At 38.1% G+C, this 72,089-nt stretch overlaps 1 protein-coding gene across 1 annotated transcript; it reads left to right on the top strand.

Annotated features, from left to right (window-relative positions):
- Window positions 1-12,538: 12,538 nt before the first annotated feature.
- LOC149216968 (CBL-interacting protein kinase 23-like) lies at window positions 12,539-70,677 on the top strand. Its single transcript, XM_089390098.1, has 2 exons — window positions 12,539-12,634; window positions 69,907-70,677. Exons 1-2 carry the CDS (start codon window positions 12,539-12,541, stop codon window positions 70,675-70,677), a joined length of 867 nt encoding a protein of 288 aa, XP_089246224.1.
- Window positions 70,678-72,089: the final 1,412 nt, after the last annotated feature.

The raw sequence follows: 72,089 nt of genomic DNA, 5'->3' as shown, positions 1-72,089 counted from the left end.
ATCTGTACAACCTCTGATCCACATCCTTAGATGAGTCATCTATGCTCAATTTGCAACCGGTTACCATCAGAGTAAGTATGGGTTTGCAATCTTCCATTTTGAATTTCTTGAGCATTTACTTGATGTACTTGGCTTGACATATAAATATTCCTTTCTCTTATTGAGATATTTAAAGCCCTAAGAAGTATGTCACATCACCAAGTAAGGACATATTAAACTCAACAATATGTCACATCACCAAGTAAGGACATATTAAACTCAACAAAGTTCTTACTCAGTTGATCATCATTGCTACCAAATATTATATCATCGACATATACCTCAATGATTGTTAAATTATCTTTATCTATTTGTACGCAAAGATTATTATCAACAATACCTTTCTTGAACCCTTGTTGACATAGATATCCATCAAGACAAGCATACAATGCTCTGGGAGCTTGCTTGAGACCATACAGAGCCTTGTTTAACATGCAAACATAGTCTTCTTTTTCTGGTAGTAGAAAACCTTCAGGTTGTTTGATGTAAACTTATTCTTCTAATTCGCCATTCAGAAATGCCGACTTAACATCCATTTGGTATATTTTTAGTTTTCCTGAACATGCACAGGTGAGAAACATCCGGATCACTTCCATTCTAGAAACTAGTGCAAATGTTTCATTGAAATCAATTCCTTCCACTTATGCACAACCTTTGCACACCAATCTTGCCTTGTTTCTGGTAGCCTGTCCATCTTCATTCAATTTGTTCCTGAACACCCATTTAGTCTCAATGAAATTTTTATCTTTTTGTCATGGAACTAATTACAAGGTCTTATTCTTCTCGATTTGATCCAATTCTTCATTCATAGCTGCTACCCAATGTTCATTCTGGTTGGCTTCTTGAAAACTACTAGGCTCAAAGTTTTCTAGAAAAGCAATGTGAGCTTGTTGTGATGATTTTATTTGATGGATGGTTCTTTTGAATCCATTCTTTTGTTCTCTTTGGAAGAGCTTCTTGTTGTTGTTCCTGTATATATTGTTGATCATTATTTACTTCTTCCTCATTGACAGTTGCTTCTTGTTATAGAATCTTCCCTGTACCTTTTTTAGTCTCTGTCTCAAGTTTCAAAGATTCTAGATCCTCATCATTATTCATTAGAACACCATCTTCATCAAATGTAACATTTATGCTCTCCACTATCTGTTTTCATCTTAGATTATAGCCTTTATATGCCTTTTTTTGCGTGAGTAAGCAACAAAGATACCTTCGTCAACACGTGATTCAAACTTACCCAAGTTTTGATCTTTTCTTTTGGTATAAAATTTTCTTCCAAAGATTCTAAAATATTTTACATTAGCCGGTTTTCCTTTCCATAATTCATATGGGTTCTTGCTGCAATTATTTCTGAGAAGACTTTTGTTCATAATGAATATTGTCGTATCAATTGCTTGAACCCAGAATTTTTCTCTCAATTTTGAGTCCTTCAACATTGTTCTACCCATTTCTTGTACGGTTTTTTTCTTTGTTTCAACATCTCCATTTTTTTGAGGTGTTAATGTTGTTGAAAATTGTCTTTCTATTCCATTTTCATGATAGAATTGATAAAATAATTTAGAAGTGAATTCTCCACCATTATCTGATCTTAGACACTTTATTTTCAAATCAGTTTCATTTTCGACCAACTCCTTGTAGATCTTAAAGAACTCAAATGCTTCATATTTTTTCTTTAGGAAACTGATGGATGTCACCCTGTTATAGTCATCTGTCATTAACATAAAATATAATTCTTCATATAACCCTTTTGTTCTTATAGGACCACATAGATCAATATGTATCAATTCCAATGAATGTGATGCAAAGTGTTTTTTTGTTTTAAATCCAAATTTTTTATGCTTGCTATGTTGTTAGGCCTCACATAGTGTGTTGGAAGGTTTTAAGATTTTTGGCATTTCTCGTACTGCTTCCTTTTTACTTATCCTCACAAGATTGTCAAAGTTTATGTGACCCATTCGTTTGTGCCATAACCAGCTTTCATGTTTAGCTAGTAGACACGCTTTAGTTGCTTCATCCAGAACCTATATGTTGTTTGGAGCTCTACTTGATGTAGCCACAACTTTACCATACCTTCCTTTCCTGATTTCACATTTTGTGGAGTTGAATAGCATTGTGTGTCCTTGATCACACATTTGTCCAACACTGAGTAAATTGTGATTCATGTTTTCAACCAATAGAAAATTCTTGGCTAGAGCATATTTGCTTCCAAGATTAATGGTAACTTATACTATAACATTTGAAGACCCATCATTTCCAAAGGACACGGTTCCATCCTTCTTCTTTTTCAGAGATACAAATTTCTTTCTATCTCCAGTCATATGCGTTGTGCAGTGGATATCAACATACCACACATCTTTTTTGTTTTGAGCCTTGAGAGAGAGTGCATAATTATTAGTCTTCTTCTTCTTCCATGTTCGTTCGTTCTGTGGCTTCAAAGATTCTTCTGGAGGATTTTCAAGTCTGTAGTCTCTCGCTATGTGTCCAAAGTTTCGACAATTGTAACATTCAATATTGTTTTTTAAATGTTCAAATCTATTGATGTTTCGTTGAGCCCTCGAAGGTTCATGTTAGACAGATCTCCTAGAATTGTATTGATTCCTAGGGTACGTGTGACATTCTACAAATTTATGACCAAATTTTCCACATGAATAACAATAGCCATGAAAAATATGTTGGTACCTGGATTGAAATCTTCATCGGGGAATTGTCTTCCAAGGCTTTTCTTGCAAATCTTTTCCAATGAATTCTACCTGCCTATCAGATCTCATAGGTTCATTGTATTTTGTTGTAGAAGGTCCTTCTTCTTGTTCTTTGTAACTGAGGCCAGTTATGTTGTTGTAAGATCATTGATTGTTGATGAGTTCTTCCAATGCCCTTGAGTTGTTGGCATAGTTTTGGACAGTGCTTCCCTTCTTCCTTATGGAGCGAGAGTACTTCAGCTTCTAATGCTTCCCTTTCTCAGTGGCTTTCTTCAAACTTCTTTTCAAGTGACTCTTTAATACATTTGTGTTCTTCAACTTCAATTTTGAGACCTTGAAATTGTTCTTCAAGAGTATTGGAACGAATCTTCTCAACCTTGAGCTCTTTTATAAGCCTGATTGCCTACTTAGAATTTTTTTTTATGGTCAACCCTTCTTCTTCATTGTTTGATACCTCTTGTTTATTGTGCTTGGACTTAAACAATACTCTCTCATTGGCTTCTTCCTCCTTGTCATTGTCTTCATCGGATGATGAGCTATCTTCTTTAGAGAGGAAGTTCCTTTTGAATCCTTTATTCTTCCCTTGCTTGTTGAATTTCTTAAAGCCTTTCTTTCCTTTTGAGTTTCCATCACTTTCATTTGGACATTTTTTTGCGAAATTCTCAACCTCACCACAACCGAAACATATCAATGGAAGTTTACCTTTGAATTTTCCCTTACGAATTTTTAGTTTTCTTGTAAATTAAACATATTCTCCATCTGAAAAACCTTCTTCATCATCTCCTTTTCTTCACAGTTGCAAGTATAGGTATTTGCCTTTGAAAGTTGTTTGTCCTTATTGGTTTTCTTAGATGTAGTGACCGCAGTTTGTAGATACGAAGTACCCTCTTCCTCATCAAGTCTCATTTCATATGCTATGAGAACTCCACAGAATTCCTCTTTGCTAAGTTTGGCCATATTTTCACTGTATTTTAAGACCGATACCTTTGGGTTGAATATTCCTGGTAACATTTTAAGAATATTTCATATAATAGTCTTCTTGCCAACAGGCTCTCCCAATCCTTCTGAAGTGTTGGTTATTTCATCAAAATGTTGGAGGTATGCAGCAACGTTGTCATCTTCTTTCATTCTGAGTTGCTCAAATTTTTCTCTTTAGATTTGAAGCTTTGCTTCTTTGAAATTTGAGTCACCTGCATATATATTCTCAAGCTTGTCCCATACATTTTTGGCGATTTTACAACCCAACACCTTATGATAAGAAGATCCAATAAGTCCATTGATAATAATATTCTTTTCTTTTGCATCATTTACCAAATTATTCTTACCTTGTTCATCTGCAGTTGGTGTAAAGCCATTTTGAATAGTGCCCCATACTTCATAACTTTGTACCAAGAGATAGACCTACATTCTTCCTTTCGAGAGTGCATAATTATTTTCATTGAACAGAGGTACATCATTCTTGCTATGCTCCATGATCTCCTTCTATTTGTTAAATTTCTATTGAAGGAACCAAGATCTGATACCAATTGTTGGAAATACTAAGAAGGGGGTGGTGACTCAGTATTCCTTTCAATTAGTATTATTATTAATGTTTATGAATATTAGTTAATCTTCAATTATTATTAGTGTTTGTAAAATGATAGAAGTAAACAAAAGGAACAAAAATGCACACATTTTTGAAGGTGGAAACCCTTTCTCTAATAATTATTTAATCTTCAAATCCAATTGAAAATAAATCTCCAACTTCCAAGAATCTAGAAAAGCATTATTCTCTAGCTCCCACTGGATGGATGCTCTAGCGCCCGAGATTCTTTAGTAGACAACTGAATGGATGCCCCAACATCCAATGAGCTACAATTCACCCAAGCACCACCCTACCACCCTGAAGGTTTCACAGGCTTGAATCTATTGGTGACTTCATGCTCTAGCTTAGCGCCACCCTACCACCCTATAGAAGAATAAAAGAAGAATGGAATCATGTACTAGGGAAAATGTTGCTCTTTACAATGATATAGAATCATGTAGAAGAAGAAGACACACTAGACCATAACTCGAACAATGAAAAAAGTACCTAATGATGATCCTAGATGTCTCGACACTACCTCTTCAACTCTTGGTAGATAGACACTTGTACAAATTTTACAATGATAATTTTACAATGACTAGATGGAGTGTTGCCCACTTGAAGACTTCATGTGGTGAACTTCTTATTGTTGTTCTACACCTTGATTGATGCTCTTGTCATGCTACCCTTTCTCACTCTTCAAAACATTATATTATGAATTGATTCTTCCCTTGATGAATATATAATACCTGCAAAAAGTCTTCAAGGAAATACCCATGACATACTAATAGCAAAACTTACCGCATCCTGCAGAGCATATGTTAGTGCTAAAAAAAACAACAAATTAGAATACAAGAACCTAATGAAATTAAAATATGAACATGCATATACAAAATATACATACCTCGAGATTAATTATGCTGCATCATTTTTCTACACCTTTCTCTTTGTTGACCTACCAAGTCTGGTCCTTTGCAGCCCTTGACAACAATTGATTCGGTTTTTTTTCTTGCCTTCTAGGAGCACGGTATTTAATATGATGTATCTCTATGATGTAAAATCCCCAATATGTGATCTTCAGTCCTGTAGTAGCCCTCTAAGTCTTATTTCCAATGCCATATATTTGACCTGATCTGGATTCTTCAAGACTAAGTTATGCAAAATATCTCACAATCACCTAATTATGGACTAGTTCTGTAGAGTGAACTTGTACGGCATGCCACGTGTAACTGTTTCCTCCTTCAGCTTTGAAACTGATACAAATAAAACTATAATCCATGCAATATTCACTACATCTGATAGAATTCCAATCCGCTTTTCAAAGAGAGAGTTATGACGAGTTTCCTAAGGTCACCTCTTTGAGATGAAATTCAGGAGTCTGTAAAAACCCTAACTTCCACAGATCATATCTCCAAAAATATAGTGAACCAAGATCTTAAATTTGGTCATTGCGTTCATCAGGGTTTTGGCTCAAATTTGTTTTAATTTCAGCATCTAATACTTCGCACAAATAAAGTTATAGCAAAAATTCGATGATCACTACTTTTGGAGGATATAAAAGATTTCTTTTTATAGAGTTGAGAGGGGCTTCTACAGAGAATGTTGGAGGTATTTTAGGAGCTTAGAAAATTATTAATTATTGAATATTCAATGACAAAAATCAATGATAAGTGCTATGCCACAAACCCATGGGTTTTCATCCCACTAATTAGGGTTATTAAATTCAATCTTGAAGAACTTACAAACTGTGAGGAATTACTAGGAGAGTTATATACTGATAGAAAGATATTTTTGAGCAGAGTATTCCTATAATGGTTATGAGACGAGAAATCATGAATGATGATGCCCAATGTGCCATGGAAGTTTAGGTTTATCCTTGGTGTTGCTTGGGTTGACATCAATGACAACCTCAGATCATGTTTAGATCAACAAATCTTTAAGATAATGGCAACCGGGCCATCATACTCAATGGGACTCCCACACCAAATGGTGTGAGGTATAGATGGGACTTGATACCGGGGTGATCCCCTAAATTTTGGCGGGTCCAACACCATTAGCACTATCTTAATAACAACATAAATATATATATGGTTGAACACATAAGTATAGTTATATATATATATATATATATATATATATATATATATATATATATCATTCTGGTATTTCACGGTAGTAAGATATAGAGATGTGATATTATAGCCTATAATGAGGAAAATGTTTAATTCTTTCCATGATCAACCTTGATTTAACACGTGTCCTTTTTAAAAGAAAAATAAAATATCCTCTAAATAAAAAACAATGTTGGCTATAATAACAAATACAAATGAATATATGAGTTTCGTTTACTTTAATTAAGAGCATTGTCTTGTATCCCAATATGAAGGAGATGTGAAAGTATTTTATTTTCATCTCGGTAATGTATATTTTGATCTCCATGTAAGATAACATAACTCGGTTGACAGGTATATTAGATAACATAGTATGAGGGCGATGTGTAATTCCTTTTGTGCACACATATCTCTTAAAAAAACCTATAAACAAAAAATGTTGTTTGCTAGGATACAAAATAAAAATGAATATACATGTTTGGTAATTTTTTGTTATAATATTGTAAGACATCAATTATACCATTTCCATCATTAGTTCAATATCATATTCATATATAGAGAGTAAAAAAAAAAAATCATATTAATTATAATAAAATATTTGAATGCTCAAATAGAAATAATTGAAAGTAAAATAAAATTAATTACTTGGTATTATGAATAACAAATGATAAAGTTAAATGAATAATTCATTTCATTCTTAATATAAACTTAAAATATGACATTTAAAAAATATTGATAATAATAAAAATTTAACATCAACTGTAAATAAAATGTTTTAATATTATTTAAGAAAAGAAAAAGATGGAAATATAATTGTAGTGTTAGGTTTTGGATAGAAAACTTCCAGTGTTGGGATTTGGTGGTGGATAACATATGTATGTTCGCTTCCTTTGTTGGCATTCTTCACATCATTTCCCTGGACAAAGCCATGTCCCTCCACATAGATGTCATGGCCTTGCAAGGACTCTGACTCCTATGAGTTGTCGATAAAAACCAAGATAATCATGTGCAATTATTTTAACAACACAATCAATTGATCGTTTGATGCAGTACAGTAAAACAATTGGTAAGGAAAAATGATGGTGATGGATATGGAGACACTAATGTCAATGTTATTTCCTGACAGTATCACACTAGAGGTATGTAATGCATTTCTGTCAATTTGAATTATCTTGACATTGTTGAGACAAGCTTGTTTTCCCATTATTGTTTCAAAGGCTAGTTTAGAAATGTTGTTTTCAAAAATTCTAATCCATTTATTACTTGGTTGTACTCCATACTAAAATTGCAAGTACATTTGGAGAAATTCCCTCCCTACTTTAATGTCCAAGGAGGCTTTCGAACGTGATGAATTTTTTCATTATAAACATTTTTGATTTACTTTATAATGTGAAATTCGATGATATTAACCTATTTAAGGATTTCCTTCACAACACTCCTCCTCCCCCCCAACCATTGCTTGCCTCGTCATACTCTCCTTCTCCACCTCCAGATTTGCCTCCGCCACTTCCCCCTTCGCAAACACCTCCTCCTCTACCTCCTTGCCCCTCCATCCCCTCTCCTCTCCCATTATTCTCTTCCTCCCTATCTTGCTACTTTCACATCACCACCCCCTCCTCATTCTCCTGCACTCACCCTTTCAAATCCTCTTGCTCCTACTATAGATTATCTCCCACTAACTCACCCACAACGCCCTACCCATCTCATCCTCCCACCTCTCGGATCCTCCTCTACCTCACCCTACACCTACACCTCCTCCCTCCTAGGCCCCCTCATCTACCTCCTCCTTCTCCACCCTCCCCTTACTAACCCCTTTCCGCTATCCTCGTCCAACTACTCCTCTTCCTCCCCTCCCATTCCCCCAACTCATCTTCCTCCTACTCCCTCTCTGCCTCCTCTAGCTTCTCCACTTGTGCCTCCACCTCCTACTACCCGCTCCTCTCCCCCTCCCCCTCATCCTTCCTCCCCTTATTCTCCCATACCCTCCCCTCAACGACCTCCTATTTTTCTTACTTTTGCTCCCCTTCGCAACCTCTTCCTCTTGATCCTCCTCCTCCCTCCTTCTCAACTACCTTCCATTCCTCCTCATCCAACTCCCCTCTCCTCTGCCCTCACCCCAACCTCCACCTTTGCTTTCCTCTTTGGATCATATTCTCCCCTCAACCTCCTCCTCCTCCTCCTCCCCCTACTACTCCATCTTTCTTAACGACCTTCTTTTCCTCCTCCGCCACCGCTCCACCACCCTTCCCCCCACTCTCCAACTCTCCCTTTTCTATCTGCATCCTAGTTTCTCCTCACACTCCTCCTCCTCATCCTCTCACTCCTCCCCTATCATGCTAGCTCTCCCTCCTTTGCACTACCTCCTATTTGTCCTTATCCTCCTCTGTGTCCCACTGCACTCTCTCATATTCCATCTAACCTCCTCCAATTGTTTCACTTATTCCTCCCCCTCCACCTATACTTCCTTGTCATCCTCTCCCACACTCCTTCCCATTCTCCCCCTAATACACCTCCTCTAACCCATAGCTTCCTCCCGTGACTCCCCTTCTCTACCACCCCCACCATCCCCTCTTTCTCTCACTCACACACCTTCTCCTTCTCCTTCTACCCTTACATCCCCTGCCTTACCTCCCCTCTCTAACCTCTATTTATCTATTGGCCTCACTTCTCCCCATCCTACACCTCCCCGGCCTCGCCCTCTACCTACTCCTTCCCAAAAATCCACTTGCCTCTTCCTCCTCCTTTACCACCATCCTCCACCTTCCTCTCCACCTCCTCCTCCACCTTCCCCTCCACCTCCTCCTCATCTTCCCTATCCTCACCCTCCTCCTTCTACCCTCACTGACCCCACCTTACCTCTACCCTTCATCCTATCTTTCTAACCTAGTCTCGCCCCTCTACATCCCTCCTCATCCTCTTCCCCCCTTTCCCCCTCACCCCACGCCTCCTACCCCTCTCCACCTATCTGCATCCCACCTCCCCCTCCACCATTCCCCACATCCTCCTACCCCCACCTCCCCCTCCTCCCCCTATTTCTCCTTTCCCTCTTACCCTCCCCTTCCTCCCTATCGCCTCTTTCCCCTCCCACTCCCCCACATCCTCCTCCTTCTCCTCCTCCTCCTCTCCCATACCCACTCCTCTCCCCATCCCTCCCTTCATTCCCCTCCTTCTCCTCCTTCGCATCCACCTCCCTCCACCTCACCCTCCTTCTCCTTCTCCTCCTCCTCCCTTCCCTCAACTCCCTCCCCTCCCCCACCTCCCTCCCCTCCCCCACCTCCACCTTCTCCTCCATTGCCCCACCTCCACCTCCTCCTCCTTCTTCCCCCCTTCCCCACTCCTCCTCCCTCTCCCACTCTACCTTCCATCCCCCCGCCTTCCTCCTCCTCCTCCTCCTCTCTACATCCCCCCCCTCCTCCTCTACCTCCCATCCCCCCACCCCCATCCTCCTCATCTTCCTCCCCCCACGTCCTCGTCCTCCTTCTACATCCCCCCCTCCTCCTCCACTTACCCCCCCTGCTTCCTCCTCCTCCCCCTCTGCCTCCCATGGCTCATCCTTCCCCTCCACCTCCTCTACCTCCTCCTCCTCCACCTTATCACCACCCCTCACTACTCCTCCCCTACTTCATCCCACCATTCCTCCTCCCCTCACTCCTCCTTCCTCTCCCACTCTGCCTGCTGCCACCCTCCTCCCCCTCTCCGCTTCGCTGCCTCCCACTTCTCCATCCTCCTCTACCCTACCTCATCCTATCCCCACCTCCTCCTCACCCTGCACCCCTCCCATGCTTCCTTCACCTCCCTACCCTACCCCTCCTCCTCCTCCTCCTCATCCTCATCTTCCCTTCTCTCTCCTCCCCCTGCTCCCCGTCCCCTCCCCCCCCCCCCCACCTTCTCCTCCTTCTCCTCCCCCTCCTCTCCCCCTCCCTCTCTTTCCCCTACTCCACCTCCCTCCCCTCCTTCCTCTCCTCCTCCTCCTCCTCTGCCTCCCCCCACCTCCTCCTCCTCCCCCGCTTCCCTCACCTCACTCCCCTCCTTGTCCCACTCCTTCCCCTCCTGCACCCCACCTCTCTTCCTTCTCATCCACCCCCTCTTCCTCCCATGCCTCCTCCTACATGCCCTCCCATACCCCCACTCCTACTCCTCCCCCTCCACCACCTCCTCGTCCTCGTCCTCCACTGCACCTTCCCCCCACTCCTCCTTCCTCTCCCACTATGCCTCCACCTCTCTGCTTCCTCTTCCTCCTCCTCCTCCCCAATCTCCCCCTCGTCCCCAATCTCCCACTCTACCTGTCACCCACCTCCCCCACCTACCCCTCCCCCTCTCGCCTCCATGCCTCCCACCTCTCCCTCCTCCTCTATCCTTCCTCATCCTCCCCCCACCTCCTCCTCCTCACCCTGCACCCCCTCCCCTGCTTCCTTCACCTCCCTACCCTCCCCCTCCTCCTCCTCCTCCTCATCTCTGCTTCCTCCCCCTCCTCCCACATCTCTCACTCTGCCTGTCACCCCCCTCCTCTGCCTACCCGTCCCCCTCTCTGCCTCCATGCCTCCCACCTCTCCCTCCTCCTCTTCCCTTCCTCATCCTCCCCCCACCTTGTCTTCGTCACCATCCACCCCCTCCCCCGCTTCCTTCACCTCCTCACCCTTCCCCTCCTCCTCCTATCCTATCTCTCTCCTCCTCCCCCTCCCCGACCTCCCCCTCCTTCTCCTCACCCTCCTATCCCCCTCCCACTCCGCCTTCCCCTCCTTCCCCTTCTCCTCCTCCTCCTCCTCCTATTCCTCCCCCCACTTCCTCCTCCTCATCTGCTTCCCTCACCTCACTCCCCTCCTAGTCCACCTCCTCTGCTAACCCCTGCTGCCCTACCCCCCTCCTATTCCTTCTCCTCCTCACTTTGCACCTCCTCCCGCACTTCCTTCACCTACCTGCCCTCCCCCTCCTCCGCTGCCTCCCTCCTCCTTCTCCTGCTCCTCCTCCTCCTCTTCCTTTCCCTCTCCCTCTCTCGCTCCTCCCCATCATCTCATCCTCCTTGCTCCTCATCCTCCCACCCCTCCCACTCTGCCTCCCCTCCTACCTACCACTCTCCCCTCCTTCCCCTCCTTTCCCTCCTCTTCCTCCTCAACCTCCACCCTCCCCACTACACACCCATCCTCTTCCTTCTCCTCCAACCCCTCTGCCTCCCTCGCCTCATCCTACTTGCCGCTCAATACCCCCACTCCTCCTCCCCCTATGCCACCTCTTCTTCACCCTACCCCACTCCTCTTCCCTCTCCCCCTCTGCCACCTCCTCCTGCTCCCCCCTCTCCTCTTCCCTCTCCCACTCTCCCTCCACCTCCTTCTCCTTCCCCACCTCCTCCTCCTCCTCCTCCTCCCTCTCCCACTCTGCTTGTCGCCGCCTCCTCCTCCTCCTTTCCCTTTGCCCCTCTCCCCCTATAAATTATTTGAGTAAACAATATCATCCTCCTCCTATAAATTATTCGAGTAAACAATAATATATATAATAAAATTTATATAAATAATTTCAAACCGTGTACAGAGAGAGAAAATCAAGGTTTATTCCAATAGTCGAGAACTATATAAAATCAATATATTAATCATATAATATATTTCAAAACTAAAATAAACAAAAAATCAGCACAATTACCATAGACATCTATTCTGAAAACCCAAATGTCTCCTCCTCCTCCATAGACATCGATTCTGAAAACCCAAATGCCTCCTCCTCCTCCTCCATAGACATCGATTCTGAAAACCCAAATGCCAATAGTCGAGAACTATATAAAATCAATATATTAATCATATAATATATTTGAAAACTAAAATAAACCAAAAATCAGCATGATTACCCAAATGCCTCCTCCTCTATATAATAAAATTTATATAAATAATATCAAACGGCTTACAGAGAGACCGAATCAAGGTTTATTCCAATAGTCCAGAACTATATAAAATCAATATATTAATCATATAATATATTTCAAAATTAAAATAAACCAAAAATCAGCACGATTACCCAAATGCCTCCTCCTCCCTCTCCCCAGGTTTATTCCAATAATCCAGAACTATATAAAATCAATATATTAATCATATAATATATTTCAAAACTAAAATAAACCAAAAATCAGCACTATTACCCAAATGCCTCCTCCTCCCTCTCCCGCTCCGCCTCGCCTCCCCTCCTCCCCTCCTCAAATCAGCACGATTACAGTAGACATCAATTCTGAAAACCCAAATGTAAGCGCATGCAAACACAAGGATACTTGAAAAACATCAACTATTTGATCACTATTAGTTGCATAATAATTGTGCTACCATTTTTTTTATACTCCTCCTCCTCTATCTAAAATAAACCAACCTCTATCTAAAATAAACCAAAAATCAGCCTGATTACCCAATTGCCTCCTCCAGAACTATATAAAATCAATATATTAATCATATAATATATTTCAAAACTAAAATAAACCAAAAATCAGCACGATTATCCAAATGCCTCTCCTCCCTCTCCCGCTCCGCCTCCTCTCCCCCTCCTCAAATCAGCACGATTACCGTAGACATCAATTCTGAAAACCCAAATGTAAGCGCATACAAACACAAGGAAACTTGAAAAACATCAACTAGCTGATCACTATTAGTTGCATAATAATTGTGCTACCATTTTTTTCTCTGATAATCGAACATCCCGTTAATTTTACCTCGAGTGCTACCATTGTGCTACCGAGTTCTTACCTCTGCGCTCCTTCAACTAATGACTTCTTAACAACAGGTTGCTCTAATTGGGACCACCGTAGGGCACACTACAATCTATACTTATGCAGGTTTTGATGAGCAAATTATTGTTATCCAAACAAACGGGGATACCCTAATTTCAACATGATGTTACTGTAACCCATGTACTATAATTTCAAACCTGATGTTACTGTAACCCATAATCTATAATTAAAAAAAAAAACCTCCTCTTACCATGACCGTGATAGACATAAGTGGAATTTTATTGTATGGTTTAACCTAAATTTTCACCATGCGTGGAATAACAGTTAAGATGGTAATTCTAGCCCAAATTTTTCTACTGTTGGGAAGGCCGATTAAAGTGGTCTTAATTTAATGAACTAAGCTAAAGAGAGAACTAATAGACGAGAATTAAATAATGAAGTGAGAAAAAAGCTGGCTAATATAATTACTGAATTGACAACCAGGGAGAGTAAACCTGGCTAGTATAATTATTGAATGGATGTGAATTAAAGATTGCAGTGAATCCCTAGTCTGCTATACAAAGTAGAGTAAACAACCAGCGATCCATGTCAGAGCAAACCTTGGTTAATGGCAGAGTAAACACAACAAATACATATTGAATCCAGAGCTATCTCATGCAGGGCTAAAACCTAACGTGATGTGAGAGACCTAGATCCCGCGATACAAGGCCTAGTAAACCTGGGTTAGGGTGAGCGAGCCAGAGCCAACCATAGCAGGCAGAAGAAACCGGCGTTACAGTGATTAATGCGCAAAAAGAGAAGATGCATAACCAAACCAAGACGCAAAGCCAAAGTCAAGGACGAGAAAACCTGGGTTAATCTGAAACCTGGGTAAGAGTGATAAAAGGAAAAACACAGCACATACATATTGAATCCAGGAGCTAAACCCTACAGGGCTAACCTACACTAATGTGAGGTGAGAGACCCAGAGCCAGTGGTAAAGGCAGAGTAAACTTGGGTTATAGTGATTAAAGGAAAAACACACCAGACATAAGTTAAATTTGAGCCACAATCATCTACACACGGGGGATTAATGAGAATTTAAATTTAATAATCTCAGAAGACAAATCGATAATCCATACCTGGGGTTTGAACTATAGCAACAACAACAGAGTCCTTCCCTTCTTCAGTGAAAAGCAATAGCATCCACACAACTTCTTCTCTTCTTTAATACAATTCTGCTGAAAGAAAAGAAGACAATGAATCATATAACTTCACACAGCTGAAGAGAAATAAAATGAAATGCAAGTATTAAAAGGAGCTATACTCGCTCACCCAAGAAAGAACCGTTGAACCGCTCAACCATTGAATAATCCAGTGGCCTGTAATCTACGCCAACCTCTCTCGCACATTGGCAGCACTGATCATACTCAACCAACCACAAGCAATATCAGTGCAGATGATTATATATATATACCGCTTCTTTCACTTACCTCCTCCAACGGCCGTCTACCTCTCTTTCCAGAATCATCCACTCAAAACCCCTGTTCAACTCATTGCTCACACTTCTATAAAAAGTTATCAAAGCTCTTTAAATTTTAAATTATTTTTTCAAATATATGCCCTTTACATGTTTTCTTTTCCAAATATATTTTACTCATTTAGAGTTTAACATAGAGTCTACCAGTTATTTTTTCTCTAATCATCGTTTCTTCATTGGGCGTGATCATGGTTTCCCCTTGATGACCAAGATTGCCACTGCAGCCAAATGTAGATCCACCTTGAATAATGAAGGAAACTTCTTTGAAAAAAATCCTGAAGATCGAATTATTGTATCAGCTCTTGAATTCTTGAAAGCTAAAAAAGCATAAAGGAATTTAAGAAATAATAATTAAATTCTTGAAAGCTAAAAAAAGCATAAAGGAATTTAAGAAATAATAATTAAATTGTTGAAAGCTCAAAAAACAAAAAAGTTAACCGCTAAATTTAGAAGTAGAATATAAATTTGTAAAGCAGAACACTAATTACATTCTGGAAAGGTCCAGAAAGAAGAAATAAACAGTTAAATTTAAAAACGCAAACAAAAAGAATTAAAACTGAAATTTAAAAAGAGCCAAAGTAAAAAATTAAAAGTTCAATTTATTAAGTATCTGTTAATTTCATTTTAACTAAAAGAACGTCCGAATATAAAAGTGCGAGCATTTATTTGCTTTTGAAATAAAAATAGTAAGAATTTCAAATTTAGAAACGTACATCAGAAATTTAAACTTGAAAAGAGTAAGAATTTCAAATTTAGAAAGGTATGGGAGAAATTTAAAAAAGTAAACGATAACTTGATTTTACTAAAGTTAACACGTGAATTCAAATTGCAAATTCCTATCTAAGTGGCCTACACCATTGAAATTTTATCTAAATAGCATGTCAGAATGCATTCACAGAATTACTAACCAGCAATTAACTTAATTATAAATAGTTTTTTTGGTTAGATAGTAAAATTTTCAAAATAAAATTTGAAAATAGGTTATTTAATAGGAAAATTCCATAGTAGAAGTCATATCGATTAATAACATTTTTCTTTTATTTATATATGGATTAATATTTATTTTACTTATTTATATATAGATTAATAAAATTTGAAGGTAAGTTATTTAATACTAAAATTCCATAGTAGAATTCATATGGATTAATAACATTTTTCTTTTATTTATATATGGGTTAATAATTATTTTACTTATTTATATATAGATTAATAAAAAATTTAATGAGTAATAAGATTTTTTTAAAATATTTTTGGAAGAAGAAAATATAAATGATATATTATATAAATAATTATTTATCTTAAACCTAAGTTTTAACCTAATTTCTTTTCAATTGTTATGAGAGACTTACACAGTCTTAACCCTTTAAAAATTCCTGGTTACTAAATTTTTTAGGGCTTCTTTACCTACACTCGAGTAGTGAGTGATTACAGCAATAACAACAATCATATGGAAGCATCCATTGGGTTTCCAAATAATATTTTGAGTTTAAAAGACATACGAATTCACTACTATTACCATTAAGAAAAATGGCATTGATTACCTTATAATCCTTAAAGGACTAACTCTAATATTAAGTAAACCATATTGCAATATGATTTTTAACACAATGAATTCTAGAAATTATGACCCTTAGTACACTCTCATCATAAAGACATTGTAACTTCTAAGATGTTACAACACATAAACTTTAATACCTAGCACATTAACAGTAACATTAAAACTATAACGTATATGTACTTAAAGTGGCTTAACATAGTGAAGGTAAAGAAGAATCAAGTGTGGATCCTTCAAATTGAATCCCATTGAAGGGGATATAAAAATTGTAGACTATTATGTAGATGATATTTTGACTATTGACATTGAGGCCAAAACCATTTTATGAGAATCAACCTATGGTAATGATGTTTGATGGGTACTCATAATTCTCGCATTAAATGATATAATGATGGCTTAAATTTTGTAAACTATTTAATTTCTTAATGTTGGTATCTCAAGTCATTTTCAACTATTATGCTTTCACAACCTGAATTATATGCATTTAAAATTTTATAGATTAGTATGTTTTTTTCTAATTTATCCCTAGATGCACTAACATTAAGGGAGTATATATATGCTTTTCTAAATTTAATTATATGTATTGCACCCTTGATTGGATTGTAAGAAAATACCAAAATGGATGGCTCTACCCCGTACCCATTGTGATTATCATTAGTTTTCTCTTACTTCTCATTCGAAATCTGAATTATCATGGGATAGGATGTCTAAGTTCCAATTCGAGTTTCAGTGTATCCTGAAAGAGTTGCAAGATTCATTGAAGTAGCTCTCGGGAGGATTTTGATAATATTATTTGTTTCACATTTAATTTTTAAACTTGTGTCTATACTTTCTATTGCAGAAAGTATTTTTGTCCTACTTAAAAGAAAAATTAGAGTAGTGCAAGATATCAATTGAAAACAATAGTCGAAAAGGGAAATTACCTCATTCAAAAGAGACTAAACAAGGAAGTGATAATAGAACTAGTGTTATTCTTGTCATAGATAAAGAGGTAATGGAGAAAGATATTTATATCCCAACTATCAAAAAAATGATAAGGGTTTCTTCTATAACATTTGTCTCCAAATGTGGAGTAAACATATTGTGCTACATATTTAGTTAGAATCTATTAAATGATAGAAGTTATTGCAAGAAGTACAATCATTACCAGTAGCAGTAAGGAAATTTATACGATGAGGATTCAACTGGCCAACAATAGATGCTACACATTATTCATAATTCTACCTCAAAATATGTGGTTCTAGTGAGAAAATTGTAGGTTAAGTTAAATAGTAGAATCTTTAGAACGTTGTCTAAAAATGACGGATTTCACTACTACAACAACGCTACTTTCAAGAAAAAAAATTAAGACAAAAGAAACCTTTTGCCTTAAAAAGTTACTCTTTATTTTAGTTATTTTACATTAAAATTTAATATCAATCGAATTGTCTTAAATATAAAATTTAAGACAAAGACAATTTGAAACAAAAATATTTTAAGACAAAATTTTATATTTAACACAAAAATAGTTTAAGACAAAAATATTATAAGAAAAAAATATTTTAAGACAAAATTTTAAATTTAAGACAAACAATTTGAGACAATTTTATTTTAACAAAAATCATTATATTTAAGGCAAAAGCAGTTTAAGAAAAAAATATTGTAAGAAAAAATTTTATATTTAAGACAAAAATAGTTGGAGACAAAAATATTTAAAACAAGTTTTTATTTAAGACAAAATTAGTTTAAGACAAAACTTTATATTTAAGAAAAAAACAATTTGACACAAAAATATTTTAAGACAAAACTTTATATTTAAGAAAATGGCCACTTAAGACGAAACCCAGTTAAGAAAATTAACAATTAAGACAAAAACATATCAATTTAAGAATTGACTATGAGGATACCTTTTCTCTTGTAATAAGGTACTCATCAATTAGATCAATTCTTTCTATGGCTATGCGGATGGAGTGGAAGATACACTAGATGGATGTAAAAACAACATTTCTCAATGGGTTATTGAGGAGGAGGTGTACATCGAGAAACCAGAAGGTTTTGAGACATGTGAACGGGAGTCTCATGTGTGCATACCCAAGCGTGTGTTGTATGGTCTAAAACAAGCACCCCATGCTTGGTACACGAAGATCGATAGTTATATCACCTGTTTGGGCTTCACTATAAGTGAAGTGGATGCAAACCTCAATTACATCTTCGTAGAAGTTGAATTGCTTATTATTGTCTTATATGTTGATTATTTGATTTTAAATAATGATGAACATCTTATCAGATCTTTCAAGGACGACCTTGCAAGGGAATTTAAAATGAAGGACATGGGTCTCATGCACTACTTCCTTGGGTTGGAAGTATGGCAAGACGATAGGGAACTATTTGTCTCTAGACAAGTATGCAAATGAGATATTGCAAAGATTCTGCATGGAGAGTTGTAAACCCATGGAGACACTTCTAGCAAACAATTGGAGGAAAGAAGATACCACTTCAGGTGAAGAAGTGGATGCTACCATTTATCGACAGTTAGTAGGTTCACTTGTATATATTGTGAACGCATGACCATATAATGTGCTATGCAGTCAACTAGCTAAGAAAATCTATAGTTAGGCCAACCAAATTATTTTGGAAGGTGGTTAAGGATGTTTTACGGTACCTCAGAGGCACTAACCAGTTTGGACTATGGTATAGACAGACAGAGGGAGTGGATTTGTGCGGCTTCATAGATGTAGATTGGGTGTGAAGTCCATCAAACCGAAAGAGTAAATCATGTGGATTTTTTTGTGTTGGGTTTGTAGTTGTTTCTTGATACAACATTAAGCAAAGATGTGTGGTGCTCAGCTTGGAAAAAAAAGAATACATGGCTACAAGTCAAGCAAGATATGAGGAAATATGGATTAGAAAGATACTTGTTGGACTGTTTGGTCAGATGATGGATGTAACAATGATATACAGTGATAATCAAAGTTGCATCAAACTCTCTGAGAATCATGTATTTCATGACTAATCAAAGCATATAGATATATGGTATCACGAGATACAAGACTATGTGCAAAGGGAGATAATGTTGCTACACTACATTGTGATAGACGAACAAGATGCTCACATTTTGAAAAAATATTTGTCAAGAGGGAAGTACGAGTTCCACATGTGCAGGATAGGGGTAGTTGATAATCCCTTTCTTGTTGAGAGGGACTATTGAAAACTGGAGCAAGAAATACTCAATTTGGTTTTTCCTTCATTAAATTGATAAAATTTGAATTTCCACATCAATAGACAACTTGGATGTAGTTAACTTGTGTGACATGACTTGCGTCACCCGGTTTACTCACTAAATTTGAGTTAGAGGAGTTAAAGTTTAGTTAAGCATGTGTGATTGCTAATTTGTAGAAATCAAAGACAATTATGTCAAGTTGTTCTCAGATAAACCAGTTCCAACTGTTGGAGGAACTAGTGGAAGGACAGTTGTGCAGTGGGACGTCAGTAGTGAGACACATGTGGATGGTGACTACAGGGTGAGTTGTGAATGATGAATCCAACAATAGGCCTTGTTGATGATGGTGAAAATTCCTATAAAGAAGTGAATAAGATGTTTGATCTAGTTGGTATGATTGTAGTTGATGATGACATCTTTGCATCAGAGTTTGAGAATATAATCAAAAGATATCATATTATTGGTATTGACTACACCTTATCTGGAGACATCATTTGTATTATAGGGGTTGGTACCTTTCCATTGGATGTAGTTGGTGATGTGAAGACTAATAAACTTCTAGTAAAGATTCATACTAACTCTAACAATCATATGGATGTTTGTTTACAAAAGGAGACCCCTCTAGACTCAACTCATTGGATTCTTTGTTTGTTCATGCTATTTTTTGTTCTCAACTTTCACTACAACAAAAAAGGTCATTGGTGAGGGTCATGCCTATGATAGACCTTTAAGGTTCATCACCATTGTTGCATATTGTGACGGTCCCTAAAAAACCATTGTTGTAAATGCATATAGTGATGATCTCTTAAGGTTTCTCCTTAAATCCATTTTCATTGACACTTTTGTTGACATCTATTAAAGGTCTGTCACTGATTCGCTCTTTGGTGACACTTCTAGTGACGAGATTTTATTGGCCCTCACCAATAATCTTTTTGGTTACCTTTAGTGACGATGAAAAAATGTTCGTCATGATTTATCATTCGAATGAGTTTTTGTTAACGTTATGTCATTGTTGCTATATTTGTTTTCAAAAGATAATGATTTAAGACCATTGTAATGGAGTCTTTATAATTATGTGTCCAAGGCCATAGTTGTTATAGTCAATCAATTTGTTAATAAGTAATTAGTGTATATCCTTTCCCTCAATTAACGAGAATATAGTTTCCTTATGTTGCAACACATGATTCATATTTGTTAGGTTTATTATCTAGAAAAGTCCCTCCAGATGAAGTTCCAATATTGTGTGTAGGAACAATATTATTTAATACATAATCAAGCTTTGTAAATTCTATTAATGAGAGAGGCGTGAAACTCCTAAACACTCTTGGCACACCTTAACATGCTTTTTGCCACAACACTAGTGAAAGTTCCATGTAATAAAAGTTAGTAGAGGTAAAAATAATAACCATGATTGATGGGACACTTATTTCAAACCGAATGTTGGGCAAGACATCCTAGTGTGGGTATTCATTGGTTTATTATGGCTAAGGAAATTGACAAAGGCTTTGGAAAGGAAAAATGGCATTTTTGGCACATTTATTTATGAAAATAATGCAAATTAGGAGAAAAAGAGGGTGAAAGGTCATAAATTGCACGTGAGGAGAAAATTGAAGGAAATTAATGGAAAATGAAGAAAACTGAGGCCTAATTGAAAAAAAGAGTTTTGAGGATCAGTTGGTACCTTTTATCGATTCAGTTTTGGAGCTCACTTATTATTCTCTCTCTCTCTCACTCTCGGACACTTAGATTTTTCTTTGAGCACTTTGGCATTGGATCAAGAAAGCCAAAGGAGGTAAAGGGGAAACAAAGATCAAACAAGGAAGAGCAGGATTAAGCAACTACGTTAGGATTCTTTGTAGGTATCAATTTTCATGTGTGGTTTCCTTGCTAGAATTTGCGTGTATGGTATTGCATGTGGTTCTTTGCTGTTATGGCATGGATTTTTCCAGGTGTGACTGTGTTTTCAGCCTAGCCTTTTTATTTCCATTTATGGAATCCTCAACTGATGAATTGTGGATATGTGGTAAACCCTAGAGGTGTTTTCCCTTGATTAGCTCTAGGAATATTTTTCGGTGAATGGTAAGATATACAATAAAGCTTAGAGGGCGGTGTCTCGATTTAGGGCCTAGTGATCTTTAGATCAGATTGTGGATTGTGGTAAATCCTAAGAGACTAGGAGACAAGAAAAACCCTCATGGTGTAGGTGGAGAAATCTGGTGTCATCCATTCTAGTTTTGCCTTAGTGATCTGGTGGAGATCGTGGTAAAGCCTATTATTACATTTTTATTGTGTTGGCCGAGTGATCTGGGATGGATTACGGTAAAACATGGTTTCTATTGAAAACGGTGAGGTGGTTTAGCCTCAAGATGCCCTAGTTGTTTCTTTTGGTTTGAGTCCCACATTCATGCTTGGAATATGGCACAAGGGTGAATGGATGAAAAGAGAATTGGCTTAGCCATTCTATGGTCCGGTGGAATGTGGTATTCCCATCGTGGGTTAGATTTTTCATTCTTTAATAAGAGGTTATTTCCTTGATATCTTATGTATAAATTTGTTGGTTTATATGTGCATTTTATGGCTAATGTATCCTTGATATTTATGTTGTTATTATGCTAGGCATAAGCATGTTTTATGACAATGATGATGTATGGCTCTCCTCATGTTTTTATTTGTAAATTAATGAACAATGTATCTATGACCTAATAGATGATAATGCAACCAATGATATAAGGGAGCAATGCTTCAGCGATTCTCAGATAAGTGTGAGACCCTTATGCTCAGATATTTTGTTTACACCTATAGATTACATATTTGTGATATTTTTGACGAAATTCTTGTCAGTAGGGGTTCAATCAATCCCTTTCTCAAGTAATTGCATTTGTATCTTCATTCCACTATTACCTTTATGTCCTGAATGTGTCATTCAGCTCTATGTAGTGACTTGGGATCTAGGCCTGAAAAAGTCGCTCAAATCCTCGGGATGCAGGTGCAACACTAGCAAGAAAAGTCACTAGACATTGGCATAGTATGTTGTGGGAACGTCTAGATCACTCTGGATGCATGCATGCCCATATCATGGGAGCGTTTGAGGGTTAATGGTCTAAAAACTCAGCAGGACCCAAGGGCTGGCTACCTGAGAGATTGGGATGATTCCTAGGAGCCTTATTGCCGATTTGGAAGGCTTGTATGGTGTGCTTCTATCAATTCCACTTCCTTAAGATCATATGGAAGGTTTAATCCCATCATAGTACCCTCTTGTCATTTGTTTACCCTGATTGGTCGATTACTTGGGTAGATGTGGGAGGAGGGTGTTACACTTTGGCATACACTAACATTCCTTAGTACCTCGCATGTCTTGCAACATCTTTGTAACTAGAACATATTGTCATTCCCTATCACATCATAACACTCCCTTACCATGTGTTGGCATGCCCTATAGTCACCTTGGCATGCATTGACATACATTGACACTTAGCACACATTCAGACTTGGCATGTATTGGAGCCTATTATTAATGTGTGTATCATGCCCCTCTTTAAAAACATAAAGTGTTGACTTATTAACCCTCTTATGTGTTCATTCCTTGCATTTTAGCTTGTTTCTTCCTTTTATTTCCTTGACACTCCTTAAAATCTTGGAAATGCTTCATCAAAATCTTGGAAATGCTTCATTTCTTGACTGTGCTTATTTAATTGTGTCCCAATGCTAAATTACTCGTACAAGAGATGAAAATTGTTTTGTTCCACAACTGCCTATATCCTCATATATTTTTTATAGTGTACAACTCAATTATCTGTAGAGACGGGAATGATCCTAGTGTAGGCACAAGTAGAAATTACATCGTTCAAACATCATTCAAAAGAGACTAAACAAGGAAGTGATAATAGAACTAGTGTATTCTTATCATAGATAAAGAGGTAATGGAGAAAGATATTGATATCCCAACTATCAAAAAAATGATAAGGGTCTCTTTTATAACATCTGTCTCCAAATGTGGAGTATACATATTGTGCTACATATTTAGTTAGAATCTATTAAATTATAGAAGTTATTGCAAGAAGTACAATGATTACCAGTAACATTAAGGAAATTTCTACGATGAGGATGCAGCTCACCAACAATAGATGCTACATATTATTCATAATTCTAGCTCAAAATGTGTGGCTCTAGTGAGAAAATTGTAGGTTAAGTTACATAGTAGAATATTTAAAACATTGCCTAAAAAGGATGGATTTCACTACTACACCAAGGGTACTTTTAAGACATTTGTTAAGACAAAATAAATCTTGTCTTAAAAAAACAATAATATGAAATACAATATGTGTCTCTTAACAAAAAAACAATTATGAAAGCCAAAACACTTACATGTCTCATATCCCATATAAACTTAATTTACTTTGATCACTCTTGGAGAATTACAATCCCTTCTAAAATGCAACTTCTAACCACTATTACCATTAAGAAAAAATGGCATTGATTACCTTATAATCCTTAAGGGACTAATTCTAATATTAAGTAAACCATAGTGCAATTTGATTTTTAACACAATGAATTATAGAAATTATGAGCCCTAGTACACTGTCATCATAAAGACATTGTAACTCCTAAAATGTTACAACACATAAACTTTAATACCTAGCACATTAACTGTAACATTAAAACTATAACCTATATGTATTGAAAGTGGCTTAAAATAGTGAAGGTAAAGAAGAATCAAGTGTCACTCCTCCAAATTGAATCACATTGAAGGGGATATAAAAAATGTTGACTATTATGTAGATGATATTTTCACTATTGACATTGAACCCAAAGCCATTTCATCGGAGTCAATCTATGCTAATGATATTAGATGGGTACTCATAATTCTCGCATTAAATGATATAATGATGGCTTACATTTTGTAAATCATTTAAGGTCTTAATGTTGTTATCTCAAGCCCTTTTCAACTATTATGCTTTCACAACCTGAATTGTAGGCAGTTAAAATTTTATAGATTAGTATGTTTTCTCCAATTTATCCCTAGATGCACTAACATTAAGGAAGTATATATATGCTTTTCTAAATTTAATTATATGTATTGCAACCTTGATTGGATTCTAAGAAAATACCAAAACTGATCACTCTACCACATACCCATTGTGATTATCATGAGTTTTCTCTTACTTCTCATTCGAAGTCTTAATTATCCTCAGATAGGATGCCTAAGTTCCAGTTGGAGTTTCAGTGTATCCTAAAAGAGTTGAAAGATTGATTGAAGTAGCCTCGTGAGGATTTTATCTAATATTACGTGTTTCACATTTAATTTTTAAACTTGTGTTTATATTTTCTATTGCAGAAAGTATTTTTGTCCCACTTAAAAGAAGAATTAGAGTAGTCAAAGATATCAATTGAAAACAATAGTCGAAGGAGAAATTACGTCATTCAAAAGAGACTAAACAAGGAAGTGATAATAGAACTAGTGTATTCTTATCATAGATAAAGAGGTAATGGAGAAAGATATTGATATCCCAACTATCAAAAAAATGATAAGGGTTTCTTTTATAACATCTGTCTCCAAATGTGGAGTAAACATATTGTGCTACATATTTAGTTAGAATCTATTAAATGATAGAAGTTATTGCAAGAAGTACAATGATTACCAGTAACATTAAGGAAACTTCTACGATGAGGATGCAACTCACCAACAATAGATGCTACATATTATTCATAATTCTAGCTCAAAAGGTGTGGCTCTAGTGAGAAAATTGTAGGTTAAGTTAAATAGTAGAATATTTAAAACATAGCCTAGAAAGGATGGATTTCACTACTACACCAAGGGTACTTTTAAGACATTTGTTAAGACAAAATAAATCTTGTCTTAAAAAGTCACTTTTTATTTTAGTTATTTTACATCAAAATTTAATATCAATTGAATTGTATTAAATATAAAATTTAAGACAAAGACAATTTGAAACAAGAATATTTTAAGACAAAAATAGTTTAAGACAAAAATATTTTAAGACAAAAATATTTTAATACAAAACTTTAAATTTAATACAACAACTATTTGAGACAAAAAAAAAAAATAGACAAAACATTATATTTAAGACAAAAGCAGTTTAAGACAAAAATATTGTAAGACAAAACTTTATATTTAAGACAAAATAGTTTGAGACAAAAGTATTTTAAAACAAATTTCTATTTAAGACAAAAATAGTTTAAGGAAAAAATTTATATTTAAGAGAAAAACAATTTGAGACAAAAATATTTTAAGACAAAACTTTATATTTAAAACAATGACCACATAAGACGAAACCCATTTAAGACAATTAAGAATTAAGGCAAAAACATATCAATTTAAGAATTTACTATGAGGATACATTTTCTCTTTAATAAGGTACTCATCCATTAGATCAATTCTTGCTCTGGCTACGTGGATGGGGTGGAAGATCTACTAGATGGATGTAAAAACAACATTTATCAATGGGGTTATTGAGGAGGAGGTGTACATCGAGAAACCAAAAGGCTTTGAGACATGTGAATGGGAGTCTCATGTGTGCATACTCAAGCGAGCATTCTATGGTGTCAAACAAACACCTCATGCTTGGTACACCAAGAATGATAATTATATGACCTTTTTAGGCATCACCATAAGTGAAGTGGATGCAAACCTCAATCACATCTTGGTAGAAGGTAAATTACTTGTTATTGTGTTATATGTTGATTATTTTATTTTAACTAATGATGAGCATCTCATCAGATCTTGCAAGGAGGACCTTGCAAGGGAATTTAAAATGAAGGACATGGGTCTCATGCACTACTTCCTCCAGTTGGAAGTATGGTAAGACGATGGGGAATTGTTTGTCTCTAGAAAAGTATGCAAATGAGATACTGCGGAGATTTTGCATGGAGAACTGCAAACCCATGGAGACACCACTAGCAAACAATTGGAGGAAAGAGGATACCACTTCAGTGTTCAGTTGTGTTATATTCTTTCCACGACTAACGGACGTAGTTAAACGGGGGGTGGGAGCCCCCCTTCGTTGCGTCGATTGTGCAGTGGGGGGGCGGCAAGCCCCCTTGTCCGGGGGGTTTGAGGGGGGCGGGTAGCCCCCCTCTACGGGGTCCGGGGCAGCGGCCCGGGAAATTTTTTTTTTGACCCTATATTAGGTTGGGCGAACCTACCTATGGTTTTGTGCATGATTTTCGCACATGGTATTGGACGCGATGGTTTTTCGGTCCATGGTATTGGATGCTTCGGCATGTATAAATATGTATTGTAACATTGAAAGGAATATAATGAAAAATCAAGCTGGTAGTCCCGATTTTGGGATCTAGGGAAAAATCTCTGTGCATATGTGTTTTATGGGTTATGCTCTTACATTGTTTATTTTCTTTGTTTAAGAATTCGTATGCAGGTAATTTCTGTATAGGGTTAAAACCTACATTTGGTATCAGAGCTGTTTTGGCTTCAAGGGGACGCCTTTGTTGCTGAGGGGTTTCGCTCGGGCCTGTGGTAGACCCTGTTCAGTGGGAGATCTGCGAGATCGATTCTGGTGGTGAAAGAAGATGGCGAGCAGTGGAAAGATCGAGATTGAGAAGTTCAATGGTCAGAATTTTGAGTTGTGGAAACTCAAGATGGAGGATCTGTTGGTGGATAAAGATCAGTGGATCGTGGTAGATCCGGGTACTAAACCATCGAGAGTGACCGACGAAGAATGGAAGAAGTTTGATCGGAAGGCAAAGAGCACAATACGATTGTGTGTCTCAGATTCAGTATTGTTGAATGTATCAGGGGAAGCTACGGTGAAGGCTTTGTGGGTCAAGTTAGGGACTTTGTACCAATCTAAGTCTCTCGTGAATAAATTGTTCCTGTGGAAAAAGCTGTATAACCTGAGGATGAAAGATGGAGACTCGGTGACAGAGCATCTGAATGCGTTTAATACTGTGGTAGTCAGTTATTATCTGTTGATATTAAAATTTCAGATGAAGATAATGCATCAGTCTATTGTGTTCTCTACCAGATTCGTGGGATAGTCTGGTTATTGTAATAGGTAGCAATGCAACTGCTTTGCAGTTTGATGAAATAGTCTCAGCCTTGCTGACGGAGGAGATGAGACGGAAGAATATGGACAACCAGAATGGTGATGCCTTGTCTGTACGAGGACGGTCCCAAAACAGAAACAAAAATAAGTCATCGAGTGGGAGATCTAAATCTAGAGGGAGACCTAAATCTCCAGGAAAACCTACAAAGGTGGTGTGCTGGAAATGCAGAAAGGAAGGACACTTCAGAAGGGATTGTAAATCTAAAGCTCCTGATAAAGGAAAGGGATCTGATGATGCTCCTTCTGTAGAGGCGAAAACCACCTCAGATGAAGGTGGGGATGTGTACTTGGCTTCTTCAAGTACACATGTAGATCATGACGCATGGTTGATTGACTCAGGTGCATCCTTTCACTTCACTCCCCATAGAGAGTGGTTCTGCGAGTATGAGAAATACGATGGTGGTGATGTCTTCTTAGGAGATGATAGGAAGGCTAGAATCATTGGTCGGGGAAAAGTAAAGTTGAAGTTGCAAGGTGGAAGGGTTAGAACACTTCCGGGTGTTCTACATATTCCTGCATTGGCCAGAAATCTGATTTCTGTAAGCAAGTTGGATGATGCAGGTGTAAAGACAGTGTTCGAGAAAGATACCTGCAAGATGGTTCGAGGAGCACTGATATTGATGCGGGGAGTTCGGACTGGAACTCTGTACAAACTGCAAGGTAGCACTGTTGTTGATGGGTGCAATAGTTCTATGGTTCTTGAAAATGGAGTAGAAAATCTAGTGGTCTCTGGAGAGAAGACCATGTTGTGGCATCAAAGGCTTGGACATATTGGAGAGAAGGGCCTTCGAATACTTCATGGTAAAGGTATGGTAGAAGGTATGAATGATAGCTCTCTGGATTTTGATTTCTGTGAAAATTGTGTGTATGGGAAGCAGAATCGAGTGAGTTTCCCCTCTGGTGGTAAGAGGACGAAACAGATATTAGAGCTTGTGCATAGTGATGTGTTTGGACCTGTGAAGGTTCCATCACTGGGTAAGTCTGTGTACTATGTATCATTCATAGATGACTTCTCAAGGAATACATGGATATATTTCCTTAAGAAGAAATCTGAAGTCTTTGACAGGTTTAAAAAATTTAAGGCTCTGGTGGAAAATCAGACAGAGAAGAAGATAAAGGTGCTGAGGACAGATAATGGTGGAGAATTTTGCAGCAAGGAATTTGAAGAATTTTCTAAGAAGTGTGGTATAGCACGGCAGAAGACTACTCCATATACACCTCAGCAAAATGGAGTCACAGAAAGAATGAACAAGACGTTGATGGAAAGGGCAAGAAGCATGCTCAGTGGTGCCGGGTTAGGACAGGAATTGTGGGCAAAGGCGGTGGATATTGCATGTTACCTGATCAACAGATCACCTTCATCAGCGTTGGAGGATATGACTCCACAAGAAGTATGGACTGGTAAGAAACCCTCTCTTTCACATCTGAGGGTATTTGGATGTGTTGCATATGTACATGTTCCAAAGGAGAAACGAATCAAGTTGGATAGTAAATCTGAAAAGTGCATCTTTATTGGGTATAAGGATGGTTTAAAAGGTTATAAGCTTTGGAACCCAGTCACACGGAAGGTTGTGTACAGCCGAGATGTGGTGTTCAGAGAGGTAAAATATGTTATTCAACATGAAGTCCAACCAAAGGAACCTGAGAAGATAGAGTTTGAGCCAAAGGAGGAAGAATCAGACTCTGCAGCAGAGGAGGAATCAGAAGACGAAGAGCCACTAACTCTGGCTGTGAGAAGATCAGGTCGAGAAAGAAGGCAGCCATAAAGGTATAGTCCATATGCTTTCAGTTCAAATTTTTCTTTGTCTGTTACTGATGATGATCCCGAACTGTGAAGGAAGCAGTGGATTCAGAGGATGGAAAACTCGGGAAATAGGCCATGGTTGATGAAATGGCATCTTTGCACAAAAATGAGGCTTGGGATCTGGTAGAGTTGCCGGCTGGAAGGAAACCCATTGGCAGCAAATGGGTGTTCAAGAAGAAGACTAATGCAGAAGGAAAGGTGGAGAAATATAAAGCTCGGTTGGTAGCAAAAGGTTATTCCCAGGTGCCGGGAATTGATTTTGGTGATATTTTTCTCCTGTTGCCAAGGTAGCTTCTATTAGATTACTTTTATCTGTTGCTGCTGCTTTTGATTTTGAGGTAGAACAGATGGATGTGAAGACAACATTTCTTCATGGGGATTTGGAAGAGGAAATCTACATGAAGCAACCTGAAGGCTTTGCGGTGAAGGGTAAGAAAGAACTGGTATGCAAGTTAAAGAAGTCTTTGTATGGGTTAAAACAGTCACCAAGGATGTGGTATCAGAAATTTGATACATTTATACGGGGACTTGGCTTCACCAGAAGCAAAGCAGATCATTGTGTGTATTTTAAATTAATTGGTGACCATGTTATTTATCTCGTCTTGTATGTGGATGATATGTTGCTAGTTGGAAATGACAAAGAAATTATCCAGGATTTGAAGACCCAATTGTCCTCCAAATTTGACATGAAAGATCTTGGTGCTGCAAACTATATTTTGGGCATGGAAATTAAAAGAGATCAGGCAAAGAGGAAGCTCTGGTTAAACCAGAGGAAGTATGTCGAGACAATACTGCAAATGTTTAATATGCAGGATAGTAAACCGGTGAAGGTTCCTATTCCTGTAGGTGTGAGGTTATCTGCTGAACAGTGTCCCAAGACACAAGAAGAGGAAGAGGACATGTCTCGTGTTCCATATGCAAGTGCAGTCGGTAGCCTGATGTATGCAATGGTCTGTACTAGACCAGACATTGCACATGCAGTGGGAGTATTGAGCAGGTTTATGTCAAAACCTGGGAAGGAGCACTGGATAGCAGTGAAGCGGGTTTTCAGGTATTTGCATGGCACTAGTGATTATGGTTTGTGCTACCAAGGAAGACCAGGATTGGACAGAGTGTTGGATATTCATGGTTTTGTTGATGCAGACTAGGCTGGAGATCTGGATCAGAGAAGATATACAAGTGGGTATGTGTTTAACCTATTTGGAGGTGCAGTTAGTTGGATGAGTAAGAAACAATCTGTAGTGGCACTATCAACTACAGAGGCAGAATACATGGCAGCCACTCATGCAAGCAAGGAAGCAGTTTGGTTGCAGAGATTGTGTTCAAGTATGGGGTTAGTACAGGGAGCTATAAGAATAGACTGTGACAGCCAAAGTGCAATTTTCTTGGCAAAGAACACTGCTTATCATTCAAAGACAAAGCACATTGATGTTCAGTATCACTTTGTGAGGGATATGATAGAAGACAAAAAGGTGTTGCTGGTAAAGGTGGACACTTTGAAGAATATTACAGATGCATTGACAAAATCTGTGAGCTCTGAGAAGTTCTCTTGGTGTAGAGAAACAATGGCTGTTTCAGGGCTGGAAAAATGACTAAGCTCTCCTGTGGCCCCCTGTTGAAAGAAAACAACAAGTGGGAGATTGTTCGGTTGTGTTATATTCTTTCCACGACTAACCGCGTATTTAAACGGGGGGTTAGAGGGGGGCGGTAGCCCCCCTTCGTTGTGCCAATTGCGCAGCGGGGGGGTCACAGGGGGTTTGAGGGGGGCGGGTAGCCCCCCTCTACGGGGTCCGGGGCAGCGCCCCGGGGAAATTTTTTTTGGACCCTATATTAGGTTGGGCGAACCTACCTATGGTTTTGTGCATGATTTTCGCACATGGTATTGGACGCGATGGTTTTTCGGTCCATGGTATTGGATGCTTCGGCATGTATAAATATGTATTGTAACATTGAAAGGAATATAATGAAAAATCAAGCTGGTAGTCCCGGTTTTGGGATCCAGGGAAAAATCTCTGTGCATATGTGTTTTATGGGTTATGCTCTCGCATTGTTTATTTTCTTTGTTTAAGAATTCGTATGCAGGTAATTTCTGTATAGGGTTAAAACCTACATTCAGGTGAAGAAGTGGATGCTACCATTTATCGATAGTTAGTGGGTTCACTTGTATACCTTGTCAACACATTACCATATAATGTGCTATGCAGTCAACTAGCTAAGAAAATATATAGTTAGGCGAACCAAATTATTTTGAAAGGTGGTTAAGCATGTTTTACGGTACCTTAGAGGCACTACCCAGTTTGGACTATGGTACAGACAGATAGAGGGAGTGAACTTGTGTGGCTTCATAGATGAAGATTCGGCGTGAAGTCAATCAAACCGAAAGAGTACATCAAGTGCAATTTTTTTGTTGGGTTTGTAGTTGTTTCTTGGTACAACATGAAGCAAATATATGTGGTGCTCAGCTTGGCAGAAATATAATACATGGCTACAAGTCAAGCATCATGTGAGGTAATATGGATTAGAGAGTTACTTGTTGGACTATTTGGTCAGATGATGGATGCAACTGTGAACTACTGTGATAATAAAAGTTGCATTAAACTCTCTAAGAATCCTGTATTTCATGACTAATCAAAGCATATAGATATTTGGTACCACCATTGACAAGAATATGTGTAGAGGGAGATAATTTTGCTACACTACATTCAGATAGAGGAACAAGATACTCACATTTTGAAAAAATCTTTGTGAAGAGAGAAGTTCGAGTTCCACATGTGCAGGACAGGGGTGGTTGATAATCCCTTTCTTGTTGAGAGGGAGCATTGAAAAATGGAGCAAAAAATTATCAATTTGATTTTTCCTTGATTAAATTGATAAAATTTGAATTCCAACATCAATAGACAAATTGGATGCAGTTAACTTGATTGACATGACTTGTGTCACCCGGTTTACTCACTAAATTTGAGTTGGAGGAGTTAGAGTTTAGTTAAGCATGTATGATTGCTAATTTGTAGAAATCAAAGACAATGATGTGAATTTATTTTCAGATAAACTAGTTCCAACTGTTGGAGGAACTAGTGGAAGGTCAGTTGTGCAGTGGGACTTTAGTAGCAAGGCACATGTGGATGGTGACTACAAAGTGACTTGTGAATGATGAATCCAACAATAGACCTTGTTGATGATGGTGAAATTTCCTATAAAGAAGTGAATAACATGTTTGATCTAGTTGGTATGATTGTAGTTGATGGTGACCTCTTTGCATCAGAGTTTGAGAATATAATCAAAAGATGGTATTATTGGTATTGACTACACCTTATTTGGAGATATCATTTGCATTTTAGGGGTTGGTACCTTTCCGTTGGATGTGGTTGGTGATGTGAAGACTACTCAACTTCTAGGAAAGATTCATACCGACCCTAACAATCCTATGGATGCTTCTTTACAAAAGGCGACCACTCTAGACTCAAATCATTGGATTCTTTTTTTTCATACTATTTGTTGTTCTCAACTTTCACTACAACAGAAAAGGTCATTGGTGAGTGTCATGCCTATGACATAGCTTTAAGGGTCATCACCAATGTTGCATATGGTGACGGTCCCTAAAAAACTATTGTTGTAAGTGGATATAGTGATGGTACTTTAAGGATTGTCCTAAATACATTTTCAATGACAATTTTGGTGACGTTTGTTAAGTGCCCATCACTGATTCTTTCTTTGGTGACACTTCTAGTGACAAACTTTTATTGGCCCTCACCAATACTCTTTTTGGTTACTTTTAGTGATGACAAAAAAATGTTCGTCATCATTTATCATTCCAATGAGTTTTTTTTATGTTATGCGACTCTTACTATATTTTTTGTCAAAAGATAATGATTTAAGACCATTGTTATGTAGTCATTATAATTATGTGTCCAAGGCCATAGTTGTTAGAGTGAATCAATTTTTTAAGAAGTAATTAGTGTATATCATTACCCTTAATTAATTAGAATATAGTATGTGTTAATACATGATTCATCTCTCTTAGGTTTATTATTTAGAAAAGTCCCTCTAGATGAAGTTCCACTAATGTGTGTAGGAACCATATTATTTAATGCATAATCAAGCTTTGTAAATTCTATTAATGAGAGATGTGTGAAACTCCTAAACACTCTTGGCACACCTTAACATGCTTTTTGTAACAACACTAGTGAAAGTTCCATGTAATAAAAGTTACTAAAGGCTAAAATAATAACCATGGTTGATGCAACACTTATTTCAAGCTGAATGTTGGGCAAGACATCTTAATGTGGGTGTTCATTGGTTTATTATAGCTAAGGAAATTGGAAAAGGCTTTGGAAAGGAAAATGGCATTTTAGGCACATTTATTTATGAAAATAATGGAAATTAGGATGAAATGTGGGTGAAAGGTCACACATTGCATGTGAGGAGAAAATTGAAGGAAAATAATGAAAAATGTAGAAAATAGAGGCCCAATTGAAGAAAGGGTTTTGAGGATGACCGATGAATTGGTGATATGCGATAAAGCCAAGAGGTGTTTGCCCTTTATTAGGCCTAGGAATTGTTGTCAGTGAATTGTGGGATATATGGTAAAGCATAGAGCGTGGTGTCTCGATTTAGGGCCTAGTGATATTTGGATCAAACTGTGGATTGTGGTAAATCCTGAGAGACTAGGAGACAAGAAAATTCCTCATGGTGTAGGTGGAGAAATCTGGTGGCATCCATTCTTGTTTTGGCCCAGTGATCTGGGTTCGATTACAGTGAAACTTGGTTTCCATTGAGGACAGTGAGGTAGTTTAGCCTCGGAATGCCCTTGTTGGTTCTTTTGGTTTTAGTCCTACATTAATGCTTCGAATATGGCACAATGTTCAATGGATGAAGAGTGAATTGGCTCAGCCATTCTATGGTTGGGTGGAACGTGGTAGTCCCATCCCGGGTTGGATTTTGCTTTCATTAATAAGAGGTTCTTTCCTTGATATCTTATGTATAAATGTGTTGGTTTATATGTGGATTTTATGGCTAATGTATCCTTGATATTTCTGTTGTTATTATGCTAGTTATAAGCATGTTTTATGATAGTGATGATGTATGGCTCTCCTCATGTTATTATCTGTAAACTAACAAAAAATGTATCTATGACGTAATAGATGATAACGCAACTAATGATATAAGGGGTCAATGCTTCAGCGATTCTCAGATAAGTATGAGACCCCAATGCTCAGATTTTTTATTTACACCTATAGATTACATATTTGTGATATGTTTGACGAAATTCTTGTCATGATCAGTAGGGGTCCAGTTAATCCCTTTCTCAAGTAATTGCATTTGTATCATCATTCCACTATTATCTTTATGTTCTGAAGGTGTCATTTAGTTCCGCGCAGTGACCTGGGCTCTAGGCATGAAAAAGTTTCTCAAATTTTGGGGATGCAGGTGTAACACTAGCCAGAAAAATGTCCCTGGACATTGACATCCATGTTGTGAGAGCATCCAGAGCCCTCTTAACACATGCATGCCCATATCATGGGAGCATCCAAGGGTTAATTGGTCTAAAAACTCAGTGGGAGCCTTGTTGCCAATGTGGAAGGTTTGTATGGTGTGCTTCTGTTATTTCCACTTCCTTAAGGTCATCTAGGAGGTTTTATCCCATCATAGTACCCTCTCGTCACATGTTTACCCTGATTGGTCAGTTACTTGGGTAGATGTGGGAGGAGGGTTTTTCACTTTCACACACACTAATATTCCTTAGTACCTAGCATGTCTTGGAACATATTTGTACCTACCACATATTGTCATGCCCTATCACATCATAGCACTCCCTTACCATGTGTTTCCATTCCCTGTAGTCACATTGGCATGCATTGACATACATTAACACTTGGCACACATTCAAAATTTGCATGTATTGGAGCCTATTATTAATGTGTATGTCACGCCCCTCTTTAAAATGATAAAGTTTTGACTTATTAACCCTCTTATGTGTTCTTTCCTTGCATTTTAGCTTGGTTCTTCCTTTTATTTCCTTGACACTCCTTGACACATGTTGGCACACCTTGACACCCTGCACATCCTGGAATAGCTTAGTAATTGGCATGCCTTGGCATCCCTTAGCACTATTTGGCACATGATAGAACACTCTAGAACTTATTAACATGCCCTGGCATTCCTTAGCACACCTTACCATTGCCTAGCATACCTTGTCACTCCCTCGTTCGCATGAATAACACTCTTTGAAACTCCTTGACACACCCTCATGTTCATTCACTTCCATTCATTTTGATCTAATTCTCCCTGGTGTTTCCCTTGTACTCCCTCACACTCTTTGACATGCATTGCCACTCTTTGGAACATATTAGCACTCTTTAGCATGCCCTTTTACTCCATGGAATACGTAACACTCCATGATGAACATTTTGAATTGGCACGTATTGGCACCACTTAGAAAGTCTTGGCATGCCTGACATTCATTGAGATGCCTTGGTATGTTTTTTTCATGTGTTGGCATGGTTTTTCATGGTTTAAGATTAAATTTATTTAAGATTAATTATTGGAAAGTAGGAGAGAATCAATAAAGGAAGATTTGGCACTTACAATGCACTAACACTTGGTACTCAGCATATATTAGAACCTGGTGTTGGTGTGCCTAGCATGCCTCTCTAGGAATAGGTAAATTGATGACTTATTAACCCCCTTATGTGTTCATTTCCTTGTAGTTTAACTTGTTTCTCCCTTTTGTTGACTTGACACTCCCTTCCATGCATTGTCACACCCTTACACATCTTCGCATGCCTTTGCACTTGGTACATATTAGCATGTTTAACACGGATTTTCATTATCTGTCACATATTAGCATGTCCTAACATTCCATAGAACGCCTTAGCACTCATGCCCTCACAGCTAGCCTTACATTTTTCGCAACTTGGGAACCTAATCAAGTCCTTGATACAATAGTTCATGTGACATTGGCTTGCTTTAGCTACATCAACTTGACCAGTTGCACCTCCTACAACTAGAATATGCCTTGTTCACCTTAGAACCGCCTATAACTCATCTTAGGAAACACATGTCCATGCTTAACTTGTTCCACTTAATAAGTTACGAAGACAAGGATCACATCTAGACATCGCCATAAAACAACTAAAAAACACAAGTTACACTTCATATAAACAATAGAGCATTAATTGAGAGTTTTCCAGAACCAAAAGATGCATAACACACACAAGATATAATTCAGCACAAGCTGAGTGCCCCAAAGCTTATACCCAACAATTTACAATATGTAATAGTCTAGAATAGTTAAAAACATGACCACATGATTGAAATGTGCCACATCTCATATAAAAATAATAACCAAAGGAAAAATATTGTTGTGCCCAACACAAAGTCTCCCTTTGTTTGAAACTCCTTTTTCCAAACACTTATTGCAACTATAGGCTTACCTCATGCAAATCCTATTCTCAACTTCTCCTAAGACAATTTGTCCTTGACACACATGGAATTCACTTATACTCCCTGACACACACTCTTATTCATTTCCTTCCCAGTAGTTCCGTGCTTCACAACCCTGGCTTGTCTATTTGGTGAATCTTGCATCCTCCTTTCATTGCAGGTATGGGTGTACCTATTGCTATAAAACTAGATGGTTTCCTAGTTTTCACTCTTAACCTTTCTTTTAGGATTTCAATAGACCACTATTCAATGTAAACCCCACGACTGGTTGGTTGTTTGAATTCCAGTCCCAACATTTGTCAATTTGTTGTTTCTTCCTTCAACAAGGATGGCAGCTCTCCACTTGGCTTCCAGTAGCCATCATGCTTCCAAATTCACAAGGTTTGTTATCTTTTTTCCTCTCATAAGAAGTTTAAGTTCGGGTTATTTTCTTTCTTCAGTTAATGCTTTCTTTGTTCATTGTTTTCAAACTTATGGAACCACAACGCTATGATATTAACCCCGCTCCTCTATCTCGTGGGTTTTTCTTCCTAGGTCAGCCTACTACCTACTAACCCTCGTCGGTAAGAAATTGTATTAAAAAGTAGTTCTCATTTTTGGAATTTCTGGTCCATTTTTCCGACACTACCCCACTATTACTCATGGGCTTTGTCTTTGCAAGGGAGATCTTTAGAATTTTTCCATCAATGGTCTCCAATGAACATCCATGGTGGTCAAGTCACCTCTCCACTTTAATAGTAAAACATGTCATTTCTGAGTTAACGTTAACCTTGTGTAAATTTCCACCAAGATAAGGCATGGTTGTCATTGTTTTATCATTGTTTTTTAGAGCTCGACCTAAGGGTTCGATTTAGGTTGTACTTATATGAAGTACCCAGGCGAGCTCTAGTAGAGCTACTATTCCAATTGACTCAATTAGAGCATTAGTTGTTTCAGAATTGTGTTCTATCAGATTAATGGAATTGGGACTTGATAAACTATTTTTCCTTTTTACATATGGTTGAAATATTCTTAGTTGATAGCCTTGTATAATAATTTTCCTTTTTACCATTCATTAAAAGCTTGGAAACGCTTCATTTCTTGACTGCGCTTATTTAATTGTGTCCCAATTCTAAATTTCTCGTACATGAGGCGAACGATGTTTAGTCCACAACTGCCTATATCCTCATCTTTATTTTTTTAATACCGTACAATTCACTTATCTATAGAGACAGGACTAACCATAGGACAGACACAGATAGCCTCCAGAACTAATCTGCCACCTAGACTGTGAACTAACAAATTTGCCATGTTTTCACCGGTAAATTCTCTTTTTAAGAATGATTTCTTAAAAATTGAATAACTTTATGTTTAATGTCAGTCATTCTACTTGTCTTGGGGCATCTTCTTCATTAGATTCCATGTTCAATTTCTCATTTGGTTGCCAATGATGGGTTATACTTATCTTTTCCTCCTAGAGATTTCCTAATAGAATGATTACATTTTCCTTTAAGATTAAGATTTCATTTGTACTGTTCCAACAAAGAATACATTTATTTTGAAGTCTCATTAGAATAGTTTCATTAAGAAAAAGAGGGAGCAGCCCTTAAATTGTCACTTATTCACTTATTTTCTTTTCATTATTAAATATCTCAGATTAATCATAAGAGAAGGATTCTACATAAACCATAAGAGAAATTTGTCAATAGAATTATTCATTTCTTTGTTCTTCTTCTAGTATTTTCAACAATCATAACAATTACAGAAATAAAATTACAACATCATTTCTCTATTCTACTTTTACTGTTTACAATAGTCATAACAATTAGAGGAATAAATTCACAGTACTTATCTACATATTGATGAAAACTCATAAACAACGACCGCACCTGCCTTCCAATGAGAATGGCCTAGAAACCAATTCTCCCCTCGAGCTCTCCTAACTCCCAGACAGTGGTTATAGTAAAGAGCTTCCATATAAAGCTTACTCAAGGCAATCAGAGTCTCACTTGACCCAGCCTATATGTTCACGATAGAGTTAGAGCCTTCCATTGGTCTTTATTAGATCAATAAATTATCTCTTGGGAAGTAGATATCCTCAACCCATCTCTCTATTGTTACTTTTCTTGAAAAAAATACCAACCCCCTTTCTTTCCTCAGATTCCTCTTTTGAAGAAAATCTAGGAATAAGGAGTAATTGTTTCTTCCAACTCTCTTGGGAGTTAGGAACTCTTATGGTCATGATACAGGTGGATATTGGTGGCCACCCACCATTTTTGTTTTAGTTTTTTAGTTTCCTTATTTGTAGCACAAGTTACTACTTTTGGTAGTTTTTTGGGTTGTGAACTTCTGGAGCAGCTTTGAGGCCCTAAAAGATGTTTTTTGTGAAAAATGTGAGAAACATGGGTTCTAGTATAATGTTTCATACTCAAAAGTTGTAGTCCTCAGATATATATTTCTAACGAGGTATTATGCATGTCAAACAAAGATCGTATGCCAAAGTTACGACCCCAGGAAGTTGATGTACCAATTTACCCAAGCAAGGCCCATAGTTTGGCACTTCATCTGGTAGGGTTAGGTTTTTGTATGTTTAGGGTTTTCCATTGTTTCTCCATAATAAATAGGCCTTGGAGCGTCATTGTAACATAGTTCAGAGGCATGTATCCACCACATCTCTTGTTAGAGATAAGCTACCGTCGCCCGAGCTAGTCTTATTTCTATTCTATTTGTAAGCATATTTCAGTATTTGATATTAATGAAATGAAGTGTTATTTCTACTACATCTTTATATTGATGGTTATATCTGTAATTTTTTGCATTCCTATTTAAATCTAGATCAGTGGTATCAAAGTCATTTGCTCCTTCTCTATTTTTCTTTGCACGCCCCCAATGAGGTTGGGATATAAGGAGTTAGGGCTTGAACTGGCTGAACCTTTACAAGACTAGCCTTGAAAATCCCAATGTTCTCCCATGGCAGATGAAAATAAATATCATGGGGTAGGATATCCTATCAAAGTCTTGCTCAAAGAAGCCCTTGAGCAAAAAAGGAATGCAATCATGGACAACTTTGCCTAGATCCTTCTGCCGCTACCCAAGGGCGATGCATTTACTTCCGGCAGCTATTCTGGAAGTGCCACACCCTTTAAGGTACAATTTAACTTTGACATTCCCATATTTGAGGGTTAGATATATGCAGACGTTGTAGATAAATGGTTAAATCTGCTAGAAAGATATTTTTCCATTCATGATTTTTCGAGCTAGGAAAAGATCACTTATGCACTTTTCAGAGCAACCCCCCACATCAAGGACTGGTGGGAAACCTACTATGAGTAGAAGGATGGAATCATGAACTCACTATTTTCAGCCGCACCCTCTTGGTACTCGTTCCGGGATGCCATCAAGGAGTAGTACTACCCTATCGGGAGCTATGAGGAAAAATACATAAAGTGGACAACATTGCAACAGAGAAGGGACTAAGATGTGTTGAAGTTTACCAATGTTTTTTATACCCTTCATAGGAAGTTTGGTATCAAGAATTCTGAGAATCATTTGTTTCTCAAGTATCGCAACCGCCTACACAGGTACATCCAGGATGAGAAGCAATTCTTGGACATCTCCTGGCTTGGCATGACATACCGTATGCTGTTAAGATCAAGAAAAAGTTTAAACAGAAGAAGTGATACTTTGGATCTGCAAATCTAAAGCAAGGGAAAGGTGCCCCCAGACCACAGAACAACGGACAAAGCCAAGGCAGGGTGGCCCAAGACAACCCGCCAAAGCCACAAGCAAAGAATAATGTTGTGAAGCTGAAGAAGGACATGGGAAAGTGGTGTGAGTTCCATAAGAGCTCCACTCGCAACACAAGTGAGTGTCAGGCTAAGTAGTCACTCGAGGCCGAGCTAATGGGTTTAGATCCGATGCATGTTTAGACTCTGATTCGGAACCCCACAAGGGTAATGAAAAAGGGAATCAGGTTATCGATGTGAAGCCCAACGACATTGTTTCCACCACAAAGATCCAAAAGGAGGAACCCGAAGATCCTCTTTTACTCCAAGATGTGGGTAAAGGGTTCCCCGCTACACTTCATTTTTGACAGCGGGAGCCAAAAGAACCTCATTTCAGTAGAGGTCATGAAGCGGATGGGATTACCGACCACAGCACATCCACAACTATACACAATCAGGTGGCTTCCCTAAGGACGGGATCTTAGCATGAGCCAATAGTGCTACCTTCCATACAACATCAAGCCCTTCACAAATGAGGCATTATGTGATGTTTCTCCCCTTGATGTTTGTGATGTATTATTAGGCTAACCATACTTATGGAAGTGACATGCTAAGTATGAGTTAAGGAATAGTGTTGTTATTGTTACTTTGGGAAATAGTCTATACATGATACCAGAGGCAGCACCACCTACTGCCATCTCTTTGGTTACTGCAAGACAATGCAGTAAGCTCATTTCCAAAATTAGGAAAAAAAATTTCTTCATGGTACACCCTCAGGGAAATAAGAGGACGGTGGCTGCGACCTCCAGATAGGGCCCCTCCATAGGACAAAAATAGATGGAAAAGGTCATGGAGGAGTACGAGGACATATTCACCTCCCCCGCAAGGGTGCCTCTGCACTGTCAGGTCAAGAACTCCATCGATATGAGCCTAGGTGTGCGCTACCCAATGGACGAATCTATCAATTCTCTTTTTTGGAGAACGAAAAAATCAAGAGTCAGATGCAGGAGTTGTTGTAGAAAGGTCACATCCATTCAAGTTCATCGCCTTATGGGAGCCCGATCGCATTGGTATAAAAAAAGGATGGGACTGGGAGACTTTGTATTGACTATCGGGCACTGAAAAAGATCACTATCTAGAATATGTACCTGATCCCATGGATTAATGACCTTCTGCACCAACTAAAGGGGGGAAACTATTTCAGCAAGATTGACTTGAAATGAGGATATCACTAGGTACCAATCGAACCCTCCCATGTGTGGAGGACTATCTTCAAAGCCAACGAGGGCCTTTTTGAATGGTTGGTTATTCCTTTTAGGTTGATGAATGCTCGTGCAACCTTCATGAAGTTAATGGATGATATATTGCAGCCATTCACCAACTCATTTGTAGTGGTATACTTGGATGACATCCTGATCTTTAGCTAGAGTTGGGAAGAGCACCTCCACGACATCCGACATGTTCTCCAAATACTATGGAAACATAAGCTATCTACAAATTTGGAGAAATTCACTTTTGGCATGACCCAGGTTCAGTATCTGGGATACATTCTTGATGAACAGGAGGTACATGTCGATCCAGCCAAGATCCAAGTCATTTGGGATTAGCTAGCTCCAACCTCTCACAAAGCTTCATAGCTTTCTGGGTCTTTCCAATTTCTACCGTAGGTTCGTGTTAGGATTCTCTCATATCATTTGGCCCTTATGTCAAGTCACCAAGGGAGGAGCGAAAGAAAAATTATTTTTGTCTGAATCTCAACAGAAGGCATTCAAAGAGTTGAAACATTTCCTCTGCTTTGCACGAGTTCTCACATTACCAGACTTCCAACAACAATTTGAGATTTAGATAGATGCCTCTGATTATGCTATTGGGGAAGTCCTTACTCGACAAGGGCATCTAGTGGCATATCACAATGAGACAATTTTAGACACAGTCTGGAAGTATCATGCTTATGGCAAAGAGATGTATTCCATTGTGCAGGCTTACCGATAATGGAAGAATTACATTTTAGGGAAGGACACAGTCATCCACATAGACCACCAACCCCTGCAGTTCATATAGACACAAGGATAGATGCAAAATGATTACCATCAGAAGTGGTCCACATACCTACAACAGTTCCATTTAAATATCAAGTACAAGAAGGGCATCACTAATAATGTTGTAGACTACCTCAGACGACCATCGATCATGGCATTAAATACCGTGTTCAACTCTTGTGGGCATGAGACTTCTATTTGGCCACTTCTCTACAAAATAGACCTAGAATTCGGCCACACATAATATCGCTCTTGGAGGGACAACAAGTTCGATATTTTCACCTCTAGGATGCCCTATTATGCCACCTCGGACACCTTTGTGTTCATTCAAGTGAGCATGCCACGATCATTTTAGAGGCACACTACAATCACGCCACTGGGCATTTCAGGGTTGCGAAAACGATGGTAGTACTGCAAAAGTATTTCTATTGGTTGATCCTTCGACAAGATGTAGGGAAGTACAATAGATCTTGCATTTCCGACACCATTTCCAAATTGACCATTAAGAAGCAAGGCCTCTATACTCCACTACCTACCCCTATTCGACCTTGGGAATCCATCTCCATGGATTACATGTTGGGTCTTCCTTCTACTAAGCATGGCAACGACTATGTTTTCATGGTCGTCGACAGATTCTTGAAGAGGGTCATTATGGCTGCCTACAATAAGAATATCACAGTGGAAGCCACTGCTAAACTCTTCTTCGAACGAGTGTGGGTACACTTTGGAATCCCATAGTCTATCATCTCAGATCGAGACAACAGGTTCCTCAGTACATTTTGGTCGAGTCTCTCGTCGATGCTGGACACTAAGCTCACTAAGTCGACAACTTTCCATCCCCAAATTGATGGCCAGATAGAGGTTGTCAACAGGATCGTACACATTCTACTCATGTACAACTCAAATCATCCATGCACATGGGATGAGAGCCTCCCTTCTGTCCAGCAGAGCTATAACCGGGCTCTCCACAGCTCGACTGGCCACAACTCTTTTCAGATGGGCTTGGGATTCTAGCCACTATGTCCCACTGATGTGGCCATGCTATTTGTAGCTATTCAAGGAGATTCAGCTAATGTCTAGTCTGAAACTGATAAGAAAAACAACTTCGTTGACCACATCCAACATATCCGCCAGTAGGTCAGGGACGTTCTGGAGAAATCAAATGCCAAGTACAAGCAACAACATGATCAACATCAGGTGCCACGCAAGTTTCATGTGGGTGACAAATTCTGGTTGCATTTGCAAAAGAAACGAATTACCGAAGCCTATCAAAAACTCATACCACTCCAATATGGTCCTTACACCATTACCAAGGTTGTGGGAGACAATGCATTTGATCTTAGGATTCCCCCATTCCTTGGCCTGCACCTAGTGTTTAATGTGGACTACCTTCAACCATACTTCCCACCATTGCTAGACACATCAGATATTGCATAAAAAATCACACCTACAGAGTTAAAGCCATATTGAATGGACATGCAGATCAATAACACCTGACAATAAAGGATCGGACTATATCGAGTTGTCAAAGTAGGTCAACTCCTTCACCAGGGACCAAGTTCAGCACATGTTTCCTCATTTCATGGAGGAACTCAACAAAATGGGACCATTGCTTCCTAAGGGGGAAGGAATGATCTAGGTGGATACTGGTGGACACCCACCTATTCTACTTAGACCCCCAACATTGTTTCTTTCATTTTTTCAGTTTCCTTATTTGTAGCACAACTTACTTTTTTGGCAGTTTTTCGGGTGTCAAATTCCAAAGCCGTTTTGAGGCCCTAAACGATGTTTTTTGGGAGAACCAGGAGAAACATGGGTTTTTGATTGATTTTTCTCAATCAAAATTTGAAGTCCTCGAATAGATATTTCTAACAAGGTATTGTTTACATCAAACAGAGATCGTATGCTAAAGTTACGACCCCAGGAATTTGATGTACTAATTTCCACAAACGGGGTCCATAGTTTGCCACTTCATCTCCTAGGGTTAGGTTTTTGGATGTTTATGGTTTTCCATTGTTTCTAAATAATAAATAGGCCTTGGAGACTCATTTTGACATAGTTCAAAGGCATGTAGCTACCACATCTCTTCTCATAGATAAGCTACCACCGCCTGAACTAGTCTTATTTCCATTCTGTTTGTAAGCATATTTCAATATTTAATATTAATGAAATGAAGTGTTATTTCTACTGCATCTTTGTATTTATGGTTATATCTGTATTTTGTTTCATTCCTGTTTAAATCTGGATTAGGTCATCCATGAGTTTCCTCTTTCTCAAATAATAACAAATTCTGGTAAATCCTAATTACTTCTAAATCAAAATTAAAAGATTTTTCCTAACTTAATCAAGTCTTTAACTAACCAAACAATCTATCAACCTCCATAAGAGGTAAATATTTAACAATTTAAACTTGTTTGTTAAAAAGGACACAAATAAAATTAAGGTAACTAGGCTTGTCACGCACTCTTATTCATTCATTTCCATGCATTTTTACCTAATTCTTCATTGTATTTCCTTAACACTCCCTAACACCCCTTGGCATGTGTTGGCACACCCAACAACCTAACACATATTAGCATGTTTCCATCGCCTCTAGTATGCCTTAAAATTTCCTAACATATCTTGTCACTCCCTCCTTGGCACACCTAGAACTCATTGACACTTCCTGTCAGAAACTCTTATTTGTTTATTTCCATGCATTAATTTTACCTAGTCATCCCTTGTGTTTCCCTTGCACTCCCTAACACTTCATAACATGTGTTGTCACACATTAGCACTTGACACATCGTGGCATGTCGCCCTGGTACCCTAGCATACATTATAACTAGCTAGTATACATTTTACTCCCTCCTTATCACACCAACAACTCATTGACACCCACTGTCATACACTCTTATTCATTCATTTCCATGATTTTTGACCTAGTGCTCGCTTTTGATTTTCTGACACTCCCTAACACTCCTTTACATACCTTGGCACACCCTGATACCTAACACATCCTGACATGCCGCAATGGAACTCTAACATTCCTTAACACTACCTAACATACCTTGTCACTCCCTCCTTAGCACACCTAGAGCTTGTTGAAACTCCTTGTCATACACCTTTATTCATTCATTTCTATGCATTTTGACCTATTTCTCCCTTGTGTTTCTGTGACCTAGCCCCTCACACATCTTTGGATGCCTCCTTGGCACTCTAGCATTCCTTAGAACTCTAACATTCCTCGGCACTATCTAACATACCTTGTCACTCCCTCCCTAAAACACGTAGGACTCACTGCCACTCCCTATCACACACTCATATTCATTCATTTCCATGCATTTTCACCTATTTCTCCCTTGTGTTTCCCTACCACTCCCTAACACTCCTTGGCACTCATTGGTACACCCTCGAATGTAGAACATGTTGGCACGCCACCCTAGCCTCTAGCATGCCTTATCACTACCTAACATGCCTTATCACTCCCTCCTTAGCACACCTGAAACTTGCTGACACTACCTATCACACACTCTTATTCATTAATTTCCATGCATTTTTTCTCTAGTGCTCCTTTGTGTTTCTCTGGCACTCCCTAACATTCTCGAGCACAGGTTGGCACACCCTAGCACCTATCACATGTCGACATGCCTTAGTAGTTGGCATGTCTTGGCATGGCTAATATGCCTTTGAAATGTCTAGCATGTGTTATAAATTCCTGGCATTCCCAATCACATCTTCACACTCCCTAGTTTTCATACCCTAATAGATAGCCTTACTTTTTTTATTACTTGGAAACCCAGCCAAGTCATTGGAAACATAATGTTGTACGTAGCCCAAAGTCTCTCTTTGTTTAAAACTACTCTGTCCATATCCTTACTTCAACCACATAGTAGCCTCTTCTCATTCCTATTTTTAAACTCTCTTAACAAACTCAATCCTTGACACACTTGGAACTCACTAACACTCCCTATCACACACTCTCATTCATTCATTTCCATGCATTTTGACCTAGTACTCCCTTGTGTTGTCTTGCCATTCTCTAACACTCACTTGCGTGCATTGATAGTCTCTAGCACACCTTCACACTCCTTGACATGCCCTACCACTCTATAGCATGCCATATAAATCCCTGGCACACATTGGATCTTGGCACTTAGTGGCGCCCTACAATTATTGGCATGCATTGGGATGCCCTAGTTTTCCTTGGCATGGTTTAAGATTAAATTTATTCGAGACCAATTATTCAAAATTAAGAGAGAAGTAATAGAGGATGGTTGGAATTCAACACGTTTTAGCACTTGGCCCTTTTCACGTATTGGAAATTGTGTTGGTATGCCTAGCATGCCCCACTTGAAAATGTAAGGTCTTGAATTATTAACCCTCTTATGTGTTTATTTCCTTGCATTGGCCTTCTCTAGCACATGTTAGCACACCGTGACACTTCTTGACATGCCCTAGCATTCCCTAGCATGCCTTGGCACTGCCTAGCGTGCCTTATCACTCCCCCCAGTAGTTCCGTGCTTCACAACCCTGGCTTGTCTATTTGGTGAATCTTGCATCCTCCTTTCATTGCAGGTATGGGTGTACCTATTGCTATCAAACTAGATGGTTTCCTAGTTTTCACTCTTAACCTTTCTTTTAGGATTTCAATAGACCACTATTCAATGTAAACCCCATGACTGGTTGGTTGTTTGAATTCCAGTCCCAACATTTGTCAATTTGTTGTTTCTTCCTTCAACAAGGATGGCAGCTCTCCACTTGGCTTCCAGTAGCCATCATGCTTCCAAATTCGCAAGGGTTGTTATCTTTTTTCCTCTCGTAAGAAGTTTAAGTTCGGGTTATTTTCTTTCTTCATTTAATGCTTTCTTTGTTCATTGTTTTCAAACTTATGGAACCACAACGCTCTGATATTAACCCCGCTCCTCTATCTCGCGGATTTTTCTTCCTAGGTCAGCCTACTACCTACTAACCCTCATCGGTAATAAATTGTATTAAAAAGTAGTTCTCATTTTTGGAATTTCTGGTCCATTTTTCCAACACTACCCCACTGTTACTCGTGGGCTTTGTCTTTGCAGGGGAGATCTTTAGAATTTTTCCATCAATGGTCTCCAATGAACATCCATGGTGGTCAAGTCACCTCTCCACTTTAATCGTAAAACATGTTATTTCTGAGTCAACGTTAACCTTGTGTAAATTTCCACCAAGATAAGGCATGGTTGCCATTGTTTTATCATTGTTTTTTAGAGGTCAAACTAAGGGTTCGATTTAGGTTGTACTTATTTGAAGTACCCAGGCGAGCTCTAGCAGAGCTACTATTCCAATTGACTCAATTAGAGCATTCGTTGTTTCAGAATTGTGTTTTAACAGATTAATGGAATTGGGACTTGATAAACTATTTTTCCTTTTTACATATGGTTGAAATATTCTTAGTTGATAGCCTTGTATAGTAATTTTCCTTTTTACCATTCATTAAAAGCTTGGGAACGCTTCATTTCTTGACTGCGCTTATTTAATTGTGTCCCAATTCTAAATTTCTCGTACATGAGGCAAATGTTGTTTAGTCCACAATTGCCTATATCCTCATCTTTATTTTTTTAATACCGTACAATTCACTTATCTGTAGAGACAGGACTAACCATAGGATAGGCACAACTAGCCTCCAAAACTAATCTGCCACCTAGACTGTGAACTAACAAATTTTCCATATTTTTACCGGTAAATTCTCTTTTTAAGAATGATTTCTTAAAAATTGAATAACTTTATGTTTAATGTCAGTCATTCTACTTGTCTTGGGGCATCTTCTTCATTAGATTCCATGTTCAATTTCTCATTTGGTTGCCAATGATGGGGTATACTTATCTTTTCCTCCTAGAGATTTCCTAATAGAATGATTACATTTTCCTTTAAGATTAAGATTTCATTTGTACTGTTCCAACAAAGAATACATTTTTTTCGAAGTCTCATTAGAATAGTTTCATTAAGAAAAAGAGGGAGCAACCCTTAAATTGTCACTTATTCACTTCTTTTCTTTTCAGTATTAAATATCTCAGATTAATCATAAGAGAAGGATTCTACATAAACCATAAGAGAAATTTGTCAATAGAATTATTCATTTCTTTGTTCTTCTTCTAGTATTTTCAACAATCATAACAATTACAGAAATAAAATTACAACATCATTTCTCTATTCTACTTTTACTGTTGACAATAGTCATAGCAATTAGAGGAATAAATTCACAGTACTTATCTACATATTGATGAAAACTCATAAACAACGACCACACCTGCCTTCCAATGAGAATGGCCTAGAAACCAATTCTCCCCTCGAGCTCTCCTAACTCCCAGAGAGTGGTTATAGTAAAGAGCTTCCATTTAAAGCTTACTCAAGGCAATCAGAGTCTCACTTGACCCAGCCTATATGTTCACGATAAAGTTAGAGCCTTCCATTGGTCTTTAATAGATCAATAAATTAGCTCTTAGGAAGTATATATCCTCAACCCATCTCTCTATTGTTACTTTTCTTGAAAAAACTACCAACCCCCTTTCTTTCCTCAGATTCCTCTTTTGAAGAAAATCTAGGAATAAGGAGTAATTGTTTCTTCCAACTCTCTTGGGAGTTAGGAACTCTTATGGTCATGATCCAGGTGGATATTTGTGGCCACCCACCATTTTTTCTTTTAGTTTTTTAGTTTCCTTATTTGTAGCACAAGTTACTACTTTTGGTAGTTTTTTTGGGTTGTGAACTTCTGGAGCCGCTTTGAGGCCCTAAACGATGTTTTTTGTGAAAAATGTGAGAAACATGGGTTCTAGTACAATGTTTCATACTCAAAAGTTGTATTCCTCAGATATATCTTTCTAACGAGGTATTGTGCATGTCAAACAAGGATCGTATGCCAAAGTTACGACCCCGGGAAGTTGATGTACCAATTTACCCAAGCAAGGCCCATAGTTTTGCACTTCATCTGGTAGGGTTAGGTTTTTGTATGTTTAGGGTTTTCCATTGTTTCTCAATAATAAATAGCCCATGGAGCCTCATTGTAGCACAGTTCAGAGGCATGTATCCACCACATCTCTTGTCAGAGATAAGCTACCGTCGCCCGAGCTAGTCTTATTTCTATTCTATTTGTAAGCATATTTCAGTATTTGATATTAATGAAATGAAGTGTTATTTCTACTACATCTTTATATTGATGGTTATATCTGTAATTTTTTGCGTTCCTATTTAAATCCAGATCAGTGGTATCAAAGTCATTTGCTCCTTCTCTATTTTTCTTTGCACGTCCCCAATGAGGTTGGGATATAAGGAGTTAGGGCTTGAACTGGCCGAACCTTTGCAAGACTAGCCTTGAAAATCCCAATGTTCTCCCATGGCAGATGAAAATAAATATCATGGGGTAGGATATCCTATCAAAATCTTGCTCAAAGAAGCCCTCGAGCAATAAAGGAATGCAATCATGGACAACTTTGCCTAGATCCTTTTGCCGCTACCCAAGGGCGATGCATTTACTTCCGGCAGCTACTCTGGAAGTGCCACACCCTTTAAGGTACAAGTTAATTTTGACATTCCCATATTTGAGGTTTAGATATATGCAGACGTTGTAGATAAATGGTTAAATCTGCTAGAAAGATATTTTTCCATTCATGATTTTTCGAGCTAGGAAAAGATCACTTATGCACTTTTCAAAGCAACCCCCCACATCAAGGACTGGTGGGAAACCTACTATGAGTAGAAGGATGGAATCATGAACCCACTATTTTCATCCGCACCCTCTTGGAACTCATTCCGAGATGCCATCAAGGAGTAGTACTACCCTATCAGGAGCTATGAGGAAAAATACATAAAGTGGACAACATTGCGACAGAGAAGGGACCAAGATGTGTCGAAGTTTACCAATGTTTTTTATAACCTTCATAGGAAGTTGGGTATCAAGAATTCTGAGAATCATTTGGTTATCAATTATCGCAACCGCCTACACAGGTACATCCAGGATGAGAAGCAATTCTTGGACATCTCCTGGCTCGGCATGACATACCGTATGCTATTAAGATCGAGAAAAAGTTTAAACATAAGAAGTGATACTTTGGATCTGCAAATCTGAAGCAAGGGAAAGGTGCCCCCAGACCACAGAACAAAGGACAAAGCCAAGGTGGGGTGGCCCAAGACAACCCACCAAAGTCACAAGCAAAGAATAATGTTGTGAAGCTGAAGAAGGACATGGGAAAGTGGTGTGAGTTCCATAAGAGCTCCACTCGCAACACAAGTGAGTGTCAATCTAAGCAGTCACTCGTGGCCGAGCTAATGGCTTCAGATCTGATGCATGTTTCGACTCTGATTTGGAGCCCCACAAGGGTAATGAAAAAGGGAATCAGGTTATCGATGCGAAGCCTAACGACACCGTTTCCACCACAAAGATCCAAAAGGAGGAACCCGAAGATCCTCTTTTACTCCAAGATGTGGGTAAAGGGTTCCCCGCTACACTTCATTTTCGACAGCGGGAGCCAAAAGAACCTCATTTCAGCAGAGGTCATGAAGCGGATGGGCTTACCGACCACAACACATCCACAACTATACACAATCGGGTGGCATCCCTAAGGATGGGATCTTAGCATGAGCCAATAGTGCTACCTTCCATACAACATCAAGCCCTTCACAAATGAGGTATTATGTGATGTTTCTCCCCTTGATGTTTGTGATGTATTATTAGGCTAACCATACTTATGGAAGTGACATTCTAAGTATGAGTTAAGGCCTAGTGTTTTTATTGTTACTTTGGGAAATAGTTTGTACATGATACCAGAGGTAGCACCACCTACTACCATCTCTTTGGTTACTGCAAAACAATGCGGTAATCTCATTTTCAAAATCAGGCATTTTTTTTTTCTTCATGGTACGCCCTCAGGGAAATAAGAGGACAGTCGCTGCGACCTCTAGATATGGCCCCTCCACAAGACAAAAATAGATGGAAAAGGTCATGGAGGAGTACGAGGACATATTCACCTCCCCCGCAAGGGTGCCTCTGCATTGTCAGGTCAAGCACTCCATCGATCTGAGCCTAGGTGTGTGCTACCCAATGGACCAATCTATCAGTGCTCTGTTTTGGAGAACAACAAAATCAAGAGTCAGATGCAGGAGTTGTTGTAGAAAGGTCACATCCATTCAAGTTCATCGCCTTATGGGAGCCCGTTCGCATTGGTATAAAAAAAGGATGGGACTGGGAGACTTTGTATTGACTATCGGGCATTGAAAAAGATCACTGTCTAGAATATGTACCTGATCCCATGGATTAATGACCTTCTGCGCCAACTAAAGGGGGAAAACTATTTCAGCAAGATTGACTTGAAATGAGGATATCACTAGGTACCAATCGAACCCTCCCATTTGTGGAGGACTGCCTTCAAAGCCAACGAGGGCCTTTTTGAATGGTTGGTTATTCCTTTCAGGTTGATGAATGCTCCTGCAACCTTCATGAAGTTAATGGATGATATATTGCAGCCATTCACCAACTCATTTGTAGTGGTATACTTGGATAACATCCTGATCTTTAGCAAGAGTTGGGAAGAGCACCTCCACGACATCCGACAAGTTCTCCAAATACTATGGAAACATAAGCTATCTACAAATTTGGAGAAATTCACTTTTGGCATGACCCAGGTTCAGTATCTGGGATACATTCTTGATGAACGGGAGGTACATGTCGATCCAGCCAAGATCCAAGTCATTTGGGATTATCTAGCTCCAACCTCTCACGAAGCTCCATAGCTTTCTGGGTCTTTCCAATTTCTACAGTAGGTTCGTGTTGGGATTCTCTCATATCATTTGGCCCTTATGTCAAGTCACCAAGGGAGGAGCGAAAGAAAAATTGTTTTTGTCTGAATCTCAACAGAAGGCATTCAAAGAGTTGAAACATTGCCTCTGCTTTGCACGAGTTCTCACATTACCAGACTTCCAACAACAATTTGAGATCAAGATAGATGCCTCTGGTTATGCTATTGGGGAAGTCCTTACTTGGCAAGGGCATCTAGTGGCATATCGCAGTGAGACAATTTTAGACACAGTCTGGAAGTATCATGCTTATGGCAAAGAGATGTATTCCATTGTGCAGGCTTGCCGATAATGGAAGCATTACATTTTTGGGAAGGACACAGTCATCCACATAGACCACCAACCCCTGCAGTTCATATAGACACAAGGATAGTTGCAAAATGATTACCATCAGAAGTGGTCCACATACCTGCAACAGTTCCATTTGAATATCAAGTACAAGAAGGGCATCACTAATAATGTTGTATACTACCTCAGACGACCATCGATCATGGCATTAACTACCGTGTTCAACTCTTGTGGGCATGAGACTTCTGTTTGGCCACTTCTCTACAAAATAGACCTAGAATTCGGCCACACATAATAGACGCTCTTGGAGGGACAACAAGTTCCATATTTTCACCTCTAGGATGCCCTATTATGCCACCTTGGACACCTTTGTGTTCATTCAAGTGAGCATGCCATGATCATTTGAGAGGCACACTACAATCACGCCGTTGGCCATTTCAGGGTCGCGAAAACTATGGTAGTACTGCAGAAGTATTTCTATTGGTTGATCCTTCGACAAGATGTAGGGAAGTACAATAGATCCTGCATTTCCGACACCATTTCCAAATTGACCATTAAGAAGAAAGGCCTCTAGACTCCACTACCTACCCCTAGTCGACCTTGGGAATCCATCTCCATGGATCACATGTTGGGCCTTCCTTCTACTAAGCATGGCAACAACTATGTTTTCATGGTCGTCGACAGATTCTTGAAGAGGGTCATTATGGCTACCTATAATAAGAATATCACAGTGGAAGCCACTGCTAAACTCTTCTTCGAACGAGTGTGGGTACACTTTGGAATCCCATAGTCTATCATCTCAGATTGGGACAACATGTTCCTCAGTACATTTTGGTCGAGTCTCTCGTCGATGCTGGACACTAAGCTCACTATGTCCACAACTTTCCATTCCCAAATTGATGGCTAGATAGAGGTTGTCAACAGGATCGTACACATTCTCCTCATGTACAACTCAAATCATCCATGCACATGGGATGAGAGCCTCCCTTATGTCCAGTAGAGCTATAACCGGGCTCTCCAAAGCTTGACTGGCCACAACCCTTTTGAGATGGGCTTGGGATTCTAGCCACTATGTCCCATTGATGTGGCCATGCTATTTGCAGCTATTCAGGGAGATTCAGCTAATGTCCAGTCTGAAACCGATAAGAAAAAGAACTTCGTTGACCACATCCAACATATTCGCCAGTAGGTCCATGACGTTCTGGAGAAATCAAATGCCAAGTACAAGCAACAACATGATCAACATCGGGTGCCACACAAGTTTCATGTGGGTGACAAATTCTGGTTGCATTTGCAAAAGGAACGCATTACCGAAGCCTATCAAAAACTTATACCACTCTAATATGGTCCTTACACCATTACCAAGGTTGTGGCAGACAATGCATTTGATCTTAGGATTCCCCCATTCCTTGGCCTGTACCTAGTGTTTAATGTGGACTACCTTCAACCATACTTCCCACCATTGCTAGACACATCAGACATTGCATAACAAATCACACCTACAAATTTAAAGCCAGATTGAATGGACATGCAAATCAATAACACCTGACAACAAAGGATCGAACTATATCGAGTTGTCAAAGCAGGTCAACTCCTTCAGCAGGGACCAAGTTCAGCACATGTTTCCTCATTTCATGGAGGAACTCAACAAAATGGGACCATTGCTTCCTAAGGGGAGAGGAATGATCTAGGTGGATATTGGTGTCCACCCATCTATTCCACTTAGACCCCCAACATTGTTTCCTTTCATTTTCTCAGTTTCCTTATTTGTAGCACAACTTACTTTTTTGGTAGTTTTTCGGGTTGTCAAATTCCAAAGCCGTTTTGAGGCCCTAAACGATGTTTTTTGGGAGAACCGGGAGAAACATGGGTTGTTGATTGATTTTTCTTAATCAAAAGTTGTAGTCCTCGAATAGATATTTCTAACAAGGTACTTTTTACATCAAACAGAGATCGTATGCTAAAGTTACGACCCCAGGAATTTGATGTACTAATTTCCACAAACGGGGTCCATAGTTTGCCACTTCATCTCCTAGGGTTAGGTTTTTGGATGTTTATGGTTTTCCATTGTTTCTAAATAATAAATAGGCCTTGGAGCCTCATTTTAACATAGTTAAAAGGCATGTAGCTTCCACATCTCTTCTCATAGATAAGCTACCATCGCCTGAACTAGTCTTATTTCCATTCTGTTTGTAAGCATATTTCAATATTTGATATTAATGAAATGAAGTGTTATTTCTACTGCATCTTTGTATTTATGGTTATATCTGTATTTTTTTTCATTCCTGTTTAAATCTGGATTAGGTCATCCATGAGTTTCCTCTTTCTCAAATAATAACAAATTCTGGTAAATCCTAATTACTTCTTCTAAATCAAGATTAAAAGATTTTTCCTAACTTAATCAAGTCTTTAACTAACCAAACAATCTATCAACCTCCGTAAGAGGTAAATATTTAACAATTTAAACTTGTTTGTTAAAAAGGAAACAAATAAAATTAAGGTAACTAGGCTTGTCACACACTCTTATTCATTCATTTCCATGCATTTTTACCTAATTCTTCATTGTATTTCCTTAACACTCCCTAACACCCCTTGGCATGTGTTGGCACACCCAACAACCTAACACATATTAGCATGCTTCCATGGCCTCTAGTATGCCTTAAAATTGCCTAGCATATCTTGTCACTCCCTCCTTGGCACACTTAGAACTCATTGACACTTCATGTCAGAAACTCTTATTTGTTTATTTCCATGCATTAATTTTACCTAGTCATCCCTTATGTTTCCCTTGCACTCCCTAACACTTCATAACATGTGTTGTCACACATTAGCACTTGACACATCGTGTCATGTCGCCCTGGTACCCTAGCATACATTATAACTAGCTAGTATACATTTTACTCCCTCCTTATCACACCAACAACTCATTGACACCCACTGTCATACACTCTTATTCATTCATTTCCATGCTTTTTGACCTAGCGCTCGCTTTTGATTTCCTGACACTCCCTAACACTCCTTTACATACCTTGGCACACCCTGATACCTAACACATCGTGACATGCCGCAATGGAACTCTAACATTCCTCAACACTACCTAACATACCTTTTTACTCCCTCCTTAGCACACCTAGAGCTTGTTGAAACTCCTTGTCATACACCCTTATTCATTCATTTCTATGCATTTTGACCTAGTTCTCCCTTGTGTTTCTGTGACCTAGCGCCTCACACATCTTTGGATGCCTCCCTGGCACTCTAGCATTCCTTAGAACTCTAACATTCCTCGGCGCTATCTAACATACCTTGTCACTCCCTCCCTAAAACACGTAGGATGCACTGCCACTCCCTATCACACACTCGTATTCATTCATTTCCATGCATTTTCACCTATTTCTCCCTTGTGTTTCCCTACCACTCCCTAACACTCCTTGGCACTCATTGGCACACCCTCGAATGTAGAACATGTTGGCACGCCACCCTAGCCTCTAGCATGCGTTATTACTGCCTAACATACCTTATCACTCCCTCCTTAGCACACCTGAAACTTGCTGACACTCCCTATCACACACTCTTATTCATTAATTTCCATGCATTTTTTCTCTAATGCTCCTTTGTGTTTCTCTAGCACTCCCTGACATTCTCGATCACAGGTTGGCACACCCTAGCACCTATCACATATCGACATGCCTTAGTAGTTGGCATGTCTTGCAATGGCTAATATGCCTTTGAAATGTCTAGCATGTGTTATAAATTCCTGGCATTCCCAATCACATCTTCACACTCCCTAGTTTTCATGCCCTCATATATAGCCTTACTTTTTTTATTACTTGGAAACCCAGCCAAGTCATTGGAAAAATAATGTTGTACGTAGCCCAAAGTCTCTCTTTGTCTAAAACTACTCTGTCCATATCCTTACTTCAACCACATAGTAGCCTCTTCTCATTCCTATTTTTAAACTCTCTTAACAAACTCAATCCTTGACACACTTGGAACTCACTAACACTCCCTATCACACACTCTCATTCATTCATTTCCATGCATTTTGACCTAGTACTCCCTTGTGTTGTCTTGCCATTGCCTAACACTCACTCGCATGCATTGATAGTCTCTAGCACACCTTCACACTCCTTGACATGCCCTACCGCTCTATAGCATGCCATATAAATCCCTGGCACACATTGGATCTTGGCACTTAGTGGCGCCCGACAATTATTGGCATGCATTGGGATGCCCTAGTTTTCCTTGGCATGGTTTAAGATTAAATTTATTCGAGACCAATTATTCAAAATTAAGAGAGAAGTTATAGAGGATGGTTGGAATTCAACACATTTTAGCACTTGGCGCTTTTCACGTATTGGAAATTGTGTTGGTATGCCTAGCATGCCCCACTTGAAAATGTAAGGGCTTGAATTATTAACCCTCTTATGTGTTTATTTCCTTGCATTGGCCTTCTCTAGCACATGTTAGCACACCGTGACACTTCTTGACATGCCCTAGCATTCCCTAGCATGCCTTGGCACTGCCTAGCATGCCTTATCACTCCCCCCTTGACACACTTGGCACTCGCTGGCACTCGCTAGCACACCCTATTACTCATCCATTTCCATGTGTTTTGATCAATTCAATGTCACTGCTCTTCAAAAATATAAATGTGTTAAGTCCATATGCTTAATAATTGCATTGATTACTTCTACGCTTAAGTTTAACTTCATAATCATGATAAATCAAAATTGATTGTAGGCACACAAAATGATAGCCTTCTCCTAATTCTTCTCCATTGGGAATGACAAAGTTTGGTTCAATGTCTTTTATGTAACCCTTTTCAATCTTCACTTGATCATTAAAATATGTAAGTAAACATTTTTTTCCCTTCAATTGTGTATTTAAAGGTAGTAATTACCGTAGACCCTACCAATAAACAAATTCTTGTGAGATTCCATAGACTCAGAAGATAACATTTTGTTCTGATTCAATTTGTTTCTAGCAATGCCATCATTTCAACAAATTCATCTAAGAAACATCATTAGAAAGAAACAACAATGAAAACAACAACACTAAATAAATATTTCATTGCTAAAGTATACTAAGGTGTACATACTCAACCATTATGCCAACTCGAGCTTTAGTAAGGTTGCTTGTGCATCATAGCTCCCATTCTAAGTTTCAACCATTCAGTATTTTCTTGATGTTGGTTTTTAAGGTTTTTCTTTGATTTCGTTTCTAATTTTTTTCTTTATGGATGAGTTATTTTATATGTTTCCTCACAAGAGGGCACAACAAGAGAAGGCTAGAGGTCTTCATAAGCAAAAACAAGCTTGCCAAGGGTTTCAACAAAGGAAAGAGGGAGCTTAGAGTTAATTTATTTAATATGGAGCAGTGCTTGATCTAGTTGTAGTAATACCTCCTACCTAGCTTCATCTTTGTCCTATAAGATTCTGCCACCATCATCTTGATGTGCCAATATAACTCAATAGTCTTCTCGTATTTTGTGTCTCTAACCTTGAAATTCCCCACATTAGGTACACAATTTACAATTTCTTTGTCAATATCCCAATCAAGCATTGCATGCCTACCCTAGCCTACCCTAGCCTAGCCCACCCTAGCCTATCCTAGCCTACACTACCCTTGCCTACCCTAGCCTTAACTAGCTTAGGCTAGCCTGACATATACTAGCCTGACGTAAGCTTACCTAACCTAGCCTAGCCTAGCTTATCCTAAACTAGCTTGACCTTTCGTACACTATCATAAAATAGTCTAGCCTAGCCTAACCTAAACTAGCCTACCCTATCCTAGCCTTGCCTAAAGTAGCCTACTCTAACCTAGTCTAACATAAACTAGCTTGGCGTAACCTACCCTATCCTATGCCAGCCTAGCCTAGTCTACCCTACCACACCCTACCTAGTCTGGCCTAACCTCACCTACTGTGGCCTACCCTAGCATTACCTACCCTACCCTAGCCTACCCTAGCCTATCCTACCATAGCCTAGGCTACCCTAGCATAGCATACCCTACACAACCCTACCATACCCTACCTAGTCAGGCCTAGCCTCACCTACCCTAGCCTACCCTAGCATACCCTAGCATACCCTACCCTACCCTACCCTAGCATAACCTACCCTACCCTACCCTACCCTAGCCTATCCTACCGTAGCCTACCCTACCCTACCCTAGCGTACCCTAACCTACCCTACTCTACCATATCCTAGCCTACCTAGCTTACCCTAGCCTAACCTAACCTAGCCTATCCTAGCCTAGCCTAGTCTAGCCCACCCTACCCTATCATAGCCTACCCCACGCTAGCCTAGCATAGCCCACCCTACCCTACCCTAGCCGAGCCCACCCTAGCCTAACCTAGCCTACCCTAGCCTACCCTAACCTAACCTATGCTAGCCTACACTACCCTAACCTAGCCTATCCTAGCCCAGCCTACCTTAGCCTAACCTATCCTATCCTTGAATAAAGTAGTCTACTTTAGCCTAGTCTAACATAAACTAGATTGACCTAGCCTAGCCTAGCCTAGCCTAGTCTACCCTAGCCTAGCCTAGCCTAGGGTACCCTCTCTACCTTACCCTAGTCTACCCTAGCCTAGCCTAGCCTAGGGTACCCTCTCTACCTTACCCTACCCTACCCTATGCTAGCGTAGCCTACCCTGGCGTAGCTTACTCTACCCTACCTACATAGCGTAGCTTACTCTACCCTACCCTACCTACCTAGCCTAGCCTAGCCTAGCCTAGCCTAGTAGCCTACCCTACCCTACTCTACCCTACCCTACCCTACGTTAGCCTAGCCTAGCCTACACTAGCTTAGCCTAGCGTACCCTGGGCTAGCCTAGCGTACACTAGCTTAGCCTGGCGTACCGTGGGCTAGCCTAGCCTAGCGCAGCCTACCCTTTCCTATGCTAGCATATCATAGCCTAGTCTAGCCTAAGCCTATCCTAGCCTTGCCTAAAGTAGCCTAGTCTAGCCTAGTCTAACCTAAACTAGCCTAGCGTACCCTAAATAGTCTAACTTTGCCTAGCCTATAGTAGCCTAACCTAGACTAAACTAGCAAAACCTAGACCCCATGTCTCAATATATATTATAAATATACATCCCACATGAAAGTAAAAGAACTTCACATAAAAAGTAGAGAACTAAGTAATGGATTTATTATGAAAATTACAAAATACAAATTTATGTGTATTGAAAAAATATTTTACATATAAATATTTGAATGAAAACATAATAAATATAAATTCTATAATATAATAATTTTTCAATAGACAATAAAAGCATATATAAAAGAGAAATCGTTAAATTAAGTAATTAAATCATACATTTATAAAAATAAATAAATACTTTAAAACATAAAATCACTAATATAAAATTCATATATTATATTATTAAAAAATACAAAAACCTAAAAGAAAATCATATCCATTAAAAAAATATAAAATATATAAATGCTTAAGAAATTATAAAAAAAATTAATCAAATAATTAAAAAAAATGATATTTTATTAAAAAAATTAATATAATAAACTTAATAACTTTCCCTATGAATTGAGAAAAAAACAGAATTTTCTATTTCTTATTTGAGTAAATATAACCATATAAAAAAAAATTATTTATAACCAAAATATAATAAATATAAATAATTAAAATATAAATAGTATAGAATATTCAAATATTTTCATCACAAAAATACAATCATTCATGAGTCACAAATTTTAGCTCACCTAAAATCACTTAAAAAAAAATACATACACTGAATATATAACTATGAAAGCAATGGAATTAAAAGATACTTTAATTGAATCCAGTGATAAATACAAATAAATCCCAGATGATTCGCTGTTTATTAAACTCAACCTATAGAGATGATTCGCTGTTTATTAAACTCAACCTATAGAGATGATTCGCTGTTTATTAAATGAGTAAATAAGCTATGGAGAGGAATGGCTGTTTAATCTATTCCATAAATGGTCAACCAGGAAAAGAAAAAAGAGTTTACATATATTGGACATTTAAGAAAATAAAAAAATATAAGTTAATGTTTAATGAGCGTGATCTCGAGGCGAAATCCAAGCGGTTCAAATAGCAAAGTAAAGCCTCACCGGATTAATTTCTGTGATCACACTATTAGGATTGTGGGTCAAATTTCTGAGATTACTATTAATGATGTATAATAGATTTAAAATAGATATAACCGAAATCAATAATATATCATTTTTATTTTTTATTAAAAAAAACAAAACTAAAATCAAAACGAAATTGATATTTGGTTTTAAAACTCTAGAATTGAAATCAAGAGGCACATTAAATCCCCGAAAATCAAGGAAAGATTAATTAAATAACGAAATAATTCCTAAAAGGACGAATTAAGCAAAAGGCTAATGGGTTAAGCTAACAATAAAACTAATATAAAATCAATATTTACATTTACAAAACATTTAATTAAATGATTAATAGTGAATCCCTTATTAATCCAAAAATAAAACTAATTGCATCCAGCTTAACCTGCTGCAGCAAAGGAAAGAGAAAATGAGCGTTACCTGTAGCTCAATATCATTTTGTGAATTTCTTAATCTTATAGCATTGAATCCTTCCTAAACATGTCTAAAATAAAATGAAAGTGGCATCCAGCTTAACCTAAACAGGAATTGAGCGTTACCTGTAGCGCAAATTCATTTTGTGAATCCTATAGCATTTCCTTCCTAAACATGTCAACAAAACAGATCTGAATCTAAAATATTTGCAATCCCATTAATAAAATGAAAGAAAGGCTATACACTAAATTTGACATAAGCATCAACAGATTAAAATAGCTGAACTATTTCCAATTTCCAAAGAAATTGAAATTGTATGAGCAAGGCAGATTAAAATAGCTGAACTATTTCCAATTTCCAAAGAAATTGAAATTGTATGAGCAGGGCAGGTTCAGTTACAAGTATATGTAGATTAATAAAATAGTTTGTTGAATTAGTTCACTAACTGAATAATACATCTGGGTTTACATTTGAAAGAGATCCAACCAGAGGCAAATTAAAATTCCGAAAATTAATAAAAAATTAATTAAATAAAAAACTGATTGGATAATACATCTGGGCTTACATTTGAAAGAGATCCAGTCAGAGACAAATTAAAACTCCGAAAATTAAAAAAAGTTTAATTAAATAAAGAAATAATATACCTAGGTTAATGAATTAATTCAAACCAGCAGATACTTGGGGTCGTGGCAAAAGTTGAGTTAACTTGTTGAAAGAGAAGGAAAGATAAGGTAGATGCATACATACCTGTGAAATCAAGAAATCAAGAACTTCCAAAGAAATCAAGAACCTATGGTTGCCTCCGATCTGCTCCACCGGAAGCCCAGGTTTCTGTGTGTAGTCGACATAGAAATCAAGAAATCAAGAACTTCCAAAGAAATCAAGAACCTCCAAAGAAATCAAGAACATCCAAAGAAATCAAGAACTTCTCAGAAAATCGAAGGGCAAAAAGAGAAGCGATCATTAACCATTGAACCTTCTCCACAGGAGGGGGAGGGGAAGATCTGGTTGCCTCCGAACTGAACATCCAAAGAAATCAAGAACTTCTCAGAAAATCGAAGGGCAAAAAGAGAAGCGATCATTAACCATTGAACTTTCTCCACAGGAGGGGGAGGGGAAGATCTGGTTGCCTCCGAACTGCTCGACTGGAAGTCTAGTCGACATAGAAGCAACGGAAAACCAGGAAGTCTAGTCGATATATAGGATTATGGACGAAGAGGTATGTAAGATTTGATATATATATATATATATATTCTTCCGTGTCCTTTCAACGGCTACATTCTGCTCTCAACGGATTACTCACATTTAAAAGCAAATAGCAACGGTTCACTTGTTGCACGCTTTTGTGGCAATGGATAGGATCCATGCAACCGTTCACTTTATCAGTGCTTTTTTTACCAGGTCAGTTAGATGTTATATTGTTTTTTTAAATTTGTCAATTTATCAATTTGTCCTTTGTTTTGACTTTAATGATTTTTTAATTCTGTTTTGAATTTAATCATCTTTTAATCCTTGCTTTCAAAAAAACATGTGAATTATTACTATGCATATGATTTATCACTAATTTATTCATATTTGCATATATATATATATATATATATATATATATATATAATTTAATCAGGTACTAATTTACAAATTAGTAATTTTATTTTTATGCATTTAATTATTTTTATTAATAATTTTTTAAAATAAATATAATGCAATATCTATTAACTTTGAATTTTGATGATGGTTTTTAAATTTAATTACATTTTTCCATTTTGTCATGTGTTTATTTTTTTTTTTTTTTTTTTTTCAATATATCAAACTCAGTTTGTCATGAGGACAATATCCGCGAATGTCAGTTGACACATCACTGTTGGTTTATTTTTTTCAATATTTAATACAATACTATAATTTTATTAGATATTATTATTTCTTTATTTTTAAAAAATAAATATGATGTCATATATAAATATTATATATATACAATTATATATGTTTATATTTTTCTCAAAATCATATGCTATTAAGTACATCTACATGTAACATGGGAAATTTAGTTTAAAATATATAGTCAGCTCCTAATATAGTAGTGTTTGAGTGTATTTTTTGTTTTTTTTTTTACTTATAATGTTTTAAAATTGTGAAATACATTTAACATCATAAAAATACATATATATATATATAAAAGTTAGATTTTCATGTTTACATTTCTCTCAAAATCATATGATATTAAGTACCTCTATATGTGAAATTTATAATTAAAAAAGTGTAATAGTCTAGTATTAAGAAGTGAGTTGTTTATGTAGTTATACATATACAATTTTGTGCCCATGCTAATGTAACCTAGGATTATATTGATGATTGTTTCATGAGTGATGATACTAAACAATTTTTTATAAAATCATTATTACTAGGGTAGAACATGTGAGTTAGTTTTGAATTTCACTTACTAAAAAACTTCTACATGTCACAACCACTTACTCTCTCATGCTAAATTTGTGATACCTTAACTGTGCATTCTGTCAAACAACTATTGGGAACTCCATGATGAAAACGAGTCCTTGTCGACAATAGCTACACAACTTTGAAAGATAGACTACGCACTTTTGAGAAAACAAGCTACATAATGCCCTCATGACATTGATTGCATACCTTGATCTCTAAGATTATGCAATCCTCTGTTATAGTCAACTGCACAACTCCTTGTCAAAGTGATGAAGTGCACAACCCTTTGTGACAAGAAACTACGCCATCAACAAATGGAAGCAAACTGCACACTTCTTTGTCACAATGAACTATGCACTCCAATGAGATATCCAACTATGTAATCTCTTGAGCTAGTGGACTGCCCAGTTCCTACTGATAATCAACTATGTATTCCTTGAAAGTAGGAAGTGTGCACTTCCCAAGGATAACAATGAGCACTTATAGATGGTAGTATGGCATGTGTTCCAAATTGATTACCTTACATGTGTTAGTTATCTAGATTTAGCTTCTATATTTTAGGCATGCATACCCAAAACCGTAACCCTAACTTCGTGAGTTCTCATCTGAATAAGAATTCATCCTAGGTATCAATCTCACAATCATCCTCTAGTTACTCTAATGAGTAGAAGGAGATTTTGATCTCAATTGTCGTACTTTTGTAGTTAAGTTTCTCAACTGTCACTTTTTGCTACTTTTACTTTCACTTTTGTTGCTTTTGCATTCAAAAGTGTCATTATGTCTCACTTTTTACATAAAAAGTGTCATTTTAACTATTATTAGCTTCTAAAAGTGTTGTTTCAACCTTTTATGCATATTTTCTAGTGTTGTTTTACATTCCATGTATTTTCACCTATCAGTAATAATTGTTGTTGGGTGTATTTATGCATGCATATCTTCTTCCTTTTGGTATCTTTCTTGCTCAATCTGAACACTTGTTTGGATGAATCTTGGGCTAATCCACATCTTCCCCCCCCCTTCAATCAATAGATATTGAGCCTTTCCTCCTGTTAGGGCTTTTATAAGTCGTTGAATTCCCTACATTTAAATTGTCAACCGAGATTCATAAATTTTGAGATGCAATGTAGTCCAGTCTAGATCCAAACTTATCCTATGCAGATTTAGTGCGAAATCAAGTACAAAATACTCACACTTTGTTTCTGATAATCACACCATGAATTGATGAAGTGAAGAAACCTAGTTCATTATGCAATCTGAATCACTAATAATAAAATCTATTTCACGTTCATAACTCAAATAATTCTTAATTATATTGATCTCACTCGAAAACGCGTCCAGAAATAAGATTGGCAACTATCATAAGATATGTTCTCAAATCAATTGAATAACCACTTCATTTAAAAATCATTATGAAAAACTAATCCCGAGGGTTCTACAATTCAAAAGTAAACTCAACAATACGTTACAAAATAACTTAGACTATTTCCTGTCAGGCCAGGGTAACTCCAGGATGAGCAGGAGAAAAGAACTGATATATTATTCATTAGCTAACTATTTATTTATATACATTCATATGATGGATTAGTTCATCTTCTAGATGACTGTCCAGTTCACCCATCCTTTTCGAATTAGGTGTCAACATTCCCCCCCTTAATCTGAAGGGATGTTGGTGAGTCCAAGCATTGTTTTGAATCTTTCAAGCTTTTCTCTTCCAAGCGCTTTGGTGAAGATGTCTGCAATTTGCTCGTTTGTGGAACAATGACGGAGATGGATTGTTTTGGCCTCAACATGATGTCGGATCAGATGATATTTAGTATTGATGTGCTTAGTACGATCATGGAACTTTGGGTTCTTGGCCAACTTTATTGCAGATGTGTTATCAATCATGAGTGGAGTTGATTGTATTTGTTTTACTTGCAAATATTCAAGAATTTTCCTGAGCCACACAATTTCTTTCGTTGCTTCAGCTGCTGCCACATATTCTGCTTCTGTTGTGGAATCTGCTGGTACTGATTGTTTGCGTGATCTCCAGGAGACAGCTCCTGATCCAAGACTCATAGCATATCCTGAAGTAGATACCCCAGTTTCTTTGTCTCCATCGAAGTCTGAATCAGAGTATCCAATCAAGTTGAAGTCATCCACCTGTGTATACTTGATTCCAAGGTCTTGAGTTCCCTTCAAGTACCTTAGAACTCTTTTTGCAGCAGACCAATGTCCCTCACAAGGCTTTTGCATAAACCTAGAGAGGATTCCAACAGCAAATGAAATGTCTGGTCTGGTAGTAGTGAGGTAGATGAGACTTCCTACAAGCTGTCTATACTTTGTTGCATCCTCAAATTCCTTTCCCTCAATAGATGTGAGCTTCAAGTTTTGTTCCATTGGAGTACAAAGGGGATTGCACTCTGTCATGCCAAATCTGTTTAACAAATATCCAATGTATTTCTTTTGAGAAAGAAATATGGACTTTGGATGTTGGGTTACTTCAATGCCAAGATAGTAATGAACATAGCCCAAATCAGTCATTTCAAAATTTTTTCCTAATTCTTTCTTTATGGATGCAATATAGCTTTCATTGTTCCCTGTCATTAAAATATCATCTACATATACCAAAAGATATACAACTGTTTTGCCAACTTTCTTGACAAATAAAGTTGCATCATCAAGATCAAAATGTTTGAAGTTGAGTTTCAGAAGATGCTCAGTTAGTTTTTCATACCAGGCTCGTGGTGCTTGTTTGAGGCCATACAAGGACATCACAAGTTTGCATACTTTGTGTTCATGTCCTTTCACAGCAAATCCTTCAGGCTGGGACATAAAAACATTCTCTTTTAGATCTCCATTCAAGAATGCAGTTTTAACATCCATTTGATGGACTTTCCAACCGTTTTGATCAGCTAGTGCAAAGAGTGTCCGGATGGTGGCCCATTTTGCTGTGGGAGCAAAAGTTTCCTCATAATCGACCCCTTCCTTCTGTGCAAAACCTTTTGCCACAAGCCTAGCTTTGTGCTTGTCAAGTGAGCCATCAGCTTTGTACTTGTTCTTGTAGGCCCACTTGCAGCCAATTGGTTTGGTTCCAAATGGAGGATCAACCAACTTCCAAGTGCCATTCTTTATGAGGGCATCATACTCCTTCTGCATCGCTTCTTTCCATTCATCATGAGAAGCAGCTTCTTTGAAGGAAGTTGGTTCAAAATATGTAGACAAGTTCAATTCACAATCATAAGTAACATCCATATCAACAGGTGAATTAGAGTTATCTACATCACCTCCATCTTGTCGGCTTGTATTTCTGGTTCCTGTTTTTCCAATTTCATCAGGATGAACACTTTCAAGTGTCATTGTCAGCCACTTTGGGGGACCTTTCTGAGATGGTCCAGGATGTTCTGTTGATTGAGTTGGGACTGAATCAAGATTAAGTCTCCCAATTCTATCAATTACATCACTTAAAGCATCATCCGTTGTTGGAGTGTCATGCAGGGGAGATTGTTCTTCAGAAGGAGACTCAACATGTTGATCTAATATAGGAATCCCCCCTTCAAGATGTGGAATCTGATTATCAAACTCTTGGAATGATTTCGGTTTTGTGAATCTATCCAAGCGATCAAGTTGCCGCTCAACAACACTGTCAGATTTGGATGATTCAAGAAAAATGACATCTCTAGATAAAACAAACTTTTTATTTACTTCATCATAGAGGCGGTATGCTTTAGATGTGTTTGAATACCCCAGGAAGATACACTTACGACTTCTAGCACCAAGTTTGTTTCTATGTACCTTTGGTATTAAAGCATAACAGGTGGAACCAAATATCCTGAGATGTTTTACCGAAGGAACATGTCCATACCACAATTCATAAGGAGTCTTGTTTCTTATAGCATTAGATGGACATCTATTCTTTATATATGCAGCACATAGAATAGCATCAGCCCAAAACATTGTCTTTACATTTTTGAAGAAAATCATAGATCATACCATATTCAAAATTGCTCTGTTCATTCTTTCAGCTACACCATTCTGTTGAGGATTATAAGGCACAGTTGTTTGATGTTTAATCCCATGTTGGCGAAGATAGTGTTCAAATTCATTTGATGTATATTATTTTCCATTATCAGTGTGAATAGACCCAATATGAGATTGTGCATCATTTTCAATCCACTTATGAAAATTCTTGAATGTTTGAAAAGCATCAGATTTGTTCTTCAATAAATAAACCCAACACATTCTGGTGTAATCATCAATAAATGTCATGATATATTTATTTCCATTTGCAGAAGGAACAGGCATTGGACCACATAAATCTGAATGAATAAGTTCAAGATTCCTATGTGCTCTTGAATGTGAATCATGAAAAGACTGTTTGTTATGCTTTCCTAGAATGCAAGCATCACATTGTTTATGTTTTCTAGGAATTGTAGGCAAACCAACAACACCATTTTTCTTCAACAAGCAGAGACTATCATAGTTTAAATGTCCAAATCTAGCATGCCATAATAAACTTGACGGAAGTGTACCTTCTTCATGATGAGAAATATATGAGAAATGTTGTGCATGAGCAGAAGTTCCTTGCAGTTTAAGAAGTCTTTCTTCTTCTATACCCCTCATGACAATTGAATGGTCAGATGCCTTTCTTACCTCAAGCTTTCCATCAAACATATGAATGGAGTGACCTTGCTGGCGGATGTGGACCAGTGACAACAAGTTTCTCTTGAGCTGTGGGAGATATAGAACATGATCCAGAAGAAAGTCTGGAAGACCAGGCAGTTTAAGCCTGATTGTGCCAAGCCCTGATGGCTTGATTTTTGACTGATCTGCAAAGTATACTGCTCCATCAACATTGTCAGTGAAATCTTCAAAAAATTCTTTCCTATGAGTCATATGACAGGTTGCTCCTGAATCAAGCAACCAGTCATTTTTCGAAGAAGCAAGTGAAGCATTAAACAAATCTTCATTTACTCCAATGTTACATTGTGCCTCAATGTAGTGAGCGGATTCAGGTGCTTTACCTTTGTCTGTGTCATCAGTTTTACCTTTCTGTTGATTTCTTCTTTGCTGAACTTTGTCCCATGGTAGCTTGCATGTAGAAGCATCATGTGATCCATTTCGTTTGCAGCGAATGCAATGCAGATCTGCCTTTTCTGCTTGAGGATGTCTGCCCCCCCTGCCTCTGAAGTATCTTCCTCTTCCTCTTCATCCACCTCTTCCTCTTGTAGAGTCTTGAGCAGGATGCTTTTCTTTATGAGCAAGGCAAACGGTCTCTTCAGAAGATTCAGGGACTGTTTTCTTTCCAAAGGCTTTCTCTCTTTTAGCAAACTTTTTCACAAGAGAGTCAAAGGTTATATCTTTAAGATTTCCATTTGCTTGTAATGACTCAAGATAATTGGAGTAGGTAGGATAGAGTGCTTTGAGAAAGGAAATAAGAGAGATATCCAGCTCAACCTTAGTGGATTTAATATCATGGATTATAGACTTTATTTCAGATGCAAGAGCAAGAGGATCATTATTTTTCAGTTCAAGAGTGGAGAGTTTAATCATGAGCTGAACAACTTCAAGTGCAGAATGTGTGTCATAGAGTTCTTTCAGCTTTTGTAAAGCTTCAAAGGCAGTGGAATAGGATGAAATATGACGACTTACTTCTTCATTTACAGATGCTGCTATTAATGCATAGGCTTTGCTGTTCTTGTTTTCCCATATGGCGAGTTCTTTGTCTGATGTAGGCTGCACAGGGTCTTTGTCTTCTTCTCCAACACACACTCCCTTCCACAACTCATTGTAGATGAGGGTGTGTTTTACCATCCGAGACCATTCAGAATAGTTCTCCTTGCGAGTGAGAACTATTCCTACCATAGAAATGATTGAATGCATTCTGTAAAAAAATATCTCTGCTAAAAAAACTTCTGTTGATAGAAAAAATTTCTGCTGAAAAAAAAAATCCTTATCCCACAACCTTATGCACTTTATTTTCTTCTAACATTTGCATCAGCATTTCTTATATTACTGCAATATTACTATGTTATGAAAAAGTGCGCAATGGATCACTTCATTCTATTAATATATCACTTCAATATATTAAAATATATCATGCAATACTACAAGTGCTTTGATATATAAACACTCTGACTAATATAAACAGTCTGACTGATATATAAACACTCTGACTGCTTTGAAAACTGCTTACCATACGCAGCAATGTTCACTCTTAAACATACCAAACATTCACACATACGGTGCCACTCAATGTTACAATCTTCCCACAACAACCATATTTGACTCCATAAAATATTCAGACAGCTTCCAGAACAGCGTCCAAAAACGCATTCAATAACTTATTCAACCATTGCAAAAGAAAGTTTATTGAAACAACGCATTGAAGACATACGATTTCATATATAATACTGTAGATTTGTAAAGCCGATTTTACCTTTCCTTCATGGTTTTCTTCAAGTGCAAAAAATCTGATTTCAAGAATTTTGGATCCAAACCCAAAGACGCGTATTACAGTACCCGATATTTTAGAGGATGTATGGTTTAAGAAAGGCTACAAGCCACCCAAGTTTCAAGAAGACGTGGATATAAATCTGGATGATGTGGATGCCGTTTTCAATGACTCTGAGGACCATCTTGTAACAGAGAAGAAAGAGACACAGCCCGTGTTAATGAATGCATTTGAACTTATCTCCAAGTCACAAGGTCTCAACCTTGGCATTTTGTTTGAGAGCAATATGGGTCTTGTTAAGCGAGAAACAAGGTTCACATCCAAACACCCTGCCAAAGAGATAATATCAAAAATTGAAGAAGCTGTCGGACCTCTTGGATTCAGTGTCCAAAAGAGGAATTATAAGATGAAGCTGCAAGCTGCCACGACTGGAAGAAAGGGGCACTTATCCGAAGCTACAGAGATATTTGAAGTAGCTCCGTCGCTTTTCATGGTTGAGCTTCGTAAAGCCGGAGGTGACACATTGGAATTTCACAAGTTCTACAAGAATCTTTCAAGTGGGATAGAGGACATTGTCTGGAAGTCTGAAACGATCATGGAGCAGAGGGACTGCGATGGCTGGAGAATGTTCTGCATCGCACCAAGAATTCCCCTCGAAAGTTTCAAATCAATTCGGATAGCAAGAAGAATTTGCTTGAAAACGTTACCATACAGATGCGCAGGGAATCAATGTTAGAGCCAGGCAGAGGTAGAGCAAGTGTAGCAGGTCAGAGTGCTGGCAGTTAATGCGTAGAGAGACAGAGGAAAACAACAGAAATTAATCAATGCGCTAACGTTCAAGGGCAGAGTAGTGCTCAGGACTGAGCAGTGCTCAGGACAGAGGCAGGAGTTACAACTATTTCTGGGACCTGTGCTCTGATACCATGTCAGGCCAGGGTAACTCCAGGATGAACGAGAGAAAAGAACTGATATATTATTCATTAGCTAACTATTTATTTATATACATTCATATGACGGATCAGTTCATCTTCTAGATGACTGTCCAGTTCACCCATCCGTTTCGGATTAGGTGTCAACATTTCCTACGTAATATTTAAGTCAAATCATGCTAAGCGCTAGGACACATAACTTATGGATTCCTAACTTGAAATCAACCTGAGAAATTAGATAAAACACAACTTCGATTTATCTGACAATGACAAAAAATAAATCTAAATTAAGGCTTACTACGAAATCAAATAGATGACAAGCTATCTATTGAAAATATCATTACAATTCCTCAAGCATTAACACACGATCTACACCAAAAAATGACACATTGTTCCTAATCAATTCTGAGAGTTCAACTGAGCATAAGCTTTGGGATTTTATTGTCAATAATATATAGATCTGCATGCAACTAAAACACTTTCATTCAGAACAAAGGATTCGAGATTAAAATATACAAATTTATTTCTTAGAAATATGTTCTAAACTGAAACTTCCTTCTTCAACATTCACGAGATTGACAAAGTAATCAAAATAATTAATGGATGCAGAGTATATTCATAATAAGGATCCACAAGTCTGCAAAAACTCAGTGAACATTATACTATCTATCTTGACTCAGATCTACGAAAGAATTCAAGGAAACTTAAGTATGATTTTAAGTACATGAAATTTGGAAACCATCAACAAAATAAAATGAGTCATTAATTATAGTTCTACCTAATGAATTTGAAACACACCTCCTATCTAGCAAAAATTGTTACAAGATTTGATGAAGGTTTGTGGTGGGCCCTTGCCACAACCTAAAACAAGTCTAGCTTAATTCAATAATTCGAAAATCAAGCAAACATAAATTCTTAGATATAAATAAAAGTTGAGACAATTGTATTAAAAGCCTTTAATAAAACATAACTTTGAGAGGTTCCAAACAAAGTCAAGAGATATCTTTCCACAATCCCTTTGTCACGAGTTCAATCTATGTGTACAACTATGTGTATGTGTGTATCCTCTCAAAGAAACCCCAACCCTTTTTGAAGAACTCAATCCTCCAAATAGTTACAACAATATGGATAAAGAAAGAAAATGCATTTGTGATCTATGGTAATTTAAGCGAGGATAAATCCTCAGATCACTTCATCAGATCATAACTAAATTATTCCA

This window comes from Pinus tabuliformis, chromosome 1_1, assembly GCF_031772625.1.
Source record: "Pinus tabuliformis cultivar Carrire ecotype Pingquan chromosome 1_1, CPIR1, whole genome shotgun sequence".
Taxonomy (NCBI): domain Eukaryota; kingdom Viridiplantae; phylum Streptophyta; class Pinopsida; order Pinales; family Pinaceae; genus Pinus; species Pinus tabuliformis.
The sequence above is the reverse complement of the archived record's forward strand: the minus strand, read 5'-3'. Positions and strand labels throughout refer to the sequence as shown.

Bases quoted from the DNA above. Each gene is read 5' to 3' on its own strand.
- LOC149216968 (XM_089390098.1), top strand. From the start codon at position 12,539: ATGCCTCCTCCTCCCTCTCCCGCTCCGCCTCGCCTCCCCTCCTCCCCT. The intron at 12,635-69,906 runs GTAAGCGCATGC...ATAATACTGTAG, and splicing joins TCAATTCTGAAAACCCAAAT to ATTTGTAAAGCCGATTTTAC.